At 38.4% G+C, this 60,119-nt stretch overlaps 1 protein-coding gene across 5 annotated transcripts; it reads left to right on the top strand.

Annotated features, from left to right (window-relative positions):
- The first annotated feature begins 29,838 nt into the window (after positions 1-29,838).
- LOC127813368 (flavin-containing monooxygenase FMO GS-OX-like 3) lies at positions 29,839-59,212 on the top strand. Of its 5 annotated transcripts, none has more exons than XM_052354312.1 (8): positions 29,839-30,484; positions 31,162-31,232; positions 32,560-32,709; positions 32,952-33,034; positions 33,123-33,258; positions 33,363-33,536; positions 34,691-34,877; positions 58,750-59,212. In XM_052354312.1, the coding sequence occupies exons 1-8, from the start codon at positions 29,941-29,943 to the stop codon at positions 58,764-58,766; spliced, it is 1,362 nt and encodes a 453-aa protein (XP_052210272.1). In that variant the 5' UTR covers positions 29,839-29,940; the 3' UTR covers positions 58,767-59,212. The 5 variants fall into 5 exon arrangements, with proteins under 5 accessions (XP_052210272.1, XP_052210270.1, XP_052210271.1 ...); XM_052354311.1 differs by lacking the exon at positions 34,691-34,877 and adding an exon at positions 53,795-53,981 and having other exon boundaries at positions 29,844-30,484; positions 58,750-59,197; XM_052354310.1 differs by lacking the exon at positions 58,750-59,212 and having other exon boundaries at positions 34,691-35,175.
- Positions 59,213-60,119: the final 907 nt, after the last annotated feature.

Genomic DNA, 60,119 nt, shown 5'->3' with positions numbered 1-60,119 from the left:
GTCTACTCCTTTAGCTCCTTACTAATAAATTAAACCAACTCACTAACAAGCTTTTAAATGGGATCAGCTATAACCATGTTACAATGATTTTTCAAGGTTCAACTACAACCACTACCTTTTCCGAATGAGGCATAACCATAATACAACAGCTTTTCAAGGTTCAAACGTAACCATTGCCTTTTAAAGGACTAGGTGTAACCACATCCTTTTAAATTATTAAGAATAACCTCAACACTTATAGCAAGTGTACAAATAATATAGATGATTTGAGTAACAACTCACAATAAAGCACAAATAAACCCTCAATAATATTGAAAGCACAAGAGGGATTTAAGGTTACAAATCAAGAGAATAAAAAGATTAGGAAGTATTGTAACAACCCGTTATCGGGTCTAAAAATATTTTATCGTTATTTTATGTGTGTATAATGTGTCATTATTTGAGTAAGGGGTTGAAAATATTTTATGTGTGTTGAAAGATCCAAGTCAATGAAAAATTTTAGTGTGGAAAAGTCAAATAAAATGTATTGTGATATGGTTGAAAAATCAAAGCATGAGGAATGGTAAATGAGAGTTGAAAAGTCAAAATCATATGTGGGGAATTTACTTTGAAGTGGGTTGTGGAATATATATCTATATGTGTGTGTGTGTATAAGAGGGGATATGTTTGTATTATAGGCAAAAAAGAAAGGGTAGAATGGGAAAGAGAAAGGATAAGGGTGGTTGGAAAATGGTGTGCAGGCCACTTCTACTCCTTCTCCTCAATGTTTTTTTTTTTATTTTCTCTCCTTCATGATTCATCACCCAACTCCTTCTTATTCTTCTTCTTTTCCCATTTTCTTCTTGGTTTGGAGCTTTAAGTGGTGGGATTTCTAGATTTTTCAGCAGGTTGCTTCATTCTTTAGTTCCATTAAACAAGGCAAGTTTTCTTCCTCTTCTTCCTTTCAAAAGGCCAGTTCCTTCCTTGTTCTTCTCTCTAAGATAAGGATTTCAAATCCTTTTTTAGTTCATAGGTCAAGGGTTCATTCATTTTCTCCTTGGGGTTGGGTTCATGAAATCTATTTTTGGACTTGGTGGGTATTCCTTCTTGGTTTGTAGCCTTTGTGGGTCTTCTTGGATTTTTCATGGTTTTCATTCAAAGTCTCAACAAGGTGTTGTTTTACCCTTCTTTTCTTTAAGGAATGATGCATTTTTTTTATTAAGGTTAGAGCAAGGCAAGATTTGGTGTCTTGCTTACATTCTCCATTCTTGGTTGTGGTCTTCGTGTTGCTTCTAAGTATTGAACGATCGACAATATGCAGAGGTTGTCGACCATTTCTAAGGAAAGTGTCTGGTTGTTGACAATTTTGGCAAGGTTATCGACCATTTTTTGATTCCTGTCAACCATTTTGATGCAATGGTTGTCGACCATTGGAAGCCAAAAGGGTGATGTTTTGACTGTCAATTGTTCTCCCGAAGCTGTCAACCATTCGTGGTCTGTGGGGAATGAAACTGTCGACCGACCCTTATTGGTTGTCGACTGTTTCCTTCCAAAACACAGAAACATTCACCCTTTTCTTGGTGATTGTTGACTGGTTCTACCCTGTTTCCTTCCCTTACTTTTCAAAACATTTGTCTTCTTCTCCCCACTTTTCAAATGAATTATTGTTAAGTCCAATTGATGATTAGATCTTTGATTTCAGTCTCAGAAAGGGAAAATTCATCTATGAGGGTAAATTGGAAAATTTTTATAATGATGCATGATTATGTGTGTGTTGAAGTGGCATATGAGAATATGATAAGGAAATTATTAATCGATTAAGTGCGAGCATGCATGATCTTATATGTGTGTATTAAATGGGTTTCATGTCTATGATATTGAGCTAATGCATCACCATGGGTGAATAGTAGTAGTAGGGAAATCTTTTATGCATATGGTTATTTTTGTATGAAAGTATATGTGTTTTAAAGCCTTGGGTTGAGTGTAATGACCCGTTCCTACCTACGGGCGCTACCGATGAATAATCGATCGGATTACTCACTCGCTAAGCCAATAATTGAAGGGTTGGACTATGTTTCAACAAGAAACGCCTTAGGTGGGCATTAGGTTTCGTCATTCCCTTCACTCTACCCAAGGAATTAGTCCCCTAAACAAACAAGGAAACACAACGGAATGGGATTCGAAACCCGAGTGAGATTCACCTTTCTTCAGCTCGCCACACAACAAGCCAAAGGTGACCCAGTCACAAAACTAGTGCATCAAACATCCACTGAGTATTGGAGATTTATGGGAACATACCTTTTTGACCCTTCCCTGATCCAAATCTTGGCTCCACCGACTAAAGTCATATACATCACACAATCCCATAATCACCTACCATACTATGATGATTACAACAACTAGATACATCTAGTGATCAATAACATTTACATTCAATCACATGAATACATACATGAATATATCGCATATAAATACAGGAGAATATACAACAACCACATCTTAGGCAACAACATTAGTCATCGCTACATCCTTCCTACGCCAACCCTGCTTGCATTTAGACTTGCAACATCTATAACATGAGGTAAACCTCATAAGTCATAAAGACTCAATAAGGGTGCAATATATAAGTAAATGAAATATGAGAAAGCATGTAATGTAAAAATGCAATGCAAAATCGATAGTCTTCCATGCTTTCATAACCTCTATAGGTTAAGACATCAACCAACCCTTCTCACAACACTAGTCCTTCATATGGCCATAGGTACACTAGAACTCATATCATGCAAGTGTTAACCACTACATGCAACTCATAAGAAAAAATTTACAATGCATGCAAGACCATCACCCTTGGGGTCATCCCTTACCTGGCCCGAAACCTCTTCTGCTAAGAGCGAGAACGTCCACTTGAACTCTAAGCTTCTCTAGGATCACTGCCTCCCCGGTCATACCTAGATGCCACACACAAAAACCCCACAATATCATAAATTAAATCAAATCAGGATCTTCACTCATTGCTAAACACCACAAACATCACTCATTGACAATTTTCAACCAACCTCAACCAAGGGTTTAAACCAACCAACACTTCACATTACATCATTCCACAACATCTCACATAATGCAATAACTCGAAAATTTTTTATAAATTTACCTCAACCAGTTTGGAGGAGAAATTCGGCCAAACGCCTATACTGGCGTTGCCTCATGGGATGTCACCTTGCTCTCAAAACCCCATTTCCGAGCTTTCAGCACTCTTCTCGAGCCCCAAATTAATTTCTAAAATTTTCTCCATTTTTTGGCTATTTTTCTCTATTTTCCCTTTATTTTCCAGATTTTATTTTCTTTTTTCTTTTTCTTTTCCTTTATTTTATTTTTTTATTTTCCTTTTTCTCTCCATTTTCTTCTTCCTTTATTTTTCTTCGCTCGAACTTTCGCGCGCTGCCTCCCCACATCGCTGCTTGGCTCTACCGGCCATTGTTGTTGCCTTCTTCGCCACTGACCTCCATCGACCGTACAACAATCGCCGCCAACGGTGGCCTCCATTGCAAGCCCCGGCTAGCCTCCCCTGCACGCACAATGCCGATTGCCATGGCCAACCATCGAAGCTCTTGGCTGCCTCAGTTGCTTTTGCCTTCTACTTTGAGCAACTTGCCGGCCACCACCGACGCCATTGCGCGCCAGCTAGCGTGCTTACTGGACCGACTCCACCCGACGTTGCCTCATTGCCATCGCTGCAACCACCGTGGCCGACGCTGCTGCTTCCCACCGCTCGGGCCTCCAGCGTTGCTTCCAGCCACCGATCGGCCCTCAACCGATCACTCTTCTCTCTCCCTTCCAATGCATTGGCTCCCTGCCTCACCAGCTCTCTCTCTCTCTCTCTCTCTCGTTTCAAAATATCAGAGGAAAGGAAGTTTCCTCCCAAGTTCGCGCACCCACATATATATTTATATACATATATATTACACATTAGACCCCCAAATTCTCCATAATCCCTCTTGAGGACTTCCTTTATTCCACTTGGGAATTTTAATACATCCATTTGGACCCTCCAAGCCTCAAATAATTATCATGAAGCGACAAAATTTTGATTTCTTCAAAAATTAATTACCGACATTTACTCGGGCACATCGATTTTTTTCCTGCACTTGCATGGGACCTCTGTTCCACTCGAAAATACTTCAGGGTTACCTTACACACAAAATTGAACCACTCTTAGGGTCCCCTCAGCTTCCCAAGGTCCCCTATTACCATTCAATACCTGTACCCATTCGGGCTTATATAGAAATTATTCCCGGTCTGATCGTTTCCAGCGTCATTAATCTTACATGGAGACGCTCACCAATCTCATACCCTCTTTCCTAGACCTCCAAGTCCTAGGGCATTCTACCGTTGATTCGGCAATTTTATAAATTAAGTTCTCAAAATCAACCTTTGCCTTTTCCAAATAATCGAAAATCATATCCTTTCCATCACCATGTAATACAGGGTATTACATTGAGTTATTGAATGAGCCCCAAGGACCGTGTTGGTCCTAGGTATAGTTAATCTTGAATGAGCCCCAAGGACCATATGGTGTATGTATGAGTACATGGATCTTGGGTTGAGCTAATCTTGAATGGGCCCCAAGGACCACATGGTGAGTATATAAGTGCATAGACCTTGGGTGGAGTTGTGTGTGTATGGGCCCCAAGAGCCATATGAAAAAGAAAACATGTGTACCCATGTGTGTGTTTATATTCTTATATTCCTGATGTGATAGCATTTCGATATATGCATGTATGTATTGTAATATGGCAGGGTAAAGCATGATATGGTTTATAGGTGCTATAAGACCCCCACCCAACTCCCTAAAGAACTAGAGCGAGTGCCCTACTAAAATAGAGACAACCTAGACCTGGATGAACCTATCATGCATGCAACTGTCAAACAACAGAAAAACATGACAAAGGAAACTTGCGATCCCTGCATGTATATCGAAACCTCAACCTGATATACAACAACTAATCTCTAGGCTTACGTAGCCCAGACACGCATAACATATAACATTAGCACACCGGCCACAAAATAAAACATAATCCATACAGACCCAATAAACTGAATCAAAATGCAATCTAGAAGCGACAAAATGCATAAAAAGAAACCCCCAGGCTGACAACTGCTAGGTCTTCATGGCCCTGTACACCACCTAACCAAGAAGTCGGGAACTATTAGACTCGCCCCCAACCGGGTCCTTGCCTTTACCTGGAATGAAGAGAAAACAATGTGAGTCCAAATTACTCAACAAGCTCATGAAGAAAGGAAAGACGGATAGAGTAGGTGCTAAGAGTAAACTGTGTCTCACATGCATAATAGATCGAAACTCATGCATAACATGCCATGTAATCCCATAAACTGATACAGGTACCAACTGTATAAGTAACAATGCACATATATCGGATCTTAGGGCCCAAATAAGAAATGCATTGGTACCTAAGTCCATATAACAAACCTGCTACTGCCCTGAAGGCAGACTGTACCTATATCTCGAGTTGAAGCTCGCTCGGGTGGGAGCTACCACACCCGCTGACACGCATAAGCGTCTAACATAAAACTGGGCACGCCGAGGCGTCCCTAAATAACTCGGTTCTAAAATCTAGACACCATATAGCTGTATCTCAAAACTGACACCATGACTTATGTAAATGCAACAAATAAGGGTGGCGTAGTAGACTGGACATGATACAAAACCCCCGTAAGCCAAGCATCCCGCCAAGCCTCGCCCAACTAGTAAAACACACGCTAAATATAAATGCTCGTGCTTAACAACTAATAAATAAATATCATGGACGTGTGACAAGCACTCAAGATTAAATGGACAACCCCAAAATGCATAAACCCGACTCGAGCATACAAAACATGCGTATGAAAATATCGTTTGTGTTTAACTGGTTGGAACAAGGAAGGTAGTGCTGTAAAACATAAAACTATCCCATATGGACACTAGCTAGCCTCCATCCCGAAGGTACCTATCTTCATTCTTTTTAGAAAGTAGAGAGTAGACAAACTCTCTGGAAACACAAGTAGGACTCCATGAGTGCGTCTGCCCCGACTGTATATTTACTAAGTTCGAGTATATATATATATATATTCGTAAACAGAGACATATACCCTTATAGATGGAAATGACGTTTTTAACATATGCGTTATAGAAAAAGAGAAACCATCTCCCTTACCCACCAATCCCATAATTCTTATAATATTTTATATACATATATATAAAATAAAGAAGGCCAAAACAATAAGATACGCAAGTATATATATAAAGTAACATAAAAATGTATCATACATATACGTCTTATCAATTTACACTTATAATGCATTTATCATAATATATTATTACACAACATTCATACTTCCATTTGCTAATTAAATTTCAATTATACTTTAAATACTACTTCCAGTTGTTATGTACTCACTTTCCACAAGTATATATTTATGTAAACACCTTAGTAGGAGCAGAGCCGAGGTACAGGGGAGCCTATATACAACTTTTATATATATGCTTAGCAGTCTGTAATGAAAGTTAAGTAACTAGGCAACAACTTATTTACATCTATATAAATGACTAGGCAGTAGCTACAATAACTTTTTCCATTACCAACCATATTGGATACATATATATATATATATATATTTTGGTGGAGCAGCAGCTGGGATTTTAAGGGGTGTGTATAGATTATGGATCGCTTTACACAGCTCACTACATCAGCTAAAACGAGAAACAAAGCAGCGAAGAGGAGCTTGAACTGGGGCTCAGCTAAGCTGTCACAGCATGCATCAGTATATATAGATAGCTTTACATAACTATTCTCGCAGCAACACACATCCAAGCCAACGCTAAGAAAACCCACACCTATGAAAGACATTAGAGGGATAGCGGGGAAGGAAAAAGGGATCCGCTCACTCTCGGCCATCAAGCTCACACACAAACACAACATATATATATATACAGTAAGTTACCCGATTGGACAGCCCGTAAAATCTAAACCCTGCACACACACCGAGTAAACCACAGCGATCCATGGGAGAGAAGAGGAGAAGAGGCTTGCCTGAAAATTCCTTCTTCTTCTTCCTCACTGTTCTTCTTCCTCTTCGTCTCTCAGTCGAACACAATCTCCTCCTCCTCATTCTCACACGACTTATATACACAAGGGACAGAAGATGGTGGAAGAGACTACGTGTCAACATCGGGAGAGAGATACCCACCACCGAATTTGAGTGGGTTGGTCAGAAAGTGGCTTGGAAACTGGTTCCAGAAACACGCTGTGGCTGGATTAAGAAGTTTAACGGATGCCTAGGCCTATATCCGGATATGAGAGTGGTTAAATGAAAAAAATGGAAATTTTGGAATATTAGATATCCTTTCGAATTTTGGGCATAATTTTCTCGTTCTACCTTTGATTGGGCTGATTTAAGATGATATGGAAATAAAAGAGACAGATCTACAACTTTTATGTTCTACTTTTTGAGAAATTCGAGCTAAATCAAGGTCTAAATTTAGTTTCAAAGTGGAAACAAAATGCTGGAATGTAGCGTTTATGGGATTCTAGGCGGCTCCGACACATCTTAGTAATTTAGACATAACTCTCTCATATGAGCTCCAATTGGGGTGATTAAAGATGGTATATAAATATAAGATAAATATCTACAACTTTCATGTTTTGGACTTTTAGAGATTCAGGCTGAAATAGGGCCAAAATTGGGTTGCAATGCAAAAATCGCACATTGAAAATATAGGCAATCCGAAACATACACACCCAATTCGAATCAATCACTTCCAATTCGGATCACACTCACAAAACTCACAAAATTTCATCTAATTTAGTCTTGATTCCAATCACTCACTATCCTATTCAAATACCAATTAAATTCCTTCTGATACTCTAGACACATATGCAATACTTAATTAATAAACACTAAAATTAATATATTAAACATCAAGGTTAACCAATTCAACCACAAGGCATGATACAACACTAATTAACTAAATTCGGGTCATTACAAGTGTGATAAGTGGTTCTTTCCTATTCAATTCTCGTTATCCATGTCATAATTTATAATGTTATCGTTGTCTTATATTATATTTGTTGAGCCTTGTGATTCATCCATTTTCTTTTGCATCATTCGAGGTAAGGGAAATGCCATAGTTGAAGGTGAGGCGAGTGGCGCCTGAGCCGATGGGTTAGTATGTGTACAAAGACATCCTTTGGGGGTCCGTAGTGAGGGGATAAGAAAAAGGGATTTATTTTGTGATTAGATTTTTGTTGCCCTTTCATTTTGAATATATGGGCAGTTGAACTCTAAAGAGATTGTTAAATGCAACATGACACTACAAAAAAAATTGAATTTTAGCAGTAGTGTTTTTTGTCATTTTGCGGTGGTTTTAATCGCCACAAAGTGATTTTGCAATGGTTTTCAAAACCATCGCAGATACAGCCGTCGCGAAACATTTAGCGACGGTTTTCAACAACCACTGGAGTAATCGCCACAAAGTTATATTTTTTTAGGCAGTTTAAGAACCGCCATGAAATAATAGATTTTGCGGCATTTGATAACATTTAGCAACAGTTTCAAAATCGTTGCTAAAATCATTAAACTTTAATGTGCGCGCATGCGCATGCCTTTCGATTGTGCCTGCATGGAAGGGCCATGTTGCTTCCCTAGTTGTCTTGCGTGCCACGTGCAATGCTGGAATTTTATTTCAGCTGCTTCCTTTCCCGATTTCGATCCTAGGACCTCTTGTACACACGTGCGCATGCGAAACCAACTGATCTGCAAAATTTCCTTGTTATATACCCACGCATATTAATTATATACTAATCCAACCACTATTTTTCATAATTATATTTTATATTTTTTAATATAAATTAAAAATTAATTTAAAAAATTAATAAATTGATTAAATTAAAATATATATATTTTTAAAAGAATAATGGAATAAATTAAAAATAAATAAATTTAATTAATTTAATTTATTAAAAAATAAAAAGAAGAGTTAACATATATTTTTTTTTAAATTTCTTTTTATAAATTATCAGAATTTTATATACTTTTAATATGAATATTAGATTATTTTCTAAATTTTTGAGATGGTTTTTCAAAATCACCCCAAAATTTAATTTTTTAATGATTAAATTAATAAATTTTACCGTAGTTCTTCAAAATCATAGTAAATGTTAATTTTATTTTATTTTTTAATTATTTTCTAAATTTTGTGACTATTTTTTAAAAATCGTCGCAAAATTTAATTTTTTAATGATTAAATTAATAAATTTTGCGACAGTTCTTAATCGCCGCAAATGTTAATTTAATTTATTTTTTAATTATTAAATTATTTTCTAAATTTAACGGTAATTTTTTCAAAAATCGTCGCAAAATGTAATTTTAAAATTTAAAATTTTTAAATTTTGTGAAGATTTTTTAAAATCACAGCAAAATGTTAAAGAAACAGTTCCAAAAAACGTATTTTGCGGTAATTTTTAAAATCGCAACAAAATATCAATTTTTTTGTAGGATGATTTATTCATTTATGTTGGCTCTGGTTGTTAATGAGCAAAAGTTGTAATCTAATTATTTTAAAATATATTTGTATTACTTTTGTGGGAACCTCCTCTCAAATTCCTATGCTAGCAGGATTTTCGAGAGTAGGCCCTTACAATTATAAACACTATACACTCTCTTTGTTGGTATGTTTTGAGTACTTGAAGATAGAACTCTTGAAGCTCACCTTCTCTTTTTCTTTCTCTTCCTTTTTATTATCGTTGAGAGAACATTTTCATTTTTAGTTCTGTTGAGCTTAGCTAACATTGTCTCATGTTTAGTTTGAGTTTATATAGCTATTGGGACTTCCATTATCTTAACTGTTAAAGGATAGAAAGAAGTAAAACTTGAAAATACTTACAGAAAATTATTTTTTCTCTGAATCTAATGGTTAGGAATAGATCTTGAAGTTCAATATTGATAAAATACAGAAAAGAATATTTAGACAAAGATTTGTAATGGCTATATTCTCAAAAAGGAAAACATTGTGCATAATTCATGCTTTGAGCAATGGCTATATTTTTTAATTTCAACCTAGCAATAACCGAGTAAAGAACAAAATAATAGTTGATTAGAAGTAGTGGAGACTACTTGATAGTTGAATACTTTTGTTGAAATAGTGACTTAGTCTTTGGAGATTCAATTCTACTCGACTAAGTTTCCCCTCTTTACTTGATTAAAATATTACTACATAGCTAACACTTGATTGAATTTTTTTTTCCACTTGATTAATCTTCTAAATACATAGAATATGACTCCTTTTGTTGTAACATACCACCATCTGCACAGTTTCCTTCAAAGGGCCTCTAGGGGAGTTCTCCCAAAAAAGTTAGTTCAAGCCTGGGAGAGTGCCCTCTCCCAAAAGGGTCTTTGGGGGCCTTTGTAACACCCCTCTCCTAGAACTGCCCGAGAAGAAGTGCTACGAGAAATAAAATAAAACTAGCTGATAAACTGAAATTTGATACCATAATGAATATCTCAATCAACTGAAATAAAACTCCGAGTCAACAAAAAACTAAAAACCATATACTACATCTAAGGGAAAATCCTTAAACTAGAATATAAAATGAATCTAAACTGATAAAACACCAACTAATAAACTCCTAGACATCTTTGGTCTTGAACGGCTCCACGTACACACACTACTGGACACTGCTGCTAGGCCCCACATCTAGTACTCCCCCGCTAGGACTTGGAATGGTGAAGAGTACAAGGTGAGCTACAAGCTCAGCAAGTAATAAGTTGGAAAGAATAACTGAAGCTGAATCGAAAAATATCGATACTGATAAAATTCTTACTAAACTTGTACCGAGAGATATAATAATCACTGGATGGCATTTACAAGATGTAATGCACATAAACTGTAAACTAAATGCAAGTATGCAACATTGGCACGTAGGCCCACATAACTGTAACACATATCTGACTGATCTGAATCCTGCAAACAGAAAAGCTGTAAGCATATACTGTGGGCAATATGCCCCTAGCTCCCTGGTCGACATCAGGCGAGCGACACACAAACTGAAATTGAAACTGGTGGGATCCCCGCAAACTAGCCGCCTGACGCGCATAATGCAATGCTCACATACATGCTAGCACACGATATGTAGTGCTCCATAGAAAGTCATGCTCAATGCTCATACCAAGATGTATGCACATAATCTCACAAAATAATACTGATCACGTCAAAATAAATGCTAAACATGTAATCTGATCTAATATATTGGAATACAAAGATTTACTCGTATTTTCCCTTGAATTGTAATATTTTCTAACATTTATTTAATTATTTAATGATTTATTTATTGCAACATGAAGACTTCCTAAGGGGGTCACCCATCATAGAATTACCCCCACCCGAGCACGCTTAACTTTGGGATTTTTAAAGATATTGGAACTAATATGAGAAAAGATGAAATTTCGGTGCGAGTGTTATACACCCTAGGCCCATTGGGATATGAAATTGGCACATGCGGATACAAGACACATGAACTTGAAATGAATTGTGAGAGACGTCCGGATGAGCAAGGTTTCATTCGGATACGAGACACAAACATATTTGAACAGATCTGGATACAACAAAAGGTATCCAGATATCACTCTGACAAAGCCTTAGACTCATCCAGATACAACACAAAGCATCCGAATATCACTCACAGACAATTAAACACATCCAGATACGACTCAAGGCATCCGGATACTACTCACAATCACTGCTGGACACATCCGAATATGAAAATGAAGCATCCGGATATGAACAAGAGCCATTCGGATGTCACTCACATAAAACTTTTTGACCCATCCGGATAGCCTCTAATCTATTCAGATGCTACTCACATGCTCTGAAAAATCTATTCGGATATGAGGGAAACTATCCGGATGTTTGCAACTTTTAAACCCAAAGACGAACGCTCACAAAGACCTTGCTCTTGATTCAAACTTAAATAAAACTACACCATTCCGAATAAAATCTTGGGAAAAAAAATCTCAATCGACATGAAACAACTTTGGGAATGATTAATTATCATATACATATAAAAATCGCTAGAGAAAACATGCATGATCTGCCATGAACTCACTGTAAATGCTTGCATATATATATATACATACTAATTGTATTAATCTGTAATACAATTGAGAAAACTTGAATCAACTGAGGATATTACTGAGATACAATCCCATAAGAATGGATTACAGGGATGGAATACTTGCCTTGTGCTAGCTCTGATCAACTCGAGCGACTGCAACCAGAAATCACCTAAGCAAAGATTTGGATCCACTGTTGGCTCTTGCTCTCTGTTCTTGCGGCGTGAAAACTATGGCTATTGTCAAATATATATATATATATATAAACAGCCCTAAGCCCATCTCACATTCCTATTATAACTTGGAGACTCGCAAAACCTTCTCCTATTGGGACTAGGAGACTCTTAAACCCAAAACTATCTCACGCATGAATCCTCAAAACATAATAACTCTTAATTAAATAATTAAATTTCTAATCACAAATTGCTAATTGACCTTCATGTCCTCGCATTTAATTTTCACAATAAATAAAGAATTAAATGCTCTTTAAATGCTGATTTCTCAATTAAAAATATTCTAAATTGCCACATTAAAAATAAATTGGCAAATTCCTTTAACTCAAGAAATAACTAAATACCAAAATAACTCTAAATAAATTCTGGACCCTCTAATGGGTCGTTGCAGCCTTATTCCTCAAAGACCTAAGACTAGCTTCCTTGAAGGCCCAACTAATCTTCCAAAGACCCTTCGAGGACTAGCTTTCCTAAAGGCTTGGTCCTCCAGAAGCCTAACCCAGTGACAACTAGACACCCTCACCCAAAGGGTTGTGTCACATGTTATCGTGCATGTGCATTATGTGTCTTAGTATGCCATGTGTCCCAGTCTTTCAAGGGGTATAAGTACTCTGGACCTTCCAGATCCTTCCGATGAACCCAAAGACTCCCATTGACCCTTCCATGCATACCTTTTCCAAAGAGTTCCTACTCTTTTGAAGGCATCATCCACATCGCATCTACATAACCATTTCAGCATCATGGAATCTGACTTAGGCATCAAAAGGTTAGCGCGGGAGAGATCCCCACATGCCTTCTAACTGTCTTCTACCTTGCAGATCGGAAGACTCGAAGCTCTCCCAAAGGCCCCTTTAAAAGACCTTTCTGCAGCTTCCTCGAAAGACTCTTCCATGGCTTCAGACACCTAAAGACCCTTCTAGACCCACCCTTCCGCAAGACCCCTTCTGGATGACCTCTTTCGAGTAGACCTTGCTCTTCCACTAGGCCTTGTTAGCTTTCTACTAAGCTTCCTTGAAACAAACAAGTTTAATTGTTGTATTACAATAACAACACCTTTTAATGCTTTTCACTTGAGTGGAACATATAATACTTTGAGTAAAGAGTTAATATCTAAAATACCTGCAATCCTAATTTAGGTTCATGATCTAGACACATTTTAGGCTTGATTCATGCCATGTTCCAACTTAAATAAAGATATATCAATGATACTAATATTTTTTACTTTCATTTGACTGATTAACCAAATATCATTGATATTTTTTTGTTAAACCATGTTGATACTAGATTGGAGATTTCTTTATTTGATTGAAAAACTAATACATTCGATTGATGTATTTTATTACTTGGTTGATGATGCAAGCACATAGGCTTGATATTTTAGCATTTTTGTGATATTTTAACACTTTGTTTCCAATCAATTGGTGAATAGGATTCACTCAATTGCTCATATAAATACTCAAAAGCTTTTTTTGGCACTCGATTGGATAATTCATAGAGCCATTTGATTTTAACAAGTTGATACTTGATTAAGCCATACGAAGCTTGTTTTGAATACTCAATTTAAGTAAAACCAAATATTTTCTAGTCTATTACCTAATACAAGTTCACTCGAGTGGTGATTTGAAGGATGGATAGAACTATCTTTCTCATTTCATTCACTCAAATACTCATAAAGCTATTACTCGAGTAGTTATGAATTCTCTTGAATCATGCATAAGGGCTCACTTGATTATTTAATACATAATCAATTAAATTTTACATTAATATTTTAACATCATCATCATCATCATCAAAACATCATTAATTTATCAACTCAATGGATATATGGTGCCATATATATATATATATATGTGTGTGTGTGTGTGTGTGTGTGTGTGTATCAAAGTCTATCTAACAAAAGCAGGCCAAATCCATATTTTTGCCCCTATATTTTCACGTTTTCTTAGTGTGGCTGCTCGAAATTTTTGTTATTTTGATTACACTCCTAGACCACGCATTTTCGAGTCAATTGAACACCTCTTTAGGAACGTGCAACACACGTGCACTAAAATTCACAAATTATCCCCATAGGCATGCAAACCCTCATTGTCGACCACCAATAAGGGTTAAGATGAAGGGGTTTTGCAGAGGATGGAGAATAAAATGTGTTAAGATGAAGGGGTTTTGCAGAGGGTGAGGGATTTGTTGAGATGTAGTATACTTGAATCACCACACATCCAAGAATGGGGTGAATTGGGTGTCTTTAAAAAGGTTTGAAACTTTTGAAGTTTTGAGTATAAATGAAAATATAGAGCAATGAAACAATGATGTGTTTGAAAAGGTAAATGATGTTAGAGAAATCAACAACAAAAGTAAATGAGGCTCACGATATATAGTGGTTTAGCACCAGCCTACGTCCACTCCTCCAATAGACCCATTGGAGATTTTTATCTACTAAAACCTCCTACCAAAAGTTGGTAGGTCCTTTATCTTAAATGCTAGGAATTACAAATCATCCTACCAAGAATTAGTAGGCCCTCTAGCTTACAAGCTAGGAAATACAACATTAGATTACAATAAAAAATGAATCTATGAGATAACTCTCTTAGTTATAATGAAGCTCAAAGATACAAATTCAAAGGCTTATCAAGAATTACAAATTTATAATTTTCCTTTGTATGTAAGAAATGAAAGCTTAAGACACTTGAATATTGGACAAAATAATTTGAGCACTTGTATTTGTTCATTAGCTCTTTCTCTTGCAACTTCAAGCTAGATTCATAGCTTTCTGGTCGTCCAATGCATTGAATATCTGATCTAGTGACCATTGAGCTACATTTAATGTGGAACCCCTACTTGGAATCCCCAGCCAAGCTGAAGAACCCGAGCAAGAGCCCCATAGAGGAAATGAAATAGAAGAGGATCCACCATGGCCTGCCATGCATGCTCAACTAGGATCACCTGAACATATATAAAAGAAATAGGTAATGAAAGCATTACTCACATCCTAAGCATGCAAAAAAGTTAACCGACCCATGAGATTACGTGGTATATATATACAAAACTATGATAAGCACTCAAAAGATAAAACAACCATGGCACAACACCATAAGATACACATCAAAATAGGATCTACTAGGACTGCCCTATACACCATCTATCGGAGTAGCTCAAGGACTACTAGCCTCTCCCCCACACTTAGCTTTTCCCTTACCTAGAATGAAAAGAAGCAAGAGTGAGTCGCAAGACTCAACAAACATATAAGAAATGAAAGGTCGACAAGAGTATGGAAACTAAAGAGTAACCCACACCACAGGTTTAACAACCATACATTACATGTCCATGAATCACATGACAAATATAAAGAAATGCCACATAATAAAATACGCACATACACGTCCTTGGGGCCCACACAAGACACATGGCACCCAAGTCCCTGTAACAAATCTGTCACTACCTTGAAAGGTAATATGAGTAACTCCCCGAGCTAAAGCTCCCTCGAGCCGGAGCTACTGAAACCCAAAATAGCACGCTAACCACATCGTAAACCAAACCTCGACACGAAATATCTGCCCGAAAAGTAGCTGCAACACACCCACACAGTGCCAGAAACTATGCGATGCACATATATATTGCAGTGGTATAATGAGTATCAACATGATACATAGCCCCCATAAAATCATGCATCAAGCTATGCTCGTCCATATAGGAAGTCACATACGATGCAGTGCTCGTGCCTAGCTAACCTAGATATTAATACCATCTAGCATGTTCGTGGCCAAGCACACAAATCAAATGAATCCCCCAAATGCATAATCCCCAAGCCCCTGTATGCATTTGAAATGACAAAGTACTGAAAATTACAACAACCATATTCTTGCACTACCCAACGAGAAACAACCCATACAACAACCTAGCTTCATTCCAATAACAAATAGAAAGGGAATCGAGCCCTTCAAAGCACACAAGAAGAGACCCATTAACTGAGCAAGGATTCAATCAAGATGGATGAAACTAGAAAATAACAAGCTTATCTGAAAACCCCAATTGGAACCTCCAATAAATCATCACAATAGCAAGGAAATAAACCGAATGTGAAAATGGCATAATCTCTCACAAACTGAACAAGGATGCTATAGAAGTAAGAAGGGGGTAAAAGCTTGCTTGACACGAAGAAGAAACCGAATCTCAGAACATTGGCTGACATTTCTTCTTCTTCCTGCTCTCAGTCGAACCCTCTCTTCCAATCTCTTCTTGTCTCAACATTCACTCAATTTATATAGGCAAGAGACAGATGAAAGTGGGTTTAGACGCGTGGCAAGACCAGATGAAAAGCTTCCACCACCGCTTGAAAATTAGGGTTGGATTGAGAAAGTGGCCTGGGAAGTCGTTTACAGAAAAACTTATCTGAATGCTAGATGGGATATCCAAATATGAGAGGGCCTATCTGAATGACCAAACCACATATCCAAATATGAGACCCAAGAATGCACAAGGGTATCTAAATATCAAGCTCCCTATCCAAATATGAGACTCAAAACTCCATAAGGTATCTGAATACCATGCTTTTTATTTGGATACCATGCCATCCGAATAACCCCATAGGTATTCGGATACCTCTCCCAATCTTTAGCATATCCGAATACATTAAGCCATATTTCGATATGCCAAGGACAAGACAACACCATATCCAAATACATCATGCCCTATTTAGATATCTCAACCTCCATATTCAAATACAACAAACCCCCATTCGGATATCCTTGCTCCTATTCGAATACCACAAGCCCCCATTCGGATATCCATACTCTAGCCCTTAAATCCAAAACACAACCACCCCATATGCTCATGCTAATGATTAGCATAACCCACTAACTAAATCCCGACCTCAACAATGGGTCATTAAAAATCCTCTCCCCTTAAAAGAATTTGGTCCTCCAAATTCATACCTGATCACTCAAAAAGCTGGGGATGAACTCATCTCATTCTTTCTTTTAGTTCCCACGTAGCTTCCTCTAGTTCGTGCCGTTGCTATTGAACTTTAACGTAAGGGATAGAGCAATTTTGAAGTACCTTATCCTTCTGATCCATGATACACATAGGCAACTTGGTATATGAGGCATTTTTTTGCAATTCAAAACGGTTGATAATCAAAAAATTGCCTCGACTGTAGGGAGTGCCCTGGAGCCGATATATCTAAGAAAAATGATATGGTATTAACGATTATTTCAAGGAAAAATTGAAGGCATAGAAAGAAGTCGACTCAGAGAGTTTTCGGTACAATGGTGTTTCAGGCTGAAAAACTGAATTATCATATGAGACTTTTGGGAAGTCAACGAAATCCCGAGGAGATTCATATTTAGTATGTAGAACAACCCTTAAGTGGTTTCTGGAGGAAACAAATGGGTTTATGGTCAAAACGTAAATTCAGGCCTAAGTGTAATTTCTTAATTTTGCCCGAAAGAGGTCAAAAGGATGTTATTCCCAAATATTTGGCAATGAAATGAAAGGTTTAGAACTTGAGGGTAGTAATGGAACTGTTGGGAAGCTCAGGGGCTTCAAGGGAAGGATCAAAGTGCAAAATGAAAAAATGTTGGGGTTAAAGTGTAATTTTATAATTTTTGCAAAGAGAACTCTACCATGGCCTACCAGCCACCTTTCTGGCCACTGACTACCACTTTCGGCCATGAGAGACTCGAGGAAATTGGTTGAGGGATTCCTAGGTCGGGCCTAGGTCGACATTGGCCACGAGGGTGGCCGATTTTTTGAGATTTTAGGTCGTATCTTAGCCGAAATTTTGCTGCTTTGAATCCAGGTTTTGAGGGTCGAATGATGATTTTTTGGGTCAATCTGAGAAAGTTAGAACCCTTAGAGGATTTGGATCGAGCATCCATGAGCATTTTGAGACTCAGCGTTGCCTATAAATAGAGAGTTGAAGAGATGACTGAAATGTTAAACTCAAAAATTCGAGAGTTTGAGAAAAAATTGAGGGAAATGGATAAAGGGATTTTGTTCCCCATGTCCAGAGGGTCATTTCTGGAGAGTTTGAGCAATTTTTGTCAAGATTTGACAGTGATTCGAAGCTTCGCTGGAAAATCAGGCTTTGCCAGAATCTGGGTTGAACTAGTCAAAAAATGGCTCTGATTGAGGAGTTTGAAGATATAATCCTATAGAGCATGAATAGAGGAAGGCATAGGTTCAAATAGGAGGCGAAACAAAGCTCGAACAAATGTGAAAAAGCCAAAAAACCAAGGTTGTTCAAAAGTCGCTAGCAGTCGTGCGCAAGAAAGATGACCGGTGCGTGTAACACACGTGCTAGCCGGTAGTGCACATAGAGGTGCATGGCAAAGCTTGAGGTGGCGCGTCCTTGGGCTAAAAATGTTATAAAAATTACCAAAAAATCATGAAAAATAAGAGAAAAGGGTTTGCGCAAAAAGATTTGGTGTTTATTTTTAAAGTTTCTTGGGTTTTGCACCAAACTAGCCTCAATAAGCGTGCAGTTGAAGCATAAGGTAAGTGGTTTTCCCCAAAAGCTTATATATGTTATGTTTTGCCTATGTTAAACATGATAGTCATGAAAATGGCTAAGTTATATGTATTATATGAGCATCATGTCATATCTGTGCATGTATTATTGCATTAATAGTCGTGATATTTCATTCGGCATATCGATACTTATGTCAGGATGGGATGTCGCCTTGATAGTGTAGCCAGAATTCCCCAAGGATAATTGATGGAACAACGTTAGGCGTACCCCGTAAACAGGCCGGGATTACTACCTAGGGTTCCGTGCCGGGCATTGGTTGCCAGGGAAGTTACACTAGGGCATATGTTTGTTCATGTTATTGCATCATGCATTCATGTAACCGTTCTTAAACACTCATTAGAAGGTTCATCTTCTAATTGGACTATGTCCCTGAAATGTTCAAACATTCCAGTTAGGACTTTCAGCTTAGGTAAGGAAATGGTTTAGATGTGGCGGCACGTGATGACATGCTCGATGGATTCAACATGGTGTTCTAGTATTTTGCTTCCTCAAGAAGACTCGGTTATGTTTTAGTCGTGTAGAGAAACTTATGTTTCATTGATGATCAATCTTGTTAAATGTAAGAATGTTATGTATTATGAATGATGTTGAGATTCGATCATGTAATACTGTTATGGTTTAATGTTATTCGAGGTATCATTTGATTATATTTGAGGCATTCAGTTGTTATCTTCGAGAAATAAGTCTCCATGTATTTAAGTATTTGAAGATACTTTGGTACGATTTTTCATGTTTTGAATGAAGTGGATTCGATTATGTACCATATCAGATTTTGATTATTGCTTCCGCATTTGTAATGATATGTTGGGGGTTTGATTTTTGAAATACGATACTTGAGGTATTAAGAAATTTATCGTATAAAGAGAATGTATGTATTTATATGTTGGGCCCCAGCATAATGACACGTTTGGGAAAAAACGGGGTGTTACAGTCTCGCTCTAACACTGATTGATCTCCAACCTTAGCCCAACACAGCGAAGATCTGTAAGGTCCTCTATATAGTGCCTCGAACGGTGTCATCTTAATGCTAGACTAGTAGCTATTATTATAAGCAAACTCTACCAGCGACAGGTGCTCATCCCAATTCCCTTGAAAATCTAGCAAGCACGCCTAGAACATATCCTCCAAAATCTGAATCGTCCGCTCCGTCTGCCCATTGGTCTGGGGAAGGAATGTCGTACTGAAAGTCAACTTCGTCCCCATGGCACTCTGCCATGTCTTCTAAAAACGAGAAGTAAACCGAGGGTCACGGTCTAGTACTATACTAGCTAGCACCCCGTGCAACCTCACAATCTCATCGATGTATAACTTAGCCAAACGATGCATAGGATACGTCTTCTTGACAGGAAGAAAATGGTCCAACTTTGTAAGCCTATCAACTACCACCCATATGGCATCATGTCCTCTGTTGGTATGAGGTAATCGGGATACGAAATCCATGGCAATCTAATCCCACTTCCACTTTGGAATAGAAAAGGGGCAAAGTAAGCCTACTGGCCTCCGATGTTCAACTTTAACTTGTTGACACACCAAGCAACGAGACACATATTCAGCTATTTACCTCTTCATACCCATTCACAAATACTGGCAGCGTAAATCCTGATACATCTTCCCTGCCCCCTGGGTGTATGGTGTAACAAGATCAATGAGCCTCTGACAATATCTCATGTCTGATCTCCTCATCACCTGGCACACAAATCCGACCACGGAACAACAGCAAACTATCATCCCTCAGGCTATACCCCAAAGGTTCGAACCTACCCATATTTTCCATAATTTGAGCCAACCTCTCATCAAACTGCTACCGGTCCCATATTCGATCTACTAAACCTGAATGAATGCTCATGTAGGCATAGTAAATACCTGGGGCATCCTTTGACTCTGAAATGGTAAGCTCTCTCATTTGCTCCAATAGAGACCATTCCTGAATTAGCATTACCGCTACTGAAGCTCCCCGATGACTTAAGGAGTCAACTACCACGTTCGCCTTGCTCGGGTGATACAAAATCTCATAGTCGTAATCCTTTATCAACTCCAACCAACGACACTATATCTCATGTTCAACTCTTTTTGAGAGAATAAGTACTTTAAACTCTTATGATTAGTGAATATTTGTACCTTCTCTCCATAAAGATAGTGTCGCCAAATCTTCAAAGCAAATACTACCACAACAAGCTCTAAATCATGAGTAGGCCTCATGTTTCTTCAACTGCCTAGAGACATAAGCATTGACTTACCCACCTTGTATCAAAACACAGCCCAGATCTGTATACGAGGCATCACTATAAACTGTAAATAGTTCACCACTCCTGGGTATGGCTAACATAGGTGTCAAAGTCAACCGTCGTTTTAACTCCTGAAAACAACTCTCACAAGCTTCATACCAAATAAAGCTAACTCCCTTACGTGTCAACTTAGTCATAGAAGAAGCCAAACAAGAAAACCCTTTAATGAAGTGTCAATAATATCCAGCAAGACCCAGAAAACTCCAAACCTCTGTCATGGTAGTAGGCCTTGGCCAATCCAACACGACTTTAATCTTCTCAAGATCCACAACTATGCCCTCACTAGAAACTACGTGACCCAGAAATACTACCTGAGTCTGCTAGAATTCAGATTTAGAAAACTTGATATACAACCGCTCTTGATGCGAACCACATATACCAATATGGCACCCACAAATCAAATTGGAACAAAACCCCAAGAAAGATTAAAACAAATTTATAAAAGATAGAAAGAAAGAACATTAACCCGATGATTTAAGGAGAATCATGAACCAAAGGTATAGATGCCACTCCCAAGAACGGAATGAGAAGATGGGAGATAAGTCGGATTTGTTCGCCACAAGCATTAACTCGATAAGATCTTAAAGTTATTCAAAAGAACAAGAGAAAAGCTCTCAAATTTGCCTTCAAAATTATATCTCTTATTTACACATTGATATAGTCTTTTTATAGAAAAATATAATCCTAATCCTAATCCTAATCCTAAACTAAATCCTAAATCCAATGGGTTTTAGTTAGCCTAATCCAAATAGAAGTAGGAATAACAAAAGTAACCCAATCCAACCACAAGTTGGAATAATAAAACTAACCTAATCTTGTTGCACTTGGACTTGAATAATATTTATGATATTTTGGCCCAACTGCTTTTGTGATTCCTCCAAGCTATCCAATCCAAATTGCTTATGACTTTTGGCTCAAGCCTCTTTGATTAACCCATTTAAAGATTCTTTCATCATTTTAGCTTTGGCCCTTGTCATTGGTCCACCAGGGATGTTCAATGGATCATTGGTGCTGCCTCGTTGTCCTTCTTGATTTTTGTCTTGATCTCCATCATCTCTTCCCAAAGTCTCTACAACACTAACCTCAAATGAACCTCATGACCTGATTGGCTAGGTGAATAAACTAGGATGTCATCAATGAAGACTATGGCGAAGCTGTGTAAATATTCCTTGAATACCTAGTTCATCAAGTCCATGAATGTTTTCGATGCATTAATCAACCCAAATGGCATGACTACAAACTCATAATGCCTGTATCTCATGCGAAACACTGTCTTCGAGATATCCTCATCTCTCACACATACCTGATGGTACACTGAATGCAAGTTAATCTTGGAAAACACCAAGGCTCCTCGAAGCTGGTCTAACAAATCATCCACACGAGGTAAGGGATACTTGTTCTTCACCATCACTTGGTTAAGTTACCTATAGTTAATACATAATCGCATGGAACCATCCTTCTTATGCACGAATAACATTGGTGCTACCCATAGCGACGTACTAGACCGTATGAAACCCTTATCTAGAAGATCCTGCACCTGCACCTTCAATTCCTTAAATTCATCGGCAACCATATGGTAGGGAGTCTTGGATACAAGTTAAGTGCCTGGTAACAACTCAATAGTGAAGTCAATCTCCCTACGAGGTGATAAACTCGGTAACTTCTCCAGAAACACATTAGGAAAATCTTGGACAATAGGAAGATCAACCAAATCCCTTTTCTCACCAGAAGTAATTGTCATAAAGGCAAGGCATGCCTCACACCTCTATCTGATTAACTTTCCTGCTTGCATCATGATTAATGGTTAATTTTGTAAAAATTTTGTTATAATTATACCCTTTTTTTTATCTTAAAAATGGCTTAAATTAGATATTAATATATATTTTATGGTTATATGCAAGTTTAAATTGAAAGATGAATGAAATGAAGTTCTAAAGTAAATAATAATAATATATAAAATTATATATAATACATATACATCATTATATGCATGCATGTAATATATATATAATATAATCTAATATATATATGTGTCATGTGTAGTACATATATATAATATATAATTTATTAATAACATTAAATTATTTTTTTTTTGTAGCCATGAAGACTTCAAGTCCATGAAGAATTCGAGCCCATGAAGAAATCAAGCTCATGAAAAATTAAACCCATGAAGAAATCAAGCCCATGAAAAATTAAAGTCCATGAAGAATTCAAGCCCATGAAGAATTAAGGTCCAATTTGAGCAACCCATGGAAGATATTATTTGGAGAAGGCCCAAGGATTATTTTTAATCCTAATGAAGATTAAAAACCAATTTATAGAAATCTATTTTTATTTTTTTATGTGAGCTTTATTATGTGTGTTTTTTTAGCTAAAATCCATTTAACTATTAGGTGGGTATTATAGCTAAAATCCATTTACTTTATGAGTGCTTTATTAGGTATGTATTTTAGCTAAAATCCATTTAATATTAGGTGTGTATTATAGCTAAAATCCATTTAACTTTAAGTGTGTGAGTGCCCATTAGATATAATTATGTCTAAATGAATAATTGAAATTGTGTGATTTGTATTGCATCTTGTGGCCTATAAATAGCTCACTTGATTGCATTTGTAAGTGTGATTATTATTCTTGAATCAAAGTTTAGTTGTTTCCTTATAATTCTCTCTTTGAGAATTGTTCTTGTTCTTTCCCCTTTTCTTTAGTATTCTCTCTTGTGATCTTACTTACTTCTTTTCTTCTTTTAAATTCTTATGTCATTTATTATTACTTTATTATTCACCGCCTAAATGGCCGGTTAATTTATGCCTTTAAATTTCTGTAATTTTAATTCTTGTCATTTAATTATTCACCACCTAAATGGCCGGTTAGTTTATGCCTTTAAATTTCTGTAATTTTAATTCTTGTCATTTAAATATTCACCGCTTAAATGGCCGGTTAGTTTATGCCTTTAAATTTCTGTAATTTTAATTCTTGTCATTTAAATGTTCACCGCCTAAATGGCCGGTTAGTTTCTACTATTTTAATTTCCGTCATTTAAATTCTGTTATTCAAATTATGTTATTTAAATTCTTGTCAATTAATTTTTAAATGGAGATGAGTAGCTAAATCTAATCTTGAGTTAAGGCAAGGACAGTGTCCAACGCCAATGATTCCCAAAGAAAGTTGTGCTTTAAATGAGTAACATTAATTTAAATTTCAGTATGAGTGTGTCTTAATTATTAAGAAATCACTAGGTTTGGATTGGAGCGTAAGCCTAACTTAGAGCTTTCATGTCATGTATGAGAGTTACTAGAACTGGAAACGCTATCATACCCAAACCCGGATGATTAATTTAGTTGTTTTGTATATTAATTGTAATTGGATTTATGGTAGTTACTTAAATTAGAATCCCGCATATCATGTATGAGGATTGCTTAAACTAGAACTATCATTATCTCTAATTGCATTTAATAACAAACCCTCATATTTGAAATTAAATTAATGTTGCTAATCTTTTATGCTAAAATTTGGGAATCAACGAGTTGGTACTGAAATTGTCTTAACTCAAGCACTATCCAAATTCATATTTTTACGTTTAATGTTTATTTCAATTTTTGCCTTACTTTATTTTCTAGTATCTGTTGTCTAAAAAAAACCCATAAAAAACCTTGTTGCCAATTTGTCCAAATGCGTGTGCGTGTGTGTGACATTCTTTTTCTTTTGCCATAAATAAATCTCTCAGTGGATGACCTAGATTCATCCAGAAAATATAAATTTAAATTTGGACTACAACTGCACTCGTACACTGGCGAGTATAAATCTCTCACTAAAATAAAAAAAAAATATAAAAATTTTATTATGATTTGTTTTTATTGTGTTTTAATTGCAGGGTGAGAGTGTAGTCACATCACCAAAATCATAGGTGTCGCCACCACTGGCTTAACTCCCTGGTACACAATAACCAGCTGATGCGGATACTCAAAAGTGATTATCTTTCGTCGGTAGTCGACCTTGCCATAATGCTAAGATAACCAATCCATCCCCAACAGAAGATTAAAATCCTTGTTGGCTAGCACCACAAGATCCCCTGGCAAAACCCGGTCATGAACCATAATCTCACAGTCCCACACCACTTCACTTCCTAGCAATCTATTATAGCCCAATTGTAATACCCAGTAGTTAATATCAAAGGTATTTTTTGGGAATTTTGGGGTTAAAATGAAATTTATCAAAATTTTTGGGCCAATGTGTAATATTCAAAACTTGAACGAAAAGGTAGGTGACCAAACCAAGATGAAACTTGGAGGGTAAAAATGTTCAAGATTCATGGGATGTCAAAAAATAAGAGATTTACAAAGGTGTTGGGTTGAAATTACGCGATTAGAGGCATTCGAGCCAAAGTGAATAATCTAGAAATTGATTGAGGGTGGTCAAAACGAGGGTTTTTCTAGACTTTCAAGGGTGTAGTGACACATCCTAAACTTGAGGGGTCTAATGGTATTAATGAAAAACCTAGGGTTTGAGTGATAGGGCCAGAATCTTGAAACATTAAAGGTTTGGGGGTGAAAGTGTAATTATTGAAAATCAGGTGTGAAACTTGCAAACCACCAACCAACTTGTGGAGGCCATCGTCGGAACTACCATGGGGCACCAGGATGTGCTCCAGGCCATGATGGTTCAATTGAACCTAGCCATTGGTCGAGATCTACAGTGTGTCGACGTGGTTTAATTTTTAAAGAAAATCAAAATTTGGCCCAAAATTTTGAGGCAATTTGGTCACCATTTGGCTCAATTTGAGGCTTGATATGATGAGGATTTAAAGCTTGGCAACCAGGAAAGCTTCTGAATAGTTGAAAATCCAATTGAAATCGGGTATAAATAGGGTTCGAATGGCCAAGGGTTTCAAGACAGATCGAAGTAGACTGACCATGTTTTAGCAAGAATCGAGCCTTAAGGATAGATGGATTTTGTTCCATGAGTGCTAGGGAGGATTTATGGAAATTTTGGGAGGTTTTGGTGTGAGTTTTAAGGAGTTTCAGTGCCTTCGCCGAAAAATAAGGCTCACCGGAGCCGTGACCTGCAACTGGGTTTTAAAGGTTTTTTCAGCAACTTTTTTGGCCATCTAAGGGTTCCATCGAGGTCCCCTCATCTAGAGCTTCAAGGCCGTGCAATCGGATTGGCCATCGGAGGCTGTTGCAGACTGCCTGAGCCGAAGAAGAAGACCAGAGAAGAAGCTGCGCGTGGGCTTCACCCGCCGAGGCTGGGGGTGGCATGTGAGGTATGAAAAAAATTCAAAATTAATTTTATAATTTTGCTAAAATTATTTTAGGAATATTGGTGCAAAAATATTTGGTGAAATTATGTGTTAGGAATTTATTATGAATTTTCGAAGCAAAGAAAGGTTTAAAAATAGAGAAAATTGAGGAAAAATAGGAATATTGATTTCTATAGACATAAATTTTAAGTAAGAAACGGTTTGACTGATAGAGGGAAGGATTGCATGATTTTCGAGGTAAGACAAGCTTTTTGAGGTGAAAATTGGCTTTTCTGAATTAAGGTGAGGAGTTTGATTCCAGTTTTACCCTTGTCTTGGAAGTGTGTTGGTGTGTGTGTAAAGGGTTTAGGTGAGCGGTTTTACCCTCTCAAGCTTAGGTTACATGTGCTAGAACCAAGTTTCAGCGAGCGGTTATACCTTCTAAAACTTGGGATGTTATGCATAAGCATTTTACTTATGTACTTATGGCATCGTATGCATATTGAACATGTGGTATATTGGATCAATTGTTTTTACTTGTAAAAGAGTCGGTGCATGGCGTGTGATTTTTCATATCATTGGGGTATTGATTTTCGTGTCGTTATGTCTGTGGGGGACGGGATGGGGTCTTCTTGAGAATGGGGCAAGGTTAATCCCAATGATCGGGTGACATAGAAGGGCACTCGGGGATTAAGTATATCGCGACAAGGTCAACCTCAAAAGTGTGTGGAATGGATTTTTCACAGGAGGTTGAGTATGCCAAGGAGATTTCTCAAGTTAGACGTGTTGCATGTTGTCATTGTCTGTATATGTCATGCTCGTGTGTGTTTTATGCATTCAATAAGTTGTCTCATGCCATCATTTAGATATTTTATCATCTAATCTGGGTTATGCCCCTAGAACATTCAAGGTTCCAGCCAGGGACTACTGCGAATGTGAGGACATGGCCAGTTGAGGGCCAACGGTGTTTAATATGATAGCTGTCGTATCATTTTGAGGCGATAGTATTTACTTTGATATATGTATGAACGGTTGTATGATAATGTTGTTACCATTTGGAAGCTTTGTAATACGTATTTTGGTGTGAAAACACTATGTATGAACCTCGTGATGGGTCACAGTATTTTGGTGTTATTATATCCATCGTGTTATTCTATGACTCATTTAGTTTAAGATTATTGATCTTGTTAGTTAAACGGGCAAAATTGGGGCTTTTGGGATTTTATCTGCATGTGAAGATTGTTCTTGAAATCACCGCGGATGTCAGTCATCATATGTGTCGGGCATGATAAAGCATGTGACGATTGTTCTTAAGGCATCGTGCGTGATGAATTTCAAAAAAAAAAAAAAAAAAGACTTCCGGGAATTCCCGTATAGTGACGCGCTTATGTAAGGCGAGGTGTTACACCGATGTTGTAATAGAAAAGACATATGGCAAAGGACTATGAGCAATATGAACTAAATGCAAAACAGTTGGTGCCATGAAGGAATACGTAGAACTTATATCAAATACTCGTATCCCGGCCTCTCTTCTTACCACTGTTCTTTATTGTCTTCACAGTAGTAGCATCCCATTCCATCTTAGCCTCCTGTAGATTCTGTTCAACACTGTGGGCTCGCCTCACAACAATAGGAAAATTCTCAGCCCGAACTCCAACCATAGCATGTCGAATCTCTGCACTATATATCACTTGTGTCCATTTTGCATTTTATATTGGTTGTACTTCATTATTTTCTTGTTTAGTATTTCAAAACCTCCAAAAAAAATTTAAATTTCTCAAACACCCAATTCACCCCTTCTTAGATTGTAGTGTCATTACTATACAATTATGACAAATCCCATCTTGTTTTAACTTTTTCATATCATTATAACTTCATTTATATTTATTTATTTAAGTTTTTTTAATTTTTCAAACATCACACATAATTCCCAAAAAGTTTTGACCAATTAATAATAAAATGCCACACACACAATAATAATAACTAAATGACTTAGACCCACTAACGAATCATTACATTAGAACTTTACATCCAAACAGTAATGCTTCCAAAACTTGCACAGAGTGACTAGTTTTGATACCAGTTACCTTAAAAGCATAGTTTCAAACAAAGGACATTATTTTGGACACACTCTCATTTATTTAAAATGACTTCTAGTTCTAACAAGAATCTTTATACATGGATCTCCATGAGTTGAATTAACTTTTTTGGTTTTGGAATGAAAAAGGTAGAAGATAATATCCATGAAATTAATTATTTTGAAAAATAAAGCGATTGAAACACTTGTTTCACTTTCAAGCATGAGTTATAAAGGAACAACGTGATTTTCTTCAAGATATAGTGATTTCACCATGCAATCTAATTTTGTATAAAAAATATAAATGATGGATTCAACGAGGCTTACAACTACGATTGGCCCCTTCATTGTGATTAAAAGATGGACTTCACTATATTATCCGAGAGTTTCACATACACACGTGCAATGACAAAAGTACCCCTTACTCTTGGTCGCCTCTTCTCTGCTCTATCTTCTCCCATTCCCATTATTGTTGCCTCACGTCGTGTCGATTGCCATTGCATCCTCCCTTTCCACTGCGGAGTAGAATACAACAATGGCTGGCACGAGGTGAGGTGGCCCGACGCGAGGCGACAAGCAACAGCCATGGGAAGGGGAGAAGAGAAAGTAGAGAGGAAGTAGCCCAAGGGAAGGGGTGAGGGGGTGTTTTCATAATTTAATTGTCAAAATATTACATTCAACCATCCTCTCAGTTATGTAGTCGGGTAATGTAATCTTTTCCTTAAAATATTAATTGAAATTGAGTTGTTGATAATATTTGTGACAATTGAGTTCCATTCAATTGTGGAAATGTAGTGATCATAGCTCCTAGTATTATTGCTCCACAATCGACCTTTTTTTAATCCACTGTTGCTCCTAGAATTTGTGCAATTTTAGTGTCATTTTTGGCAACCAAGTCGAGTCTTGAGCCAATTTTACGCCACCCTATTTATTCTAAAGCTTAACAAAAATAATTTAAGATATAAGCATAGAAACAATAATGGTGAATAGTCGTATTAGATCCTTCTCAAATTTATTATTATTATTATTATTTTAGGGTCCATGAAATTGAAGGTAAAACATTTTATGTATTCATTGTTGTGTAAAAATTAGTTTACATAAAAAAAAGGGTCAAAAACAAAATAATAATAATAATAATAATAATAATAATAATAATATTTTGTGTGCATGGCCTTGATGGCTCCTCACAATCCTGAAATCATCGCCCGTTTCACCACATGGTACAAGATGACGAACAAAGAGAGTTAGACTGCCACAACCAAATCATCTCTCTGCATGAACATTGTATAAATATAAAATAATAAAGTATAAATCTAAACGCAGCCAATGCCATCGAATTTCATCAGCATTTGCTTCCTGTTACCGTATAATAGATACATATTACACATGTATAATATGAATCTTTGTTCAATTGACACACGTCTCCTTCTCCATCCGTCATGACCAACCCATCACCGACCGTCCATCTCCCTACGATGCCCCGCCGCGTCGCCGTCATCGGAGCCGGCGCAGCCGGCCTTGTCGCAGCCCGCGAGCTCCGGCGGGAGGGCCACCGGGTGGTGGTGTTCGAGAGAGAGGACAAGGTCGGAGGGACCTGGGTCTATGGCCCCGCCACCGAGACCGACCCACTCGGGGTCGACCCGTTTCGCAGGATCGTACAAAGCAGCCTCTACGCTTCGCTCCGGACCAACCTTCCCCGAGAGGTCATGGGTTTCCGGGACTACCCCTTCGGGTCCACCGGCCGGGATCCGAGGAGGTTCCCGGGTCACGCCGAGGTCTTAGAGTATATCAACGATTTCGCCGCCGAGTTCGGACTCGGTGAGTTGGTGAGACTGGGGACCGAGGTGACGCGTGTTGGGTTGGCGGCGGATGGGAAGTGGACGGTGAGGTGGAAAAGCGGCGCCGATCAGTTGGATGAGTTGTACGATGCTGTGGTTGTTTGTAATGGCCATTTCACGGAGCCTCGAATCGCCCAAATTCCGGGTAATTGATCTCACTCCAGATTGGTTAATTGGCTTAAAATAGTTGGCTATTAGTTTTATGAGTTCAATATGGGGATTGGTGCAATCTTTGACAAGTATAATCTGATTGAGAATTCGTCTCCCAGAGATTTTGTGTTCCTAACAGTATCACATGCTTTTGAGTCCTAATTAGAAACGTACTATTCTTGCTTGTTTGACTGTGAATGGTACTTCCAAAAGCTAATTTTTGTGTGGATTACCAATTTATTTGGAACTGATTGCCAACTTTTATGGCCGAACTTTGGCAAATTCGTAAATTTTGATGATGGCCTAATTTGTAGCACAAAAAATGACATCTTTACAAAAGTGATGTGAGAAAAGTATAACCAAAATGATGTGTCAGTCCACGTTAATGGGTGTTCATTGCTTTATAAAATTTAAAGATCCGATTTCTGAGGAGAAAAGGCTCCAAATGGTTTGGTTGAGAGACAGACTTTTCAAATAGCATTTTTAGGTTCCTACTGGAATTAAACATTAAAAGCAGTGATTCTGTGCTTTTGTTGTGGCTTGATGTATGTATGCCCTAAAAGTTTAATCTTTGGTTAATTTAATCATTCTTAAGGGGGTGATACAGAGAAAACAGATATAGTATTTCTGTATGTTTGTGAATAGTTGTTTTGTCTCTGTAATGCGTTCCAGGCATTGAGAAGTGGCCAGGAGAGCAAATTCATAGCCACAATTACCGTGTTCCCGAGCCTTTCAAAAGTCAAGTATGTCCTGAGCCTCAATCTCTGTTCCTGTTGAATATTTCTGCATACACGATCAACTGTCAATACTTTGTTTTTTGATGGTTCGGAACTTTGTGTTATAAACATGGCTTCCCAATCTTCTCTAAAGAAAGATACTGAAATGTCCGAGCGGAATCAATGATATGGTTACTATAATTTTGAGGTGTTTGCTAGGCTCCCCACACCTAATTTTGAAACGACAATCTCTCCCAAGTGACGTTATAACTAAACCACATGTTCATTGGCATTGGCGAAAGGTCACTTCGTTTGTAACCAAAATTTTGCAATGTCGTCACATTTGTAACAAAGGGAATTTTCAATCGGTAGACAATGAGGCCTTACTGTAGGATGCTGAAATCTAGACAATTGTGCAGCTTCTGTACATTAATATCATTCATCTTGGGTCTCTCAATTAAAAAATATATTTTTGGGGGATAAATGTGTCTTTCGATGAATTTCATTGCCTAAACTGTGGTAACATTTTTGTTTGGCATGTTTATGTGATCTCCTTGTTAACTCAATCAACAATCTGGATCTCTTATATGTTTTGATACTTCTTGTCTATTGAAAAGCTGGAAGTTTTTGATTTTTGCATGGCTTAAGAATGAAGCTATCTCTGTCATCTACCAATATGTATGTCAGGGTAGTTCAAATTTCATGTATAAAGTTGAATAGAACTTATAAGTGCAATAGTGTTCTAAAACAAGCCAATAGCTTATGACCATCGTAACTCCATGTCTCTGAAAATTGAACATAAAAAGCGATCCTATTATTTAGAAAATTCCTAGAAATTGCATTTTCCACCGATCTAGGAGGTAGGAAAATGAACTTATCATTTTCTTTATTGTGCACTTGTTCAAGCTGTACTGTGTGTTTGGACAGTCAGTTAATACAATATCGGGTAACAAGAACTAGAGTTTTTCTGTGATTTGCATTACAAAGGGGAATCCTTCTCGTTTGAGGCCAGAAATCAATTTCAAACAAAATTTTCGCTTGCTAAATTCTTGGCTAAACCTCCATGAGATACCTGTATTTGATTTGATCAGAGAAAAGAAGTTAGATTAGGATCTTCGATCGCATCCGTCCTTACTCGAACAGCATCTAGCAACCAATTTACATGAGATGAGAAAAGGCAAAAGTAAATTCTATCACAGTATTTTTCATCTTTGGTTTACAAGTATATTGGAATTATAGTGTTACCACTGAAAGTTCCTTGTTGGATTTTTAGTACTATGTTTCATTCTTTATTGTTTTCAAATTTATAGTTTTTCTTTATAAGTGCTAACCTATTTCCATGTGCCATGGCCAGACTGTAATTTTGATTGGGAGTTCGTCAAGTGCTATTGATATATCTATAGAGCTTGTCGGGGTTGCTAAAGAAGTTCATATTGCATCTAGATCACCTACTTATACAATAGGAAAAGTCCCTGGATACAGTAACATGTGGCTTCATTCCATGGTAAGAACACTTGTTTCGTACATTTTTGTTCATTCATTTATTATTATGTTTGGGAATGGTAAGGTTGCTCCTTTGGACCGGAAGGCCATAGATTTAAGTTGTAGAAATAGCTCTTTGCGCATATGAACCCTGAAAATCAGGGGCTGCCTCAACGATAGCAGCATAACTCAATATGTGAAACTTTTTACACTTTTGATAGGAGTTTTTTTGAGTAGAAAAAACTGATTTTTCTTTTATTGTAGATAGATAGCGTCTGTGAAGATGGCATGGTGGTTTTCCAAGACGGGAATATGGTCCATGCGGATGTGATTCTCCACTGTACAGGGTGCATCCCAGTTGATTAATTAAAACTGGAACAAAGAGGAGTCTGGAATCTATGATTTGATCATTGTTTTCCTATTTTCTTTTTGCAGATACAAGTATGATTTCCCTTTTCTTGATACCAATGGCATTGTGACAGTGGATGACAACTGTGTGGGGCCGTTGTACAAGCACATTTTTCCGCCTCTCTTGGCCCCCTGGCTTTCCTTTGTTGGTCTACCATGGAAGGTTGGCCCCTATTTTATGTGACTCTTCGCTTGTCACTTTGTGGGATCAACCGCTTGCCATTTTCTTTTGAGGTAAAATAAATCTTTGCATTCTGTTGATTCCAGGTTATCCCCTTCCCATTGTTTGAATTCCAGAGCAAGTGGATTGCAGCTATTTTGTCTGGGAGAGTCACGCTTCCAACAACAGATGAGATGATGGCTGATGTTGAACAATTTTACAAAGCACTGGAAGAGTCTGGATTTCCTAAACGATACACTCACAACTTGGCTGATTATCAGGTTCATGTTGTTTAGCCATAAATTAGAATGTTGAAATGTTTCCTTCTGCTCAAGCTCGACAAATTACGGCACCCGGACAAGAAGCCCAATTTGTGCAGTAATTGCATCACAATAGATCGTAGGATCAAAATACTAGCACAGGCTTACCACTAGGGTGGTAGCCTAAGTGGCAAGGGTGTTGATGCCCCTGAGGAAAGGTCTCGAGTTCTAGTTCTCCCTTGAGCGGCCTCACTTTGCCTCCGTGTGGCTTCCTTGGTCCCTTAGCCATGCGGAGCATGATAAAGAGGACACCCGCCGGGGGGGGTTATGCAATGTGCATGGACGGCCTAGTGAGTCATCCCTAGAAGGGGTCTGTGTTTAGGGGCACTGAAGCGGACAGGTAGCCAGGTGTTCCAACCACCTCGACAACTCATTGGTGTCCCTCACACCTAGGGTTTCCCCTTTTTATTAAGCAAGAACTACTGACATATTTGCGGGATCCTCAATTCTGTGGTATTCTTGTGCATTGTTACATTTAACATCTAAGGCGGCAGAGAACTTAAATATACTCACAATTTAGATGGCTCTTGATATTGAAGATCAAATTATGGGATCACCATGCATCCCTCTCTTGAATTTATACTAGCTGCTACTTACCTCAGGCTGATCATAGTACGAGATTAATGATTAGCAATCTTCCCAAGGTATCTGAAATTACACCCTTTTTGCCCTTAAAAACATGCTTCGTCCAAGAGTGCAATTTTATTTTCCATTTCATTTCTTGTGACTTCCAAAGGCTTCTTGAAGCATGGATTCTTGGTAGTAGGCCGCAAATCTTGTGCAATATGACTATTATCTTCAATCTCTCAACTTGTTATAGTTACAACTTACAGGCAAGTTGTGTTAGTAGCTCTTCAAAACTACTGAATTGATACTCTCTTGTCATTTCATCGTATCCCTTCATACAGGCAAGTCGTCTTCTATTTTTGCTTGTGTGTTCCAGTAAGCTGTTTGACCTGCTATTCCTTGAATAATATCTTCCTCGAGTGTTTTGTCTGCGTGCAGAAGTTTCAATCCATCGTCTTAAATTCTTCATACTGTAGCTTTTGGTTGCAATTTTTATGGAAATTTTATGTGCACAGAAATATAATCTCTTGTAATATAACATTTTGTAGTTTGAGTATATCGACTGGCTTGCTGCTGAGTGCGCAAATCCACCATGTGAAGAATGGAGAAAACAGATGTTTGCATCGACTAGCAAGACCAGGAAGCTGCAGCCTCACAGATACCGCGATGAATGGTATGATCAGGACTTGGTTCTGCAAGCCCTTGAGGATCTCACCAAATATCGTTCAAGAGGAGGTATCAATGGCTTTCATTTTATATAATTTTCTTCAGAAATCACAGGTCTGTTTCCTGATTTGACCAGGTTTTCTCCTTGGGAAACATTTTGGGAAGTGTATATCATATTTTGAATATAGAAGGTCTGTTTTTCATGGTCAGAGGAGTATGGCTTTTGGACTCCATAATAAATCAAATAGGCTTTCAATTACAAGCACTTGAGCTCCTGAAACTTGTCTACATGTGGTATCTGTGGAGCCTATGTTCGAAACATTTTACAGAAATTGTTGAATGCCACTAAAATCATCATTCTGAAGACTATGCTTGTGTTAAACATGAAATTCTCACAAGAAAACAAAATCCTCTTTCTGAAAAAAGGTTACGAGGATTTGTATCACTCATCAACTCTATATAAGGAAAGAAACGACCAAGCTGAAAGACAAAAGAAAAACTATTCAATTAGCCAGTCTTCTTCTAGCATGCACATTACCGCAGTTTTTAGACTCCTACTCTTCCACGTCGTAGTACAACGGCGAGCGGTGAGGGACACCCTTCCAGCGTCCAACTTTAGCCATCGAAGTGGGTGTTGGTTGGTCCCGGACAAAGGTGTGTTGCCTTCCTTCACTAACTTAGCAGTGGCAGTGCTGACAATACCTGGCTCGCTATTCTTGGGTTCCTCGACGTTGGCGATTGACCTCATCAATCCTGACATTGTTGGTTGACAAATGGGTAGGTCCAGGTGGTAGTAGGGTATTGCCGGGCTTTCTTCGGGCTCAAAACAGGTTTCCTCCCCTCCACTTTGTTCGGTTCAGAGCCTTTTGCTAGATTAGTTTTGATGTTGGACACTTATTATGTCTGGAAATGAAGGTTATTGAGAGAGTGCATAATTGGATAAGAAATGTTCTGTTTTGAGGGAGAATTGGCTTACTTGGGATGACCGCCCTTGCGCGGCTCCCAATGCTGGTGTCCACGAATACGGAGAATTGGCTTACTTTGTCTTTGTGGTTGAGACAGCAGAAGAAATGATGGAGCTTCGCAGGGTTCAGTCACATACGATGTAGTTGTAGCCTAAGGCATTGAGGCGACGAGCTTTGACGGGCTTCTGATTATTCAAAAACACCAGTTTGGAACTGTTTAATGTCTCCAACTGTGAAAACAACACATGAAGGCCAAAAAGCTCAAAACAAACAAATCCATGGCAAAAATCAATGTGCCACGACATATAGCTTGTTTGGCTGTGAGGTGAATAGGCAACCAAAAAAAAAAAAAAAACTATTTTTTCCAATGAAAATGGGTAGCGCACACGGTCCAATCGTGCACGTTCAGGATCTTGGAGACCATAAGGTTGTGTGTTCGAATCTTGGATCCTCACAACTATGTGTATTATCTGGGGTTTAGGTCTCAGGTTTCGATCAGGTCTTACTTGCTTCGCTAATGTGCTTGTGTGAGTAGGGTCAGGGGCTTATATGGAGGGTGTGACGGTCTCAACCAAAGGTCGTTGTGTATTGGGAACCTCTCGATTCCTTATAATAAAAAAAATTACAAATATTGTACTTACGAAGTATTCATATTGAACATCATTTAAGTGCAATTTGCCTTAATTAAGTAATGATAGATCACATAACATTTATAATGTTAATTAATTTCAAAATGTCATGTTAACGATACAAATTCAAATAAAAAATAATGTGGTAAAATTTTACACTTGAGATAAAGTTCCTAACACTTAATATAGAAATTGTTGTAAAAAATACTTTTGTTGATATTCTTTTTGTCATTTTTATTATTTTAAATATTTTTTAATCATTGATAAAACATAGGTGACAACACTAAAAGTGTCTATAAGTTGATGTCTAATGCTTTAAATGGTTTTTCTTACAAAATCAATCTTTTTGGTAGAAGTGATTTTTATTATAATAGTAAAAATTTGACAAATGCTGTGGGGTGCTCTAAAAAAATCAAAATTCTTATAAAATAACCCAAGAGCCTGGATGACTCCTAAGAGTCTCCCAAGGCAAGAGTCCCCTAGAACCTCCAAAGAGTCTTCCAAGGTAGTTAAGTCTCAGCATGGTTGGCCCAAAGACTCACCCAAAGTCATCTACACCTAAGTTACCCAGTGGCTTCGAAAAACCTCCAAACCCACTCAGAGATGCTCATCAGGGCACTTTCACCCCGAAGATATCTCCAAACCCTCTACTCTTACCTGACACATCTTCCTCAGAGAGTCGACAAATTCCCATTTGCATACCATGGAAACCATTAACTTGAAGACTTAAGACTTTGGATTATGCTCTACCCATCGAGAGATTACTCCTTAGAAGACCTGCAACTAACATATAACTCACACATCATCCACATCCTTGCATATTTACTTCCGGAGATCAGTGTTTGACTTAGGCATTGGGGGACTCATGTGGGAAAAATTCCCGTGTGCCTTTTGATTGTCTCTGTGATTGTAGATCCATTCGAATCAGTCGCCAAGAGGATCGATTAAGACCCTCCCCCGAAGGCTCTATAGGACCCTTCTGACCTTGGTCCCCCAAAGACTTTCCAAGGGCAATTGACTCAAAAACTCCAAAGACTCATCCAGGTCCCTTGAAGCCACAGCTTTCCCAGATAATGGATCAAGCCCAGCCTCTGTTGATCTTCTAAGTGGCACCTCAAACTTCATTATCTTATTGAGGGGCTCTGCTCAGTCTATTTCCAAGATAAATAAATTTAATTGTTGTAGTCTAACAACAATAATTTGGTGTTATTTGTGGGAATGAACAAGAAGCCATTATTCATGACTAAGGGAACGAGCTCTACTTGAGCAAGGGGATCTCAACGTGAGGCTACTACTGGGGAGCACTTGTGGACCATCTCTCTAGAACCTATGGCATCCCAAAGAAGATAAGGGAGTTGGGTAGCTGATGAACAACACCCACCGGTGCAAGACTGGTCTATTGAGCAAACATCTCATGCACCTGCATCTCCCACACACCTAGTTTCTAGACATTTAAACCAGACATTTAACCCCCGAGCCAACTCAACAAAGGAATACTGAAGGCGGCCAGGCACAGGCCGATGTACCTAGAACCTCTAGAGCCAAAAAATCCTCCATTGTGTCCCTTGAAGAATTCCAAAGACTAGAACAAAGATATAAATAATTGAGAAAGAGTGATAAGGAGAAGTCCAAAGCTCTACAACATCTATTTGGGTAGTTGCGTGTGCTCTTGCCAGTCCCAAGAGAAGCTCAAGCCCTTAGAACGCCTGCCTTAGGCAATGTTTGTATTAACATTTTGACACCTTTACAACAGCCACCATTGGTTCCCCCAAAATCTCAACAACAAATCCCCATCGTAGAAGTCTTATACGCAGAAAGGAGTAAGAACACTAGGAAAAGTGTTATGCGAGAAGAAACTGTAGGAAACACAACCTCGACTAAAGAAGCACGCAAGCCTAAGTAGGATACGCAACTAGGGTCCCTTCCAACTTCTTAGGGTATAGAAATCAAAAGGTCGATTGAAGAGGTTTTTGAAAAAAAAATAGCAGGGGCAATATCCGACAATACACAACCGCGACAAGTCCCCTTTTCTAAGGATGTGCTCAATCATGCCCTTTTACCCAAATTTAAACTCCTACACTTGCCTGACTACAATGGGAGAGAAGATCCCATCCTCCACGCTTAACAATTCAAATCCTTGGTGTACTTATACAAATGAGGCGATGCCACCATGTGCTTGGTTTTCCCATAATCATTAAAGGAGTATGCCCATGCCTAGTTTAGTGAAATACCCTCTGGTTACATCACTTCCTACGAACAACTACGAGTGAAATTTGTTGCAGCCTTCACAACTCATGCTACAAGAAAGAATGGCCCTACTTACCTCCTTAGTATTCGATAGGGTCCCAAGGAAACTTTGAGCCAATACATTGATCGCCTCAAAACTGCGATGTTAGAGGTTTAGGATTTACCGGTCAGGGTGGCAATAGCAGTTTTTTTTTTTTTTTGCAAGGGATTATTCTAGTGCCACTCAAAGCGTCCCTCACTCTCAAACAGCCAACCACATTGACCGAATTATTTTCTCATGCCAACAGATATGTTGTGTAGCTGGACATTTTATGAACCTATGATTTGCCCGAGCAACCTAAAGAAGGGACAAAGAAGAGTGGTCGACCCACCAGTGACGGGGCAAACAACTTAACATAAAGATTCCCAGGCCCGACGACTACCTCAGGCATGGTCACCTTGCGTATGCGCCACTTTCAGTCATAATACCAGCCTCTACAGCCCTTACAATTCCTTCTACAAAGCTTATTAACTTTCCCTAATCCTCGAATGAACCGAAAAAGACCCACAACCTTTCTTCCAATTCCACCAACGTCTGGGCTAGACAACGAAAAGCTGGCCAGGGAGGGTAAGATCGACCAATTCCTCCCAAATCGACCTATGTTGACCCTAACTCATCAGAGGGCACCCCATTACAACAATCCACCATGACAAGATAGATTTCCCAAGGCAAATCGAGGCCTATTGAAGGGACAACCCCAAAGTGGCTAAAATCAACAATACAAGGCCCTACCAGAACAACAGATAGGGCCCCAAGGGGGAGAAACCTCTACACCCCTAGCAAATAATGAACCTACATGAGAGTATATTTGTAATACCCGAGAACTTTGGGTTAATTAAGAAATGAGTATTTTATTAGAAAAATGAGATTTGAGGAAAATATGTGTCAGAATAGCCCGAGAAATTAATCGAATCGACTGTAGGGAGTACCCTGGAGCCGAGATGCCTAAAGAAAATGATATGGGGGTGTCGAGGATTACGAGGTATGATTTATGGCTTCAAAAGAAATTGGATCGGAAATAGTTTTTGGTATAATTAAAATACAGCTACGGGATAGGCTGTAAAATTGAATAATTGTAGGGGGCTTTCGAAAAGTCAACGAAACCCCGAGAGTATTCATATTCGGCATGTAGAGCAACCCTTTAGTGGTTTTTGGAAGAAACAAATGGATTTGGGGCCAAAACGAAGATTCAGGCCTAAGTGTAATTTTTCAAAATTGCCTAATGGGGTCAAAATGACATTTTTCTGAAAGTTTCAAGGAAGAAATGGAAGGATCAAGACTTAAGAGACTCAATGGAAATAACTAAAAGTTGAGGGGCTTTTGTGTAAGAGGGCCAAAATAGAAAAGACAAAACAAGTTGGGTCAAAGTGCAAATAAGAAAAAATGGTGGCAATGGAAACTGACCAGGCTACTGGCCATCATCAACTGCCGATTTGGACCACGGGGATGGCACGAGGGGTGGTCGGGGAACATTTTTGGTAAAGGGGTGGGTCGACAAAAGCCACGATAGTGGCTGGAAAATCAAGAAATCTGACCAGAAGTTTGACCGGATTGTTGCGACACCTGCAAGTCGCTTTTGTGGTCGGGTGAGGCCGATTTGAGGTTGATATAGGGGAGGTTGAGCTTCTAAGGGGCATGGGTTGGTCGGCCAAGGGCATTTAGAAGCCCGATTTTGCCTATAAATAGAGTTAGGGCTTGGCAAAAAATTGGAACAATTGGAGCTTCAAATCGATAGGGTTTTTGACCGAATTGAGCAATGGGAGTAAGGGGATTTTTTTACCCATGAGTGGTAGATCATTTCTGGAGATTTTGAGGTGTTTTGGTTAAGGTTTGAAAGGGTTTCGGGGCTGGCCGGAGTTGGGAGGCGGTAGTGATGGTCGAGGCTTTAAGCCTCCAGTTTAGGGTCTTTCGATCCTCCTTTCGAGGCAGAAGATATGCCATTGGGATGGACTAAAGCTGAGGATCAACGAGGTATGGAGATCCAGCATCGCCGGCTAACCGACGCTAGAGAAGACGACCGACGCGTGGCAAGCACGCTCGACCTTTCACACGCAGGCACATGGCTGGACTTTGGGTGGCGCATGAGGGCGTGTCCAGCTAAGGAAAATCTTGGAAAATTTTTCTAAATTCCTAGAATTCCGAGATCTTGAAGTGTGTGCAATTAGTTTTGAAGTTGGGCTTTTTGTTGTCTCGATTTTAGTATCAAAGAGTCTCATTTTGGGTGAAAACGCAGGATCTGGGTAAGTCCAATAATTTTCTCTTGATGTTCATAGCTTATTATGATTTGTTGTGAAGAAATATTGGAGAAAATAGTTTGATAGCTATTTTTTTTTGGAATTTTTGGAAAGAAAATGGGAGAAAATAAAGAAATTGGGAGAAAAATTAGATTTTTGATGTTTAAATAATGTTTAGGTTGCTTTGAGGCCTAGGGTTGAGTTTTGGTGTGACTTTTGAGGTTGGCATGAAAGTTGAGGTCGGGCACACAAATCGAGGTAGTGCACACTTTTCGAGGTACCCTGATTTTTGTCAAACCTGAGCAGTTCTAACCCCAAAATTTGTTTATTCAAAGTTGTGCCCCTCTTAAAACTCGATTTGATCCATGCAAATGTTTTGCTGTATGTGAATGGTTTTTACCTGTGATGGTTGGTTTCATAGGGGTTTGTCCCAAAATGGTTTATGCATGTGCATTGAATTTTTTGCTATAAATTGTGTACATGAAATGTTGTTTCATATGATGCATCGAGTTACATTTTGTGGCATTGGCGTGTTTTTATGGGATGTCAACCTAGGGTGACGGGTTGTACATATGGGATGGGATGTCAACTTATGATGTGGCACTTGAAGTGATAGCATTGGGGAAGCGTGCCAAGGGAAAATACCAATTTGAGACCTAGGCTGAGAGTAGACACCACCCATGTGAATCGTCAAATGGCGGGGCTGAGAGTGGACACCAACCTGGACTAGCAAGTGGCGGGGCTGCGAATCGGCACCACCCCAAATGCCTTGCGCAGTAGTATTGTTTCCGATGTGGACATGGATTCCCAGGATGGTGTTGATCATCATTTGGCCAGGATTGATGTTAACGTGCTCCGTAAGCTTCTGAGTGGGAACGTAATGGTGACGGGGTGGTTCCCAGGTTCATACATTAACGTTGCTCCCTCTTAAGCTAGGACTGTGTTGTGACAATGTGTCGATGTTGTTGTGTTGCCTTTAGAGAGATTGCATTTTTTCTAGTTAGGGTTAAGTGTTGGGTGGGTTTCGTCTTGATATTCTATTGTTTCATGAAAATATTTTTGAACTCTCACTTAGATGATTCACCATCTTATGTTAGACTTTTGTCCTTGTAATATTCTAACGTTCCAGGTTGAAGCAACGGTTTCAAAGGGAAAGGAATTGCCGAGGACTAACGTCTACTTATAGGTGGATCGTAGCATATATTTCGGATTATATGCATTTCCTTTTGATGATGTCATGTTAGACGATGATATGGTTTCGATGTTATGAATAAGATGATTTCGGTTATGTACCATATCAAGTTTCGATCTAGCTTCTGCATTTATTTTATGATGATCTTACCTGTCTTAGCTTGATGTTTTTAAGTTTGATGTGCTGAGAAGGTAATCAAGATTGTCGGGGTAGTTATGGATTTAAGTGTTATGTAGTGGAAGTGCATGTCTAGGAAAGTTTTGGCTAAAGAAAGACTTGGTATTTAAGTGTGTCCCTTTGTGACCCAACTCTCTTTCCTGAGAACTTACCTGGTGTACTATTCACGTATAGACGTTATTCCAGTATATTTTGGGAAAAAAAATATATCCCCAAAATCCATGATAAGGTTTATTTATTCCGCATTTATAACGCCCCTCGGTTGGAGCGGGGTGTTACAATATCCACGTTATTTTGGGATGCGAGACTTTGGCTAGTGACTCTTCATTGGCTTGAAAATCATATGCATGCCAAAACCTACATGTGGACTCGGTGGCACATGTGGTGCCTGATAAGGAACCTATCACCTTCACTCTTGTGGACCAGGGGAATATACTTATGCCCCATGATAACCCCTTGTCATTTCTGCCGTAATTGTTAAGCACCCAATCGATAGTATTCATGTCAATAGTGGTAGTTCTATTAATTTGATTTACTGGAACTACTTTGAACAAATGCACATCACTCACGATCGCCTCTAGCCCATTTCCTCGCCATTGTATAGCTTTACTAGAGAGGCAGTACTTGTGGCAGGTTCTTTGCAGCTACCGATAACTCTAGGATCCCATCCTCACAATGTTACCTGCCAGCTAAACTTCATGGTGATCAAGACAATGTCCACAACTTACAATGTCATTCTCAGAAGGTCACTCATTAATAACATGAGGGAAATCATACATCCCAACTAGCTCCTAATGAAATTCTCGACTCCTAGTGGCATGGGCTAATTTAGGGGCGACTATAAGAAGGCTCAAGATTTTTATATCTCATCCACCAAAGTGGCATAGGGAAAAAAGGTTTCCCATGCACCTGAAGAAACCATGTCTATTTTAGAATAGGTATCGCTAAAACCTTTGCCTGTGGAAGGCTTAGAACCAGTTGAACTCTATGAAAATGAAAAAGAAAAAATGGTCTACATAGGAAGCCAACACCGCCAGGACAAAAAAAAGGAAATTATACAGTGCCTACGGGACAACGTAGACATTTTTGCATGGGCACCCACTAATATGCTAGGGATTGACCCTCAGGTAATTTCCCATTAGTTAAATATAATGCTCGGAGCCAAGCCTGTCAAGAAAAAAAAAAAGGAATATTGCCCTAGACAGGCTACCAACCCTCAATGAGGAGGTTGACAAACTCTTGAAAGAAAGGTTCATTCGTGAGGTCCACTACCTTGACTGGCTTGCTAACGTTGTAATGGTACAAAAGCCCAGTGTGAAATGGCGAGTTTGCGTAGGCTTCACTGATTTAAATAAAGCATGCCTGAAGGATTCCTACTCGTTAACATGAATTGATCGTCTAGTGGATGACATTTCGGGATATCACATGCTAAGCTTTTTGGATGCCTTCTCAGGGTACCATCAAATAAGCATGTTTCCACCCGACGCTAAAAAGACATCCTTCATCACAGAAACCAGAACTTATTGTTATAAGGTTATGCCTTTTGGGCACAAGAACGCGGGGGTAACTTATCAGCGAACGATTAACAAGGTATTCAAAGAACTGCTAGGAACTACTACAGAGGCTTATGTTGATGATTTAGTGGTCAAAAGCCATAGCGAAGAATATCGCGTGGAGAAATTGGCACAAGTTTTTCTAGTGTGCTGTCAATACAGCATGTGACTTAACCCAAATAAGTGTGCCTTTGATGTCAGGTTAAGCAAGTTCCTGGGCTCTCTTATTACACAGCACAAAATAGAGGCCAATCCATAAAAAAATCAAGCTATTTTGACTATGCAATCTCCATTTGGTATAAAAGGAGTTCAACAATTAACTGAGTATCTTGTAGCCCTTAGTCGCTTTCTCTCCAAATCTTCCGAAAAGAGCCTACCGTTCTTCCAAGTATTAAAAGGAGGGAGGAATTTTCAAAGGAATTTAAATGCCACATATCACAACTCAATGCATCATATAAACAATATTTCATAAAATATAATGCACATGTATAAAACATTTTGGAACGAACCTCCCACATGAAATCAATTGTCATCGGTTACCGTTCGCATGCAACAAAACCATTTTGCATGAAATCACCACACATTTAGGTAGCACAAATGCCAAGTTTTTAGGATAGAAACACCCATAGTAAATCAAGTTTCGGGGGCGAACACTCACCTTAAATGTAATTTAGAATGCCTCAAAATTCGAGTTCAACCTCGACTCTAGTGTCAAGCTTTTAGATGCTAAATTCTGAGTTCCAACACGTTCCTCAAACATCAAATAAATTTCTAGATTTTTTCTCAGTATTCCTTCTTTGCATATTCTTTCTCTCTTCATTTTTCCTAAGCCTTTTTAACTATTTATAGGTGATTTGAGTTGTGGCCACCAAGAATTGATCATTACATGCCTAAATTATCGTGTAATTTTTGGCAGCCTATTTTACTTTATAATTATTCTCTCCATGTGCTAGAGATAACAATCAAATTGGACTCCAATAGTTGCCTTTGCCACCACTCCATATATACATATTATAATTGCATCATCCTAGCCAAGGAGCCTGGCCTTCACGCATACTTCACACACATAAATACATATATTATATGAAGGAACTTGGCCTTCACTCTTCACTTGCATAATATATATATATATATATATTTATTGTAGAATTCTTGCCCACCAGGCACATACTCACAGACATATATATATATAATTTATATAATATACTATGCATGATGTATAATTTATTAAAATCATTATAAATTCCTCAATTAAATTCTTAATATCACTTTAGGCATTGCATAATTACAATTATATCTTTAAATATTAAATTAATAATTATTGAGATATTTAAAATTCAAAATTAATAACTTAAGAATTACTCGATAAGTATGTTTTTGTCCCAACGCCCTCACGAGACCCTTGTTTTATCCCAAAACCACTTCAGGGTTAATCCTTATGCAAAATCAGAGCCCCCTCAGGGTTCCGTTGATTTTTCAGAAGTCTCCTACGACAATTTGATTTTTCAGTCTGAATCATAGTTGTACTGAAAACAGTATTGATTCTAATTTTTTTTAATATCATAAATCCTATCTTGGGATGATCGTCAATACCATATCATTTTCCTTATACATCAAGGTTCCAATGCACTCCCTACGGTCGATTCGGTGACCTATTTTACTATCAAACTCACTTTTCGATATATTAAACTCATCTAATTTACGTAGCAACCTTATTCTAAAATGGGGTATTACACTGCTACTACTTGATGTCGTAACAAAAATGACATATGGCAAAGGACTATAAGCAACATGAACTAAATGCAAAACACGTGGTGCCATAAAGGAATGCGTAGAACATGTATCAAATAAAACATGGACATCGGAGCTATATAAGGAAAGTATATCTTGCATTGTCTCATTTCCTCTTTCACCTTCAACTGTTGATAGTGCAAACACCCTGCTTGGAACCTGAGGTCGTGCTAATGGCGAAGATAATTATGTGGTTGCTCCCTGCACATTGGGAATAGCTAGTCTTTGTGTCTGTCTCAACCCTGATTCTCCCATCTTCTGTCCATCACCCTAAGCTGGCTGAGTGCACACATTGGCCTTGTGACCCAGCTGGCCACAACGATAACATACGATCCCCTGACTAGGCGCTGCATTAGATTTACTTGGACAATCTCTCCGTACATGACCTAATTGCCCACAACGGAAACACACATTCCCATGTGCTACACGATAATAATACCCCTAATGCCTCTTGCCACAAGTCTTGCACTCTAGAACAACTCCTGGTCCTTGGTTGAAACTTGTATCTTGGCCTCTCTTCTTACCACTATTCCCTATTGTGTTCACAGTAGTAGCAACCCCATTCCATCTTGGCCTCATGTAGATTCTATTCAACAACGTGGGCTTGCCTCACAACAATAGGAAAATTCTCAGCCCGAACTTTAGCCGTAGCATGTCGAATCTCTGCACTATATATTGCTTTTGTCCATCTTGTATTTTATTTTGGTTGTACTTCATTGTTTTCTTGTTTAGTATTTCAAAATCTCCCAAAAAATTTTAAATTTCTCAAACACCCAATTCACGCCTTCTTAGATTGTAATGCCATTGTTACGCGATTATAATAAACCCCATCTTACTTTGACCTTTTCATATCATTATAACTTTATTTATATTTATTTATTTATTTAATTTTTCAAACATTACACATAATTTCTGAAAAGCATCGACCAATTAATAACAAAATGCCACACACACAATAATAATGGCTAAACGACCTAGACCCTCTAACGAGCCATTATATTAGAACTTTACATCCAAACTATAGTGCTTCCAAAACTTACACAAAGTGACTAGTTCTGATACTTGTTGCCTAAAAAGCTTAGTTTCAAACAAAGGACATTATTTTGGAGACACACGCCCATTTATTTAAAATGATGATTTCTGATGACTTTCTACTTCTAAGAAGAATCTTTATACACGGATCTCCGTGAGTTGAATTAATTTTTGTGGTTTTGGAATGAAAAAGGTGAAAAATAATACCCATAAAATTAATTATTTGAAAAATAAAGTGATTAAAACACTTGTTTCAGGCATGAGTTATAAAGGAAAAACGTGATTTTCTTCAGGATTTAATGATTTCACCATACAATCTAATTTTGTATCAAAAATATAAATGATGGATCCAACGAGACTTACAACTACGATTAGCCTCTTCATTGCAATTAAAAGATAGACTTTACTACATTATCTGAGAGTTTCACATACAGACGTACAATAATAAAAATATCCATCACTCTTGACTGCCTCCTCTCTACTCTCTCCTCTCATTCTCATGGCCGTTGCCTCGCGTTGCATTGATCGCCGCTGCATCCTTCCTCTCCGCTATGGACAAGGAAGATACAATGGCAATTAGCATGAGGCGAGGTGGCCTGACATGAGGCGGCGAGCAGTGACCATGGGAAGGGGAGAAGAGAAAGCATGAAGAAATTAACCAAGGGAAGGGGTGAGGGGTGTTTTTATAATTTGATTGTTAAAATATTACATTTGGTCATCCTCTTGATCATGTGGTCGGACAATTTAATATTTTTCTTAAAATATTAATTGAAATGAGCTGTTGATAACATTTGCAACAATTGAGTTCCATTCCATTGTGGAAATGTAGTCATCATAGCTCCCAGTATTATTGCTTCATAATCGACCTTTTAATCCACTGTTGCTCCTAAAATTTGTGCAATTTTAGTGTCATTTTGGCAACCAAGTCAAGTCTTGGGGCAATTTTATGTCACCCTATTTATTCTAAAGCTTAATGAAAATAATTTAAGATGTAAGCATGTAAACAATAATGGTGAATACTCGCATTAAATCCTTCCCAAATTTCTCACATTTATTATTATGTTTTCTTATTTTTATTTTAGGGTCCATGAGTTTGAAGGTAAAACATTTTATATATTCATTATTATGTAAAAATTAGTTTACATAAAAAAAAAAGTCAAAAAAAAAATAATCAATATTTTGTGTGCATGGCCTTGATTGCTCCTCACAATCCAGATATCATCACGTGTCAATTGAAAAGACAGTGTTCATATGAATCTTTAGATTTATATATAGATATATATATATATATATTATACATGTATAATATGAATATTTGTTCAATTGACACGCGTCTCCTTCTCCATCCGTCATGACCAACCCAGCACCGACCGTCCATCTCCCTCCGATGCCCCGCCGCGTCGCTGTCATCGGAGCCGGCGCAGCCGGCCTTGTCACAGCGCACGAGCTCCGGCGGGAGGGCCACCGGGTGGTGGTGTTCGAGAGAGAGGAGAAGGTCGGAGGGACCTGGGTCTATGGCCCCGCCACCGAGTCCGACCCACTCGGGGTCGACCCGTCTCGCCGCGTCGTACAAAGCAGCCTCTACGCTTCGCTCCGGACCAACCTTCCCCGAGAGATCATGGGTTTCCGGGGCTACCCCTTCGGGTCCACCGGCCGGGATCCGAGGAGGTTCCCGGGTCACGCCGAGGTCTTAGAGTATATCAACGATTTCGCCGCTGAGTTCGGACTCAGTGAGTTGGTGAGACTGGGGACCGAGGTGACGCATGTTGGGTTGGCGGCAGATGGGAAGTGGACGGTGAGGTGGAAAAGCAACGCTTATCAGTTGGATGAGTTGTACGATGCTGTGGTTGTCTGTAATGGCCATTTCACGGAGCCTCGAATCGCCCAAATTCCGGGTAATTGATCTCACTCCAGATTAGTTAAAATAGTTGGCTATTAGTTTTATGAGTTTAATATGGGGATTGGTGCAATCTTTGACAAGTATAATCTAATTGAGAATTCGTCTCCCAAAAATCATGTGTTCTTAACAGTATCACATGCTTTTGAGTCCTAATTAGAAACGTACTATTCTTGCTTGTTTGACTGTGAATGTTACTTCCAACCGCTAATTTTTGTGGGGATTACCAATTTATTTGGAACTGATTGCCAACTTTTATGGCCGAACTTTGGCAAATTCGTAAATTTTGATGATGGCCTAATTTGTAACACAAAAAATGACATCTTTACAAAAGTGATGTGTGAAAAGTATAACCAAAATGATGTGTCAGTCCGCGTTAATGGGTGTTCATTGCTTTATAAAATTTAAAGATCCGATTTCTGAGGAGAAAAGGCTCTAAATGGTTTGGTTGAGAGACAGACTTTTCAAATAGCATTTCTAGGTTCCTACTGGAATTAAACATTAAAAGCAGTGATTCTGTGCTTTTGTTATGGCTGTATGTATGTATGCCCTAAAAGTTTAATCTTTGGTTAATTTAATCTTTCTTAAGGGGGTGATACAGAGAAAACAGATATGGTATTTCTATATGTTTGTGAATAGTTGTTTTGTCTCTGTAATGTATTCCAGGCATTGAGAAGTGGCCAGGAGAGCAAATTCATAGCCACAATTACCGTGTTCCCGAGCCTTTCAAAGGTCAAGTATGTCCGGAGCCTCACTCTCTGTTCCTGTTGAATATTTCTGCATACACGATTGTTGTATTTATGTGAAGCTTCATGCGACACCGTTTAATGGAGGGGGCAAGATGGTCTTTTGGCAACCCTCATGGCTGCCCAAAACGGCAGCATTTTGGGCCCTTGAGCGGATGGCCAAAACGGCAACCCCCTTTGCCGTTTTATATGGCATGCTTTCTCTTGTCTTTTAGCCTGCCTCATCCCCGATCATTGATGCTGCCTTTATACGATGCAATCCACACCGCTGCTATCCTTTTTATATCGTCTACAGTTGCCTCGAGATGAAGAGTGCACAGCCTCCGATCTTATTGCCTCGATTAGGGTTTGTTTGATTCATTCTCTGTGTTTTTCTTTCTCTCTGTGTAGTTGATACAAATGTTCTTTTCTCTCCACGGTTTGTGCCTCTAACCTGTAGTTATGTGGTTATGGGGCCGATTTGATTTTAGAGATGGTTTGTACAGTGAGATCAGAGAGTGAGTCTGTGTATATTGAGGCTGTAATTGAATTTTTCGCGATAGTGCAGTGAGCTCTCTTTGCCGGAGCTCAACGTGGACATAGCCCTCATTAACGGGTAAACCATGGTAAAATTGCTTGCGTTCTGTTTATGATTTATTTATGTTTCTTGTTCATTTGCATGCTTTAATTTTTGTATGCACTGTGAATGTTTTTGGCTCTATCTTGGTTTCCGGTTTTTTGAGTTTTGGCTGAGAGTTGTCTCGACCCAACAACAATCAACTGTCAGTACTTTGTTTTTTGATGGTTTGGAACTTTGTGTTATAAACATGGCTTTCCAATCTTCTCCAAAGAAAGATACTGAAATGTCCGAGGAGAATCAATGATATGGTTACTATAATTTTGAGGTGTTTGCTAGGCTGCCCGCACCTAATTTTGAAACCACAATCTCTCCCAAGTGACGTTATAACTAGACCACATGTTCATTGGCCTTGGCGAAAGGTCACTTCCTTTGTAACCAAATTTTGCAATGTCTTCACATCTGTAACAAAAGGAATAAGGGAATTTTCAATCGGTAGAAAATGAGGCCTTTACTGTGGGATGCTGAATTCTAGACAATTGTGCTTTATTGGTTTTTACATGCAATCCAATTTTGAAAGTTGAAATTTTCATATTTGAAGTTTGTCGGGAAATAAGCAATAATTTTTCAGAATTATCAGATTTATGAGTTATTGTTTTTTCTATACAGTTATTAGTTTGTTTTTCAGTTGTGTTATCTGGTAGTGGGCTAAGTTATGGTCCATAAGTTGTGTTTTGTTTTCAGATTAGTGGTTAGGTAGTGGTTCCTTATTTTAAGGAAGAGGGTAGTGCTTCTCGTATATATATTGAGCTATAGTGATTGAAATAAATCAGTTTTTTCCTTTCTAATTCATAACAAAGTTCTATCCCATCGGCAAAAAATGCATTTTCTGTTGGTCCTTTGAGGAATGAGTTGTGTAGCTTCTATGCATTTATATCATTGGGTCTCTCAATTAAAAAATATATTTTTTGGGGGACAAATGTGTCTTTTGATGAATTTCATTGCCTAAACTGTGGTAACATTTTTGTTTGGCATGTTTATGTGATCTCCTTGTTAACTCAATCAACAAGCTGGATCTCTTATATGTTTTGATACTTCTTATCTATTGAAAAGTTGGAAGTTTTTGATTTTTGCATGGCTTAAGAATGAAGCTATCTCTGTCATCTACCAATATGCATGTCAGGGTAGTTCAAATTTCATGTATAAAGTTGAATAGAACTTATAAGTGCAATAGTGTTCTAAAACAAGCCAATAGCTTATGACCATGGTAACTCCATGTCTCTGAAAATCAAACATAAAAAGCGATCCTATTATTTAGAAAATTCCTAGAAATTGCATTTTCCACCGACCTAGGAGGTAAGAAAATGAACTTGTCATTTTCTTTATTGTGCACTTGTTCAAGCTGTACTGTGTGTTTGGACAGTCAGTTAATACAATATCGGGTAACAGGAACTAGAGTTTTTCTGTGTTTTTCATTACAAAGGGGAATCCTTCTTGTTTGATGCCAGAAATCAATTTCAAACAAAATTTTCACTTGCTAAATTCTTGGCTAAACTTCCATGAGATACCTGTATTTGATTTGATCAGAGGAAAGAAGTTAAGATTAGGATCTTCGATTGTGCTTGTGCTTATTCGAACAGCATCTAGCAACCAATTTCCATGAGATGAGAAAAGGCAAAAGTAAATTCTATCACAGTATTTTTCATCTTTGGTTTACAAGTATATTGGAATTATAGTGTTACCAATGAAGTTCCTTGTTGGATTTTTAGTACTATATTTCACTGTTTATTGTTTTCAAATTTATAGTTTTTCTTAAATATATAGTGCTAACCTATTTCCATGTGCCATTGCCAGACTGTAATTTTGATTGGGAGTTCATCAAGTGCTACTGATATATCTATAGAGCTTGTCGGGGTTGCTAAAGAAGTTCATATTGCATCTAGATCACCTACTGATACAATAGGAAAAGTCCCTGGATACAGTAACATGTGGCTTCATTCCATGGTAAACACACTTGTTTTGTACATTTTTGTTCATTCATTTATTATTATGTTTGGGAATGGTAAGGTTGCTCCTTTGGACCGGAAGGTCATAGATTTAAGTTGTAGAAATAGCTCTTTGCATATATGAACCCTGAAAATCAGGGGCTGCCTCAACGATAGCAGCATAACTCAATATGTGAAACTTTTTACACTTTTGATAGGAGTTTTTTTGAGTAGAAAAAACTGATTTTTCTTTTATTGTAGATAGATAGCGTCTGTGAAGATGGCATGGTGGTTTTCCAAGACGGGAGTATGGTCCATGTGGATGTGATTCTCCACTGTACAGGGTGCATCCCAGTTGATCAATTAAAACTAGAACAAAGAGGAGTCTGGAATCTATGATTTGATCATTGTTTTCCTATTTTCTTTTTGCAGATACAAGTATGATTTCCCTTTTCTTGATACCAATGGCATTGTGACAGTGGATGACAACCGTGTGGGGCCGTTGTACAAGCACATTTTTCCGCCTCTCTTGGCCCCCTGGCTTTACTTTGTTGGTCTACCATGGAAGGTTGGCCTCTATTTTATGTCTCTTCGCTTGTCACTTTGTGGGATCAATCGCTTGCCATTTTCTTTTGAGGTAAAATAAATCTCTGCATTCTGTTGATGCCAGGGTATCCCTTTCCCATTGTTTGAACTCCAGAGCAAGTGGATTGCAGCTATTTTGTCAGGGAGAATCACACTTCCAACAACAGATGAGATGATGGCTGATGTTGAACAGTTTTACAAAGCACTGGAAGAGTCTGGATTTCCTAAACGATACACTCACAGCTTGGCTGATTATAAGGTTCACGTTGTTTAGCCATAAATTAGAATGTTGCTGAATGTTGAAATGTTTCCTTCTGCTCAAGCTCGACAAATTACGGCACCGGACAAGAAGCCCAATTTGTGCAGTAATTGCATCACAATAGATCGTAGGATCAAAATACTAGCACAGGCTTACCACTAGGGTGGTAGCCTAAGTGGCAAGGGTGTTGATGCCCCTGAGGAAAGGTCTCGAGTTCTAGTTCTCCCTTGAGCGGCCTCACTTTGCCTTCCGTGTGGCTTCGTTGGTCCCTTAAGAGTGTCATCCCTATAAGGGGTGTGTTTAGGGGCACTGAAGCGGACAGGTAGCCAGGTGTTCCAACCACCTCAACAACTCATTGGTGTCCCTCACACCTAGGGTTTCCCCTTTTTATTAAGCAAGAACTACTGACATATTTGCGGGATCCTCAATTCTGTGGTATTCTTGTGGATTGTTACATTTAACATCTAAGGCGGCAGAGCATTTAAATATACTCACAATTTAGATGGCTCTTGATATTGAAGATCAAATTATGGGATCACCATGCATCCCTCTCTTGAATTTATCCTACCTGCTACTTACCTCAGGCTGATCATAGTATGAGATTAATGATTAGCAATCTTCCCAAGGTATCTTAAATTACACCCTTTTTTCCCTTAAAAACATGCTTAGTCCAAGAGTGCAATTTTATTTTCCATTTCATTTCTTGTGACTTCCAAAGACTTCTTGAAACATGGATTCTTGGTAGTGAGCCGCAAATCTTGTGTAATATGACTATTATCTTCATTCTCTCAACCTGTGTTAGTAGCTCTTCAAAAACTACTGAATTGATACTCTCTTGTCATTTCATCGTATCCCTTCTTAGAGGCAAGTTGTCTTCTATTTTTGCTTCTGTGTTCCAGTAAGCTGTTTGACCTGCTATTCCTTGAATAATATCTTCCTCAAGTGTTCTTGTCTGCGTGCAGAAGTTTTAATCCATCGTCATAAATTCTTCGTACTGTAGCTTTTGGTTGCAATTTTTATGGAAATTTTGCCAATATCAGGAAAATAACCATTGTATATGCACAGAAATATAATCTCTTGTAATATAACATTTTGTAGTTTGAGTATATCGACTGGCTTGCTGCTGAGTGCGCAAATCCACCATGTGAAGAATGGAAAAAACAGATGTATGCATCGATTAGCAAGACCAAGAAGCTGCAGCCTGAGAGGTACCGCGATGAATGGTATGATCAGGACTTGGTTCTGCAAGCCCTTGAGGATCTCACCAAATATCGTTCAAGAGGAGGTATCAATGGCTTTCATTTTATATAATTTGCTTCAGAAATCGCAAGTCTGTTTCCTGATTTGACCAGGTTTTCTCCTTGGGAAACATTTTGGGAAGTGTGTATCATTTTTTGAATATAGAAGGTCTGTTTTTCATGGTCTGAGGAGAATGGCTTTTGGACTCCATAATAAATCAAATAGGCTTTCAATTACAAGCACTTGAGCTCGTGAAACTTGTCTACATGTGGTATCTGTGGAGCCTATGTTAGAAACATTTTACAGAAATTGTTGAATGCCAATAAAATCATCATTCTGAAGACTATGCTTGTGTTAAACATGAAATTCCCACAAGAAAAAAGGTTACGAGGATTTGTATCACTCATCAACTATATATAAGGAAAGAAACGGCCAAGCTGAAAGCCAAAAGAAAAACTATTCAATTAGCCAGTCTTCTAGCATGCACCTTACCGCAGTTTTTAGACTCCTACTCTCCCACGTCGTAGTACAACGGCGAGCGGTGAGGGATTCCAGCGTCCAACTTTAGCCATCGAAGTGGGTGTTGGTTGGTCCCGGACAAAGATGTGTTGTCTTCCTTCACTAACTTAGCAGGGGCAGTGCTGACAACACCTGGCTCGCTATTCTTGGGTTCCTCGACATTGGCGATTGACCTCATCAATCCTGACATTGTTGGTTGACAAATGGGCTGGTCGAGGTTGTAGTAGGTGATTGTTGGGCTTTCTTCGGGCTCAAAACAGGTTTCCTCCCCTCCCCTTTGTTCGGGTCAGAGCCTTTTGCTTGATTAGTCTTGATGTTGGACACTTACTATGTCTGGAAATGAATGTTATTGAGAGAGTGCATAATTGGATAAGAAATGATCTGTTTTGAGGGAGAATTGGTTTACTTGCGATGACCGCCCTTGCACGGTCCTGATGCTCGTGCTCTCGAATACAGAGAATTGGCTTACTTTGTCTTTGTAGTTGAGACAGTAGAAGAAATGATGTAGCTTCGCAAGGTTCAGTCACATACGATGTAGTTGTAGCCTGAGGCATTGGGGCGACGAGCTTTGACGGGCTTCTGATTATTCAGAAACACCAGTTTGGAACTGTTTAATGTGTCCCACTGTGAAAACAACACATGAAGGCCAAAAAGCTCAAAACAAACAAATCCATGGCAAAAATCAATGTGCCACGACATATAACTTGTTTGGCTGTGAGGTGAATAGGCAACCAAAAAAAAAAAAGAAACTTTTTTCCAATGAAAATGGGTAGCGCACATGGTCCAACCGTGCACGTTCAGGATCTTGGGTACCATAAGATTGTGTGTTTGAATTTTGGATCCGCATAGCTATGTGTATTATCTGCATCTATTCGGGGGTCAGGTCCCAGGTTCTGACTAGGTCTTACTCGCTTCGCTTATGTGCTCGTGTGGCCAAGGTTGGGGGTTATATGGAGGGTGTGATGGTCTCAATTGAAGGTTGTGTATTGGGGACATCTCGATTCCCCACAATAAAAAAAAAAAAATTACAAGTACTCTACTTACAAAGTATTCATATTCACCATCATTTAAGTGCTCTTTACCTTAATTAAGTAATGATAGATGACATAACATTTATAATGTTAATTAATTTCAAAAAGTCATGTTAACGATACAAGTTCAAATAAAAAAATAATGTGGTAAAATTTTACATTGAGATAAAGTTCCTTAACACTTAATATAAAAAATTGTTGGACAAAAATACTTTTATTGATATTGTTTTTAGACAATTTTATTATTTTAAATACTTTTTTAATCATTGTTAAAACATACGTGACAACACTAAAAGTGTCTATAAGTTGATGTCTAATGCTTTAAATGGTTTTTCTTACAAAATCAATCATTTTGGCAGAAATGATTTTTATTATAATAGTAAAAATTTGACAAATGTTGTGAGGTGTCTAAAAAAATCAAAATTCATAGAAAATAGTCCAAGTAAGAGCTCGGATGACACCTGAGAGTCTCCCAAGACAAGAGTCCCCTGGAACCTTTGAAGAGTCTTTCAGGGCAGTCAAGTCTCAACATGGTTGGCCTAAAGGCTCACCCAGAGTCATCCCGGCCTAAGTTACCCAGTGGCTTCGAAAACCCTCCAAACCCACTCGAAGACGCTCATCGGGGCACTTTCACCTCGAAGATATCTCCAAACCCTCTAGCCTTACCCGATGCATCTTCCCTAGAGAGTCGATAGATTCCCATTTGCATACCACTTGCTACGTGGGTCCCACCACCAAGTATCTATAAATATCTACCTATTCCATAGTAAAAGTATCTTTGGGCAACCTATTTAGACTCACACCCTCTCTCAAAAAACTTTAACCTGAAGACTTAGACTCTGGACTATGCTTTACCCATTGGGAGATTACTCCTTAGAAGATCCGCAACTAACATATAACTCACACATCATCTGCATCCTTGCATATTTACTTCCAGACATCAATGTTTGACTTAGGCATCAAAGGGCTCGCGTGTGCCTTTTGATTGTCTCTATGATTGTAGATCCATTCGGAGCAGTTACCAAGAGGATCGATCAAAACCCTTCCTCAAAGGCTCTTTGGGACCCTCCTGACCTTGGTCCCCCAAAGACTTTCCAAGGGTAATTGACCCAAAGACTCATCCAAGTCCCCTGAAGCCACAGCTCTCCTGAACAACGGATTGAGCCCAACCTTTGTTGATCTTCTAAGTGGCACCTCAAACTTCACTATCTAACTAAGGGGCTCTGCTCTAGTTGTTTTCAAGAAAAATAAATTTAATTGTTGTAGTCTAACAACAATAATTTGGCGTTGTCTATGGGAATGAACAAGAAGCCACTATTCATGACTAAGGGAACGAGGTCTACTTGAACAAGGGGATCTCAACGTGAGGCCACTACTAGGGAGCACTTGTGGACCATCTCTCCAAAACCTATGGCATCCCAAAGAAGACAAGGGAGCCGGGTAGTCGATGAACAACACCCATCGGTGCAAGAAGACTGGTCTATTGAGCAAACATATCTTACACCTACATCTCCCGCACACCTGGTCTCTAGACATTTAACCCTTGAGCCAACTCAACCAAGGAATACTGAAGGTGACCAGGCATAGGCCGACATACCTAGAACCTCTAGAGCCAAAAAATCCTCCACTGTGTCCCTTAAAGAATTCCAAAGACTAGAACAAAGATATAAAGAATTGAGAAAGAGTGATAAAGAGAAGTCCAAAGCACTACAACATCTATTTGGGTTGTTGCATGTGCTCTTGCCAATCCCAAGAAAAGCTCAAGCCCTTAGAGCCCTTTCCTCAAGTTGTGTTCGTATTAACACTTTGGCACGCTTACAACAGCCACCATTGGTTCCCCTGAAATCTCAACAACAAATCCTCGCCGTAGAAGTCTTATAGTAACAACATTAGGAAAAGTGTTAGACGAGAAGAAATCGTGGGAAACACAACATTGACTAAAAAAGCACGCAAACCTGAGCAGGATACTCAACCAAGGTCCCTTCTAACTTCTTAGGGTATAGAAATCAAAAGGTTGATTAAAGATGTTTTCGAGAAAAAAGTAGCATGGGCAATATCCGACAATGCACAGCCACGACAGGTCATCTTTTCTAAGGATGTGCTCAATCATGCCCTTTCGCCCAAATTTAAACTCCTACACTTTCTTGACTATAGTGGGAGAGAAGATCCCATCTTTCACGCTTAACAATTCGAATCCTTGGCGTACTTATACAAATGGGGCGATGAAGGCAATCATACATCCCAACTATCTCTTAATGAAATTCTCAACTCCTAGTGGCGTAGGCCAATTTAGGGGCGACTATAAGAAGGCTCAAGTTTGTTATATCTCATCCACCAAAGTGGCAAAGGGAAAAAAGGTTTCCCATGCACTTGAAGAAACCATGTCTATTTTAGAATAGGCATTGCTAAAACTGTTGTTTTACTTTTGTATACTTAGTTTTGATGATGAAAAATAATATTTTATTCAATCCCTACGTCATGAATCAAGGTTGTGGTTTTAAACATAAATCAATTTCAATATCAAGTATTACTTTGTGAGAATGAAAAACAAATGAATTTCAAGTATTGAGATTTCAAAGTCATATTTTTCTAAGTCTGGAAGGTTAGCACCTTATAAGGAGACATATATGAAAATGTTTTCTTTTTAGAAAACTAACTCCCGATAATTCAATAGCTAACATTCATTAGTGATAAATTGATTTTTAACGAATTTTTCAAGAAATAGAAAGTGTATATCTTTGAGGTGGTAAAATCGCAAAATTCTAAATTTCTACTAAAACCCAAATTCTACTTTTTTATTCTTATGGATTTTGATTTTTTAGATATTTTTATTGAATCCAAATGGGGGGTACTTTCTTTTGTATCAATCAAGTGTGTTTTTACATGTTATCAGTTGAGTTTTCAATTTTTCATAATGGATAGTTGACTATATGGTTCTGTGCTGTCGACTATGGCCTAGGATAGTCGACTATGCTTGAATGATCTGTCGACTATGTGTGGCTTCTGTCGACTATATTTCATTCTGTCGACTATTGTGTAAGGATAGTCGACTATGCTATTTATTCTGTCAACTATGTATACACATAATATTCAAAATTTTCTTCATATTTTTGTATCTATTGACTATATGAATGTGATAGTCAACCATCAGTAGATTTTGTTAGACAATAGTCGACTGCACTTCCTTGTCTGTCGACTATGGCTTATTTTATTTGAAAATATAGTTGACTAACCCATTTTGTCTGTTAACTATTTATTTCTCAGAAGCTTGTAATGGCTAGTTTTTCAATCTCCAACGGCTAGTTTCTAATTCTCCAATGACTCAATAACTGCTAGTTTTGGGCAAGACCCTTGGGATGCTTATATATACATATCAAGGAGATCAAGAGAAGACTAATGGATGGAAATGAAATAATTTGAGCTTACTGTTATTCTCATTTGTATTTAAAATCGTTTGTGCTTTATTTTTCTCTCTTCAAGGCTTTGATCTAAATTTGTATACATTCATTTAAGCCTTGTTTAATTTTGAGAGACATTGTAACTAAGAGATTCATCTCTTAGATTCTCTCATATTCTACATTTCTTATATTTCCTAGCTTGTATAGCTAGAGGGCCCATTTGAGTGGGAGGTTGTAATTCCTAGTCTCGGACTAGAAGACCTACTTGGTTAAAGTAGGGGGTTTTAGTGGATGGTTTGAAAAATCCTTAGTGAGGAGCTAAGATAATGGATTAGGCTTGGGTTAAGCTGAACCACTATAAATCATTTGTGTTCTTCTCTTGTGCTTGTGTTATTTAGTTTGTTTATCATTGCTAACATTTCCATCAAAAGGCTTTCAAGTTTCTATCAATATTTCAATATATTCTTATTTGTTTTGAAAAAGATTTCAAGATTTTCTATCAAGTTTTTTAAATAGCCAATTCACCCCCCTCTTGGTATGTGCCATAGCACCTCTTGGTCTAACAAAAACCTCGGCCTATGAAAGCCCTAGAACAAGTCGAACTCTATGAAAATGAAGAAGAAAAATAGTCTACGTAGGAAGCCAACTACCGCCAGGACAAAAACAAGAAATTGTACAGTGCCTACGGGACAACGCAGACATTTTTGCATGGGCACTCGCTGATTTTCTAGGGATTAACCCTCAAGTAATTTCCCATTAGTTAAATATAAAGCTTGGAGCCAAGCCTGTTAAGCAAGAGAAAAGGAATATTGCCTTAAACAGGCTACCAGCCCTCGGGGAGGAAGTTGACAAACTCTTGAAAGAGTGATTCATTCGTGAGGTCCATTATCTTGATTGGCTTGCTAACGTTGTAATGGTACAAAAGCCTAGTGTGAAATGACTAGTCTGCATAGACTTCACTGATTTAAATAAGGCATGCCTGAAGGATTCCTACTCGCTACCATGAATTCGTCGTCTGGTGGATGACATTTCGGAATATCACATGCTAAGCTTTTTGGATGCCTTCTCGGGGTACCACCAAATAAGCATGTTTCCACGTAACTTTGAAAAAACCTCATTCATCATAGAAAACGAGACTTGTTGTTATAAGGTCATGCCTTTTGGGCACAAGAACGCGAGGGAAACTTATCAACAAATGATTAACAAGGTATTCAAAGAACTGCTAGGAACTACTAT

Source organism: Diospyros lotus, chromosome 11, assembly GCF_014633365.1.
Source record: "Diospyros lotus cultivar Yz01 chromosome 11, ASM1463336v1, whole genome shotgun sequence".
Taxonomy (NCBI): domain Eukaryota; kingdom Viridiplantae; phylum Streptophyta; class Magnoliopsida; order Ericales; family Ebenaceae; genus Diospyros; species Diospyros lotus.
The sequence above is the reverse complement of the archived record's forward strand: the minus strand, read 5'-3'. Positions and strand labels throughout refer to the sequence as shown.

What these genes read in the sequence shown, in the direction of transcription:
- LOC127813368 (XM_052354313.1), top strand. Translation starts at nt 48,020, where the DNA reads ATGACCAACCCAGCACCGACCGTCCATCTCCCTCCGATGCCCCGCCGC. An exon ending in TCGAATCGCCCAAATTCCGG is followed by an intron (nt 48,564 to 49,231) that starts GTAATTGATCTC and finishes AATGTATTCCAG; the next exon opens with GCATTGAGAAGTGGCCAGGA. An exon ending in ACATGTGGCTTCATTCCATG is followed by an intron (nt 51,872 to 52,113) that starts GTAAACACACTT and finishes CTTTTATTGTAG; the next exon opens with ATAGATAGCGTCTGTGAAGA.